General features: G+C 36.6%; 7 protein-coding genes and 1 long non-coding RNA gene across 11 annotated transcripts in view; 6 read left to right on the forward strand and 2 right to left on the reverse strand.

Annotated features, from left to right (window-relative positions):
* The first annotated feature begins 6833 nt into the window (after positions 1 to 6833).
* Positions 6834 to 8160, forward strand: LOC148268709 (uncharacterized). Its single transcript, XR_015816712.1, has 2 exons — positions 6834 to 7276; positions 7864 to 8160. It is a non-coding gene; the product is annotated as an uncharacterized LOC148268709 (long non-coding RNA).
* Positions 8161 to 17614: 9454 nt separating this feature from the next.
* TT5 (Chalcone-flavanone isomerase family protein) lies at positions 17615 to 20904 on the forward strand. The gene is made up of 4 exons (XM_022034720.2): positions 17615 to 17895; positions 17984 to 18142; positions 20056 to 20279; positions 20534 to 20904. Exons 1-4 carry the CDS (start codon positions 17784 to 17786, stop codon positions 20750 to 20752), a joined length of 714 nt encoding a protein of 237 aa, XP_021890412.2. The 5' UTR covers positions 17615 to 17783; the 3' UTR covers positions 20753 to 20904.
* A 4615-nt stretch (positions 20905 to 25519) lies between these two features.
* Positions 25520 to 28858, forward strand: LOC110824025 (Protein kinase superfamily protein). The gene is made up of 2 exons (XM_088212971.1): positions 25520 to 25941; positions 26095 to 28858. Exon 2 carries the CDS (start codon positions 26187 to 26189, stop codon positions 28635 to 28637), a length of 2451 nt encoding a protein of 816 aa, XP_088069097.1. The 5' UTR covers positions 25520 to 25941; positions 26095 to 26186; the 3' UTR covers positions 28638 to 28858.
* An 823-nt stretch (positions 28859 to 29681) lies between these two features.
* Positions 29682 to 36016, forward strand: LOC110824055 (Pre-mRNA-splicing factor 3). Of its 2 annotated transcripts, XR_002541477.2 has the most exons (7): positions 29682 to 30505; positions 31633 to 31920; positions 32091 to 32558; positions 32648 to 32842; positions 32921 to 33075; positions 33714 to 34900; positions 35415 to 36016. XR_002541477.2 is itself a non-coding variant. In XM_022054573.2 (6 exons), exons 1-6 carry the CDS (start codon positions 29798 to 29800, stop codon positions 34585 to 34587), a joined length of 2688 nt encoding a protein of 895 aa, XP_021910265.1. In that variant the 5' UTR covers positions 29682 to 29797; the 3' UTR covers positions 34588 to 34988. The 2 variants fall into 2 exon arrangements, 1 of the variants encoding a protein (XP_021910265.1); XM_022054573.2 differs by lacking the exon at positions 35415 to 36016 and having other exon boundaries at positions 33714 to 34988.
* Positions 36017 to 39855: 3839 nt separating this feature from the next.
* LOC110824277 (ABC transporter G family member 6-like) lies at positions 39856 to 42590 on the forward strand. The gene has a single exon (XM_022054861.2). The coding sequence runs from the start codon at positions 40200 to 40202 to the stop codon at positions 42438 to 42440; it is 2241 nt and encodes a 746-aa protein (XP_021910553.1). The 5' UTR covers positions 39856 to 40199; the 3' UTR covers positions 42441 to 42590.
* Positions 42591 to 44365: 1775 nt separating this feature from the next.
* LOC110824159 (FKBP-type peptidyl-prolyl cis-trans isomerase) lies at positions 44366 to 45228 on the forward strand. Its single transcript, XM_022054718.2, has one exon. The coding sequence runs from the start codon at positions 44454 to 44456 to the stop codon at positions 45015 to 45017; it is 564 nt and encodes a 187-aa protein (XP_021910410.1). The 5' UTR covers positions 44366 to 44453; the 3' UTR covers positions 45018 to 45228.
* Positions 45229 to 45720: 492 nt separating this feature from the next.
* On the reverse strand, positions 45721 to 54454 carry SAC3A (SAC3/GANP/Nin1/mts3/eIF-3 p25 family). Of its 2 annotated transcripts, none has more exons than XM_022054548.2 (14): positions 54069 to 54454; positions 53834 to 53908; positions 52605 to 53468; positions 51264 to 51548; positions 50605 to 50706; positions 50134 to 50231; positions 49773 to 49950; positions 49061 to 49552; positions 48787 to 48927; positions 48638 to 48697; positions 47552 to 47682; positions 46953 to 47086; positions 46606 to 46841; positions 45721 to 46215 (listed from the first exon to the last, which is right to left on the reverse strand). In XM_022054548.2, exons 2-14 carry the CDS (start codon positions 53894 to 53896, stop codon positions 46114 to 46116), a joined length of 2886 nt encoding a protein of 961 aa, XP_021910240.2. In that variant the 5' UTR covers positions 53897 to 53908; positions 54069 to 54454; the 3' UTR covers positions 45721 to 46113. The 2 variants fall into 2 exon arrangements, with proteins under 2 accessions (XP_021910240.2, XP_021910239.2); XM_022054547.2 differs by having other exon boundaries at positions 51264 to 51686.
* Positions 54455 to 65680: 11226 nt separating this feature from the next.
* The window catches only part of LOC110824064 (uncharacterized), a 7408-nt gene continuing 1711 nt past the window's right edge, over positions 65681 to 71377 (reverse strand). For both annotated transcript variants that reach the window (XM_088212973.1, XM_088212972.1), the window contains exons 2-4: positions 71321 to 71377; positions 68690 to 71217; positions 65681 to 68595 (exon numbers count right to left, since the gene is read on the reverse strand). The exon at positions 71321 to 71377 is cut by the window's right edge and continues 191 nt beyond it. In XM_088212973.1, the coding sequence (XP_088069099.1) occupies positions 67227 to 68595; positions 68690 to 71217; positions 71321 to 71344 (3921 nt within the window). In that variant the 5' untranslated portion in view covers positions 71345 to 71377 and the 3' untranslated portion in view covers positions 65681 to 67226. The remainder of the gene's footprint in view (positions 68596 to 68689; positions 71218 to 71320) is intronic.

Genomic DNA, 71377 nt, shown 5'->3' on the forward strand with positions numbered 1-71377 from the left:
ATAGGTTTTCAGTTTGCATTTCTCTTTCTTTTATGTTTTTTTAAGGGGCATTCTTGTAGCTCTATTAGACATTTCAATTAAAATGTGTAAGGAATGTAACCCAAAATTGGTTTATAAGGTTTTAATTAAATTTAATTTATTTAATAGAAATAATAATAATAATAATAATAAAATGGGATAAAATTATTTTTGAGATTTAATTGAAATTGATTTTGGGAAAAAGTGGTGAAAATTTGGATTCTGGGGGTGTTTTTGAAAAGAAAATAAAAAATCAGAGGTCAAAATATAATTTAAAAAAATAGCACCACGTCAGCAGCCCGGTCAGCAACCTGGTCAGCAACCCGGCCAACCAGGACACGCCGCGTGGCAAGGACGCTGATGCGGGAAGCCACGCGAGACGGAAACACGTGAGCGATCCACGTGCGCACGATCGGACGGCTCAGATCCGTTCCCTCACGCGTGCGGATGGTTCAGATTTGATCACGCACGGACGGACCAGATCGCATCGCGATGGACGGCCCAGATTTATTTCTAATTTAATCGCGATCGGACAGCCCAAATTAAATCGTGATGGACGGCTCAAATTAAAACGGGAAGGTTATAAATAATCGCATCCACACCCAACCCCAAACCCTAGCCGCCAGAACCCTCGCCGGAGAAGATGACCCAGCCACCGGAGGAACCAGCCGCCGCCACCTGCCGCCGCACCGGAGGATTTTTAGGCCGCCAAACGAGGTAAAATAACTCCCCTTGGCTTGTTTTTTGATGTTGAACCTCCATGTGGCCAAATCAGAGCCAAATCACCGGTCAGTTGGTCGGAAAACACCGTCGAAGTCCAGCGGCGCCGCCGCGAATTTCCTCAATTTTTGCCTCCGATGAGGCCCTTCCCAGTTTCCGTTCAATGTAATTTTTACACCACTGTGACCACCATTCTTTTCTCTACAGGTTGACCGGAGCAAAACACCAAATCGCAACTCGCGCCAGAGGAGCCGCTGCACCTGAGAGCTTCGTCGTCGATGAGTCTCAGTTTTCTGGAATTTTTTGGCCCACCGAGGGCCCTAGGGGTGTTTTATCATAGGAACCAATGCAAGTTTGGCAGAATTCGACCGAAAATGGCCAGAAACGGCCAACCCGAGGTGGATCGCTGCCGTGGGCAGCGGTGCTGTCGCCGGAGCACGGCGGAGCCGTCGTGCTGGAATTTCAAAATTGGCCAAATAGGCCCTGGGTCTGATTTGGGATTTTTTGGGGACATGTGCAGGTACCAGAAGTGTGTTTCAGTTTCCGGAAAAAAAAATTCAGGGAATCTAAAGACTGCCCGTAGGCGCAGTGAGAACCCAATTTCAGACTCTGAAACAAGTAAGGATCTCTCACCCTATTTTCTATTACGGCATTAAAGCCTAATAAATGATAAAATGGTATATTCTGAATTAATAGATATGTACAATTAATTAAGGTTACTAATGGAGCCTGAATCTGATGTATTTTTCGGTCAGGTGTTGTTTGATTTATTTTACAGTTTTGAATGCAGTATGGTGCCTGATGTGTTTATTATATGGTTTCGTATGCATGAATCACGGTTTCATTTATTATGGTTTGAATTATTATGAACCCGATGTTGTGTTACCTTGTTTGGTGTCCATTACTGATTTACGTGTTTATATTTGATTGGATAATTGAGATTAAAAAATATGGAAAAAGGTATATGAATTGATAAATGGATAATGTCGATAGCCTAACTAGATATTCTGGGAGATAGTGGACAGATCGGGTCCATAGGGAACCCTACCGGGAATATGGTCTCTCATATCGGACGGGGTGTGGAGACTTTATGTGTTTTGGCGCCCATACCGGATGGGGTATGGGAACGGCCCGTTCACCCTCATACCGGACGGAGTATTGAGGTTTATGGTTTTGGCGCCCATACTGGACGGAGTATGGGGACGGCCCTGGAATTAAGTTATTAATGTGAATGGTTCACGTGTAGCAGGGACTCCCTATGGATCCCCATGGATACTAGTAAGTTGATAAAAGAGAAAATTTGTTGTCTGATGATTGAAATACAAAAGTATGATATGTGTTATGTTACAGAGTGTAACGGCCCCGGAATTTTAAAATGAAATATGTGTATTGAAAAGGTCAAATGCGGAAGCGTAATAAAAATTTTGATTAACATCCCTTACACTAAAACCAAAAACGTGCTCAAAGTATAAAAGAACAAACTAACTAAAAGAGAAACTCAAAAATAAAAGCTATAAATATAACTACGGAGTCTTCAGGCGTCCCCTTCGCCGTCTTCCTGCGGAACAGGCTCAGGAACAATGTCTTCCTTATCTGAAATGATTAAATAAGGAATGAGCTACACCAGCCCAGTAAAGACATCACACTATCTCACCGTCACAGAGGTAAAGGTGGGTAGAAAACACAAAAAAACCAATGGAGCATAATTTACAACAAATTCGTTTATCAATAATAAAATCCTTTACTATCCACTTACCTCGGTGAAGTTCATAAAACAACATACGAAAGCAATAACATTATCATCATCATTAAATCATATGAACTTTATAATACAACATTCATCACGCGTTTGCATTTCAATCTTTAAACAGCATAATTCCCCTTTACCAGCCTACTAGTATCCATGGGGGTCCATAGGGGCCCGCTACCCGTGAACCCTTGACGTTTAAAATCCTGATTTCCAGGGTCGTCCCCATACCCCGTCCGGTATGGGCGCCAAAACTATGAACCTCACTACCCCGTCCGGTATGAGGGTGAAACGGGCCGTCCCCATACCCCGTCCGGTATGGGCGCCAAAACACATAGGATCTCCATACCCCGTCCGATATGAGAGACCCGGTTCCCGGTAGGGTTCCCTACGGACCCGGTCCGTCCACCATCTCCCAGAATACCTAGTCAGGTTGTCCATATTTTCCATTTGCCAATTCACGTAATCTTTTATTCCCTTTCCTTAATCACCATCATTAAATTTCACACAAACATGTAAACCAGTAATTAATGCCAAGCAAGACAACACACAGTACCGGTTCACCAAAATACAAATCATAACAGGAAAACATGATTCATGCATACGAGACCATAACAATAACTACATTTAACATCATGCTGCATTTACCACTGAAAATTAAATCAAACTGTAACCGACCAACCCTGTGTCAGACTCGGGCTCCATTGGCAACCTTAATACATTATACATTTATAAAACCACACAACACAGTTTAATTATTTATTTAACTTTAAAACCGTGATAGGAAATAGGGTGAGAAATCCTTACTTGTTTTCGGGACCCGAAATAGGCTTTTCCGAGCGCCTACGGGTTATCCCTAAATTTTCTGAATTTTTTTTGGGAAACTGAAATACGTTACCAATACCTGCAGGTGTCCCAAAAATCTCAGAATCATACCTAGGGCCCCTTTCGGCCAATATCGCAATTTCTGCATGGCAGCTCAGCCGTGCTCCGGCGGCGGCGATTCACCTCGGGTTGGCCGTTTTCGGCCGAATTCGGCCACACTTGCATCGGTCCCTGTGATAAAACAACCCTAGGGCCCTCGGGGGGCCAAAAAATTACGAAAAATCGAAGCTTACCGGCGGCGGTGCTCTCGGGTGCGGCAGCTCTCCGGCGTGGTTTGTGTTTTGGTGATTTGGCTCCGATCAACCTGTAGAGAAAAGAATGGTGATCACAGTGATATAAAAATTGCATCAAACGAAGGCCGGGAAGGGCCTCATCGGAGGCAAAAATCGAGGAGAGGCGCGGCGGCGCCACTGGGTTTCGGCCAGGAGTTTGGCTCCGATTTGGCCACATGGGAACTCACCATGGAAAAACGAGCTGGGAGTATGAAATTTACCTTGATCGGCGATCGAAAAACTCCCCGGTGCGGCGGCGGGTGGCGGTGGCGGGCTCCTCCAGCGTCTGGTTCGTCTTCTCCGGCGAGGGCTGGCGGCTAGGGTTTTTGTGGTCAGGTGTGGGGGGTTTATTTATACCCTTTGCCTTTTAATCACAGCCGTCCATCTTGATTTAATCTGGGTCGTTCGATCGCGATTTAATTTGGATTAAGTCTGGGCCGTCCGTGCGCGTGCATCTGAGCCGTCCGTGCGCACGCTTGATCTGGGCCGTCCGTGCGTGTGGGGACGCATCTGGGCCATCCGATCGCGCGCACGCGGATCGCCCACGTGGCCCGTTCCCGGGTCGACGTGGCCTTACCACGCAGCAGGTCCTGGTTGGCCAGGGTTGCTGACTGGGCCACTGACGTGGCTACTGACGTGGCGCTGACGTGGCACAATTTTTTAAAATTGCGTTTTGACCCCCGGTTTCCGATTTTCTTTTCAAAAATACCCCCAGAATCCAAATTTTCACCCATTTTTCCCAAAATCAATTTCAATTAAATCCAGATAATATTTTTACCCAATTTTATCATATTATTATTTTTATTTTTATTAAATTAAATTAAATAAATCAATTAAAATTCAAAAATTATAAAATAAACTAAATAAAATAAATTAAAAATTAATAAAAATAATAATAAAAATGACAAAATTAGTGGGTGTTACACAGAGTGTGCATGATCTTATGTTATTTATGATGTTATTATTTCTCATAAGTTGTTTTCATGAATCTCACCGAGGTAAGTGGACAGTAAAGGTTTTTATTATTGATAAATGAGTTTGTTATAAATTATGCTCCATTGGTCATTTTTGTTTTCTACCAACTTTTACTTCTGTGACAGTGAGATAGTGTAATATCTTTACTGGGGTAGTGTAACTCATTCCTTACTTAACCATTTCAGATCAGAAAGAATTGGTTCCCGAGCCCGTCCCGCAGGAAGACGGCGAGTAGATGTCTAAAAATTTCATAGTTTTATTTATAACATTCATCTCTAGTATTTACTTTATTTAGTTTATTATTTCATACGTTTAATACGTTTAGATTATTGTATAAGGGATATTAATCAAAATTTTTATTCTGCTTCCGCACTTAGAATTTTTCTTATATATACATTTTCATTTAAAATTCTGGGGCCGTTACACTTAGTCATTATTTTGCTAGAAAATAATTTACTATGTTTTGAGCTATCGCACCTTGTAATTTAACATGGATAAAAAAGAATTAGGTCAAGTATTTAATTTGTTACCCAACTAATTGAACATAATAATCCATATAATATTTTTTCGTTCAAAAACTTAATTTGTTCGTAGAAAGTTAATCTAACTTGATTATTACAAATCAACTCGCATACTAGTGAGTTTAAATATTTCGGTTATACTAATCAAGTATAGGTCGAATATCACCGGTCCATATTATGTCCAAAAATTGATAAATTCTATGTCCTCAACGAGATTCGAATTTATAACTTAGCACAATGATATTGACCATTAAACCATTATATAATTAGTAGTATAGATAAATATTAATTGCATGCGTATTTATATTTATTAGTTAAATGATTAATTATGCTTAAAAACAAATCATATCATATGTTTTCATTTTACCTAGTTTTCATTAAGATCCAGATTCCGATCAACAAGAGGGTTGTGAATAGTTCACCATCCGGACTCCCTTCAAAAGTTAGTGAAGGTCATCCTAAAATGTTTAGTATATTATCTTTTATTTATTTCTTTAATTTTCATTTGTTCTTTTAGAAGAGATATTCTCGTACCTCTATTGGGCATTCTAAATTATTATGTAAGGAATGTAAATCCTAAAATTTATTATTTCACTTCTATATTTAATTTATGACTTTATTTCTTTTTAAGTTCCGGATCTTTACAAATTTAACATAAAAGAATACATATTTTAATATATAAAAAATTAAGTAAAGTTTTTATTTCGGTGCCCAACTAATAGAACATAACTCTCATGTAATATTTCTTTTATTGAGAAATTGCAACTCTATTGCGACTTAACCCAATTTAGTAATTGCAACTCTATTAATATTATAGTGAGTTAAATATTTTTGTTGTACTGAATCAAATATTGTAGAGTCAATATTACGAATCTGTAATAAATGCAAAAACTGATAAATTTTATGTTATTAATAGAATTTAAATTTTTAATTTTTAAATAAAGCACAAAAATATTTACTACTGAATCATTATGTTGTTGATAGGTATAGATAAATATTAAATTATATACATATTATATTCATTAATTAAATGATTAATTGTTGCTTAAAAACAAATGGTATTATTTGTTTTAATATGTTTTTATTTTACTTAGTTTTCATGAGATGAAGTTTAATGTTTTAAGATATATTTTAAAAAGCCAAATGCAGGTTCATAAAATTTTAGTTATGTGTTTTATATAAGTAGATTATCCCATCCCCATTAAAATACTAAACAAATTTACTTTGAATAAATCTTATAATATTTTGTTACTCATACTTTATTTGGCGAAAAATTAATCTGGCCGTAACTAAATATATTGTATAAATTAAGTTAAACCCAAAGTCCATTTTGTAATGTTGAAGTAGCTTCTGGCACAGCTAGTTAGATAGAGCGACCCCAATTAGACCCAAGACCTAATTACAATGGCGGACGACGTATGTGCTAGGGATTTCTTCCATTTATGAAGAATTATAAATATGGTGTGCTCATTTTGAATTGTTAGTCCCTCAGGAAATTATGAAATCAAAGTTGAATTGAAATATACCAATTAAACTTATGAATTTATCTTTTAACTTAATTGCACTCTAACCCAATAATCTTTGTAATAATTATTTGTAATTATGTTAAATAATAGAGATTAATTAATTAATCTGACAAAAAAAAAAAAAAAGGCATTTGTCACCTATAAAAAGGGCATTTCATGGACTTCCAATGCACACAATTTCCTCTTTGACATAACCTTCAAACAAATTTTACAACTTTTAAAATATGGAGAAGCTTGCTTTAAGCACTATTTTATCAATCCTCATTGCACTTTCACTCCTTACTTCGAAGCTATCGCTGGCTGGACCTCTATTACCACCAGGAACTCCATCACCATCGCCGGTGTTACCGAATAGGAGATGCCCCATTAACACGGTGAGGCTAAACTTATGCGCGAACATATTGAGCGGGAGAGTAAACGTGGTAATACCACTACGACAGGCATGTTGCCCGGCGCTTCAAGGGCTAGTAGATTTAGATGCTGCTGTGTGTCTTTGTACTGTTCTTAGAGGCAGGATCTTCAATAGAAATATAGTAGCACCTCTTACTGTTGGAGTACTCGTTAATGACTGTGGCAGGGGGCCTTTAAGAAATTTTCAGTGTCCTATATAAGGTATGTATGTATGTATTACATATGTTGATCTATTAATGATTAGTATATATAGTTTATAATTAATTAGTATACATATTTACGAATACTTCATAATTAAATAAATAATACATTTTTCTCTCTATAAAAAATTATAAATTTCAGTTAAACTATATTCTCATTTATGTTAATGTTATTTATATTATATTGTAATTTATTTATATATATTATCTACCTAATTGATGTACGAATTTATTGAAAAAAAAATATGTATATCCACTGATACAGTACAACTATGATCACTTTCTCTCAATTTTTACTATATAATATATAGTGCTGCCTTTATCTTTTTTATATATGTGTTACATATTTTCCAAATTTATCATTAGTAAAATTAATAATCATCCATGCATTTTTATGAATTAATAATTTAAGAATACGATATCATATATTAAGTTTTTAATCTTATTGTACAAACTGTGGGTTCATGTGCGTGTGTGTGTGTGTGTGTGTGTGTATATATATATATATTACAGAAGAGGTATGTGATTGATCATTGATGATTCTTCTTTCTAATAATTTTCTTTTGTTTAAATTATTATATTTTGCAGGCACAGGCCATTAGGAATAACAGGAGAGAGGCTTCCATACATTATACAAATATACAATAAACAATATATCTTTCAAAATGCACAATGGAATATGCTTAATTAACTTAAGAAATTATAAGTATATATAAATATATACTTAAATTAATATTATCATCAAGAAAATAATACTACTAGTTCTATCCTTTATACAGGGAAAATAATGTTCTACATACATGTATATCTTCCTTGTAATAAAAGATAGGTCTCTATATATTGTTTTTAATAAAATAAAAGTCTCTCTTGAGAAATTTCACTTCATCTCCGTATATTATGTTGTTCAAATTACTAATGACTGCATTGACTTTGAGAGTTGACCGTAAAAAATAAAATTACAAATTACAATGTCAACATGTAGTCAGTCAATGCTATTGACTTATACACGTGGCACCGACTAATAATTAGTTAATAAAAATTAATTTTGAGGAGCTTCAATTTAAGGAAAGAAAAAAATTAAATGGTTAAATAGAAAAGGTACAAGTTTTTTTGCCTTCTTTTTTTTTTCTTTCAAGTAGAACAACAAATACAATAATCAGAAGGAAAGAAATGTTTAAATATTACACATTCTTAGCCAGAAAACCCTAATGAGATTCTCTCTAATGATATTTAGGATTTTTGTAGGAGGTTACTGTTGGTAATGTAGTTCAGAAGATCAGTCAAAAGACTGATTTGCTAGATAGTCTGCATACTGATTTCCTTTACGATAAACAAGTTGTATGTTGACAATCCTGTAATACCCAGAATTTAACTTGTAATATTCAAATTAATATATATAATCTAAATTTTATTTTTTAATTATTATTTAATGTAAAAAATGAAGAAAATTAAATGGAGAATAAAATTGAAAACAATTTTGGAAAAAATATGTGAAAATTTGGGTTCTATGAGTATTTTTGAAAAAAATTTGATTTTAAACACCCCTATGGTCAAATCGAAGTAAAAGAACCAGCGGATTAGCTAAAAACTGCAGGCAAAGCCCAGCAGTGCCGCTGCAAAAAAATAAAAAAAATGCCTCCGATGAGGCCCTTCTCGATTCTCGTTCTGCGTAATTCTTCTACCATTGTAATCATCGTTTCCTTCTCTACAGGTTGACCGAAGCAAAACACTCAACCGCAAAGGTGAGCTGGCTGAGCCATCGCTCCGAAGAACCCCGCTGCCAGTGAGTTTCGATTTTCTTATTTTTTTTCGGTCAACCGATGTCCCTTAACATATTTTCTCATAGGGATTGATACAAAACCGGTCAAAAACAATCGAGCCGAAGCAAACCGCCGCCACAGGCGGCGGTGCCGTCGCTGGAGTACAACAGAGCCGCTGTGTCGGAATTCCAAAATTGGCCAAAAAGGATTCCTAACACGGATTTTGGATTTTTTTGGGATATTTCTAAGTACTTAAAGCGCGTTTATTCCCCGAAGAAAAATTCAGGGAACCCAAGGACTGCTAGTAGGTGCAGTCAATAAGTTTAGTACTTCGGGCATAAATTTGAGTAAGAATTCTTCACCTTATTCCCTATTATAGAGTTGAAGGCTAATTATAAGTAATATGGTATTTTACTAAACTAGTGTAGCTTATTCTTTCATTAACCATTTCATATCAAGAGAACCAGGATCCAGAGCCTCATCCACAAGAATATTGAGAGTAGGACGTTCAGTGTGTTTACTTTTAATTTATTTCCTTGGTTATTAGTTGTTCTTTTAGAATGGTTATTACTGTGAGCCCTATTTGGTACTTTCAGTCATTATGTAAGGAATGTAAACCCTAACTATTTATTTCGCTTCTGCACTAGATTTATAATTTATTTTCTTTAGAATTTCCGGGGTCGTTACAGTTGGTATCAGAGCCGCGTTCCTTGGAATCATTCCTTACACAAAATCCTTAGGAAACCAAAAATAATGAATTATCACTCAACTATTCTTTGTGAAATGCAGGTACATAGATGAGGAGATGAAGACCCCCACTAAACCGAGCAGCCCGAGAGAGTTCACTTCGAGAGAATGTTGACCAGTTATTTAAGATGTTGGAGAGACTAATCGCTGCCCAGCAGGCCCGGGAGGAAACGAAGGAACTACTTGACCCTCCCCCGCTGCCACAGGTTAAGCCATCTCTACAGTGAGAGGATCTCGAGCCACCTCAATACGATCCTGCTCCTCCACAGTACCACTCGGCACCACTCTAATATGATTCGGTGCCCCAACCATAGTACCACCCAGCACCACCACAGTATAGCCCGATACCCCAACCGCATCACCTAGTACCACTACAGTACAATCTGGTGTCTCCACCATATCATTCAGTACCACCACATCGTCATCCAGTCCATCCTCAGCATAGTCCAGTCCCTCTTCTACGGGACCTAGTTCCTCCCATGATGGACTCAGACTACATTGAGATGTATAAAAGACTAAACTCATCTACTTTTATAAGAGGATCTTTCTTTGAAGAGGTCGAGTACTGGTTAGCCGAGACAGAAAAAGCTTTCTTGAACAAAGGGTCATACTTACCACCTACATACTAGTGGGTGAAACAGGCTGCTGGTGGCAACTCAAGCAAGCCACCCTGCCCGTTCAAGTCACTTAGGAATAATTTTTTACGACCTTCAATGCAGAGTACCTTCTAGAGCATCTCCAACATCCGAAGAAAATGAAGTTTGCACTTCTAGTCTAGAGTAACATGACTGTATCAGAATATGCTCGAAATTTCTTAAAGTTTGACAGGTATTTCCCTAAGAGCATGATAAATGAAGGTAGGAAGGCAAGAAGGTTCAAATGGAGTCTCTGTCCTGAGATCAAACAATAGTTGTACGTATTCGAGCTCAGTACTTACTCGGCTGTTCTGGCCAAGGCAAAGTTAGTGGAGATGAACCTTCACAATTTTCCTCCAGCAATAGGGAACCTCAGGCCCTCGGCTCTACACTGCAGACCAGCACCTACTGCACCTGTTCAACAGAACAAGAGATTCAGGTCGATGACTTAGGCTTTCCCTAAGGTTTGAGCAACAGGACACGGTAGGATTTATCAGCACTGTGGCAAGGATCATGGGGACCAACCTTGCTACCACCTCAACAACACTTACTGCATATGTGGTAGCGTCCAACGTTATGCAAGGGAGTGTCCGAAGAACCAGAACAGGCCAGACCTCCTACCCAAGATAGGGCTTACAACCTCACTCAGCAGGATGCAGAAGCCAACCCGTACGTGGTACATGGTACGTACTTTATCTGTAACCATCTTACATATATTTTGATTGATACTAGTGCCTCGCATTCATTTATTTCACATGTTTTTGTATCAAAATTAAATGTATTACCTGAAAAACTTGATTCTGTGTTGTTTATGTCTACTCCTAGGAGTAGGACACTACTGGGAGAGGTTATATACAGAGCTTATGTCATAAATATAGCAGATAGAAAATTGAGTGTGAACCTAATAAAAATTTACACAAGAAACTTTGATGTAATTTTAGGAATAAACTGGCTAGCGGTGTATCACGTCATCGTAGATTATTTTCACAAGAGGGTTGTATTTAACCCTCCTAATGAGGAGTCATTTATAAATTAATAAAATTCTTTAACAGTTGCTCCCTCATGGTAAATTTTCTTATTATCAAGTATTTTAACCCGACTATTTTCTCTAACTAAGCAAATCCAAGAAAGAAATTTGTATTCAAGAGATTCTGGTAGTCTGAGACTTTCTAGATATGTTCTTGTATCAACTACCTGGACTGCTAGTGGATAAAGAAGTCGAATTCACTATAGACCTTCAGCCAGACACCCAACTTATTTCGGCTGCTTCTTACCGCATGAGTCGTGTTGAGATGGAAGAACTGATGAAACAGATCAATGAATTGCAAGACAATGAATTCATCCAACATAATATGTCCCCCTGGGGTGTCGGAGTCATATTTGCAAGAAAGGGAGATGGGACGTTGAAGTTATGTATTGACTACAAAGGTCTGAACAGGGTCATGATCAAGAATAAGTACCCCCTCCCTAGGATCGATGACCTTTTTTGTCAGTTGCAAGGTGTCCAGGTCTTCTCCAAGATAGACCTATGTTTAGGTTACTATCAGGTAAAGATCGGGGTAGAAGACATTCCCAAAATAGCCTTTTAAACAAGGTATGGACACTATGAGTTTCTGGTCATGCCATTTAGACTAACCAATGCTCTAGTCATCTTCATAGACTTGATAAACAGGATTTTTAGACAATTCCTGTATCAGTTTGTTATTGTGTTCACCGATGATATCTTAATTTATTCAAAAAATAGATAGGAATACGCTCACCATCTGACCCAAGTTTTGTAAGTTCTTAGAGAAATGAAGTTGTATACAAAGCTGAGTAAGTGTGAGTTCTGTCTCGAACAGACTACCTTCCTATGGCACATTATATTAAATGATGGAGTGTCAGTGAACCCCAAAAAGGTTGAGGCAGTGCTCAGCTGAGAAAAACTGACCTCAGTCAAGGAGATCTGTAACTTTTTGAGAATGATAAGTTATTACCGCAGGTTTGTGAAAGGATTTTCTAGCCTAGCCACTATGACTCGGCTTACAAAGAATAATACTAAGTTTGAGTGGAACGAGAACTGTGAAAGAAATTTTTTAGAACTAAAAAAATGATTGATTATTGTACCTGTGTTGGCCTTGCTGAATCGGGTAGATATACGGTCTATAGTGATACCTCTTACCTAGGGTTGGGTTGTGTTCTAATGCAGCATGGGAAGGTCATAACCTATGGGTCCAAACAGTTGAATAGTCATGAGAAAAACTACCCAACAAATGAACTTGCCTCAATTATTTACGCTTTGAAAACTTGATGTCATTACTTGTATGAGGAGACATTCCAAATCTATATCAACCATAAGAGTTTAAAATACATATTCATTCAAAAGGATCTCAATATGTGTCAAAGAAGATTGATAGAACTTCTCAAGAACTATGATTGTAACATCTTATATCACCCAGGTAAGGGCAACGTGGTAGCCGACGCACTCAGTAAAAAAAGTGCAGATATATTAGCTCACTTGATGGTATCAGAATATAGGGTAATAGGGGCCGCACAACAGGTACGACTTTAGGACCTGAAGATAGTCATATGTTTGGCTCACCTGACTGTTCAACCTGAGTTGATCTAGAGAATAAAGGAAGCTCATTCCGTCGATTCTATTCTAGCAACCCTTAAGAAAGATGCAAAATAGAGAGTTAATTCAGAGTTTCGAGTCTCTACCGATGGGTTGCTCAGATTTTAGAACAGAGTGTGTATTCCAGGTAACAATGAGTTAAAAAAGGACATCATGATAGAGGCTCATATTTCAAAGTTTGTCACGTATCCCATAAGCACTAAAATGTATCAAAGCATGCGACTCCAATTTTGGTAGAATTGGATGAAAAGATATGTGGCCGACTTTGCTTCTAAGTGTTTAGTATATCAGTAGGTCAAGGCAGAACATCAACGTTCAGGCGGGCTACTTCAGTCATTACCAATTTCAGAGTGAAAGTGGGAACATATCACATTGAATTTCGTGATAGGATTGCCTAGGGCACGTTCAGAACATGATGACATCTAGGTATTATTGACCGGTTTACCAAGTCTTCCCACTTCTTAGCCATCAGGATGATCGATCCCTTGAACAAGTTAGTAAGAATGTATATTCAGGAGATAGTCACATTGCATGGAGTGCCAGTGATAGTAGTATCCGACAAGGACCCCAGGTTCTCTTCTCAGTTCTGATCTAATTTTCAGCAAGCCATGGGGACGAAACTGTCCCTTAATACTGCATTCTACCCTTAGACCGATGGACAATCAGAGAGGATAATCCGTACACTTGAGAATATACTCCGATCATGTGTTTTTGACTTTGGAGGCCATTGGGATGATTATTTACCGCTAAAAGATTTCGCCTACAATAACAGCTACCAAGCAAGTATTGGCATGGCTCCGTACGAGACGTTGTATGACTGTCCATGCAGATCGTTGATCTGTTCGAAAGAAGTGGGTGATAAAAAAATTATTTAGCCCAGATCTTATAGAGGAAACTACAGCTAAAATAATTAAGATCAGGAAGAACATTCAGACAACTTAGAGCATACAGAAGAGCTATGCGGATACCCGGAGGAGGGATTTAGAATTTAAGAAAGGTGATCGGGTGTTCCTTAAAGTCACTGCTTTCAAAGGAATCAGTAGGTTTGGCAAGAGGGGGAAACTAAACCCCGGTTCATTAGGCAATTTGAAATCTTAGACAAAATAAACATCGCTGTCTACAGACTGACACTGCCTCTAAAATTATCCATGGTCCATAATGTATTTCATGTGTCCATGCTACGCACGTATAACCCAGACCCCTCTCACGTCCTGGTCCACGAGCCCCTTTTTCTCCAAGAGGATCTGTCCTACAAGGAAGTATCGGTCGGTATTGTAGACCGAAAGAGTAGAATACTCCGCAACAAAAAAATTTCTTTTGTTAAGGTCCTATGGCAAAATCATACACCAGAAGAGGCCACATGGAAGGTAGAATCAGACTTCAGAGCCCAATATCCCCGACTGTTTGATTGAGTGAGAGAAAAATAAATTTGAGGGACCAAATTTCATTTAAGGGGAGGGAGAGTTGTAATACCCAGAATTTAATTTTTAATATTCAAATTAATATATATAATCTAAATTTTGTTTTTTTAACTATTATTTAATGTAAAAATAGAGAAAATTAAATGGATGATGAAATTAAAAATAATTTTGGAAAAAATAGTAAAATTTTGGGTTCTAAGGGTATTTTTGAAAGAAAATTCAAAAACTGAGGATCACAATACAATTTAGAAAAATTATACCACGTAGGACTCCTAGTCAGCAAACTCGACAAATCGAAGCACACCGTGTGGCAAGGGACGCTAACACGGAGCCACGCGGACAATCCACATGCCCGCGATCAGACAGTCCAAATTCGTTCCCGCGCGCATGAACGATCCAAATTCATTCCCTCACGTATGGACAGTCCGGATCCATTCCCTCCCAGACACAATCAGATGATCAGATTTAAACGCGATGAACGGTTTAGATCTATTTTTTATTTAAACGCAATCGGACGGTTCAGATTAAATTGTGATGAACGGTCCAAATTTACTCTCTATTTAATCACGATCGGACGGTCCAGATCAAACATGATGGACGATTCAGATTAAAAAGAGACGGATATAAATGACCCTCTTTACATCAAACCCTAACCCTAGCTGTTAGACCCCCCGGTCGAAGAAAGCCGACCGTCAGCGCCACTGCCGCACCGGAGCCACTTCCAATCGCCAAAAAAGGTAAAAAATTTCAACTTTATTCGAAATTTGATTTTAAACACCCTCATGGTCAAATCAGAGAAAAATGATCGACGAATTGGCAAAAAACCGCGACCAAAGGCCGAAGCCGTCGCTACAGGAAAATACAAAAAATGCATCCGATGAGGCCCTTCCTGATTCTCGTTTTGCATAATTCTTCCACTATTGTAATCATAGTTTCCTTCTCTACAAGTTGACCGAAGCAAAATACCCAACTGCAAAGGTGAGCCAGCGGACTCACCGCACCGGAGAACTTCGCCGCTGGTGAGTTTTGATTTTTTAATTTTTTTCGGCCAATTGAGACCCCTTAACGTATTTTCTCTCAATGATTGATACAAAAATGGTCGAAAACAGCCGACCTGAGGTAAACCACTGCCGCGGGCGGCGGTGCCGTCGCCGGAGCACGACGAAGTTGCCGTGCCAAAATTCTGAAATTGGCCAAAAATGGTTTCTAACACTGATTTTGGATTTTTTGAAATATTTCTAGGTACTTAAAGTGTATTTTAATCCCCAAAGAAAAATTTAGGGAACTCGAGGACCGGCAGTAGGTGCAGTCAATAAGTTTAGCATTTTGAACATCAATTTTAGTAAGAATCTCTCACTTTATTCCCTGTTATAGAATTGAAGTCTAATTGTAAGTAATATGATATTTTACGTGATTTAAAAATATTGATAATTAAAGATTACTAATGGAGTCGAAATCGGTTATTTATTACTGTTTGCAATGTTTAACTAATTGATGATTTTACAGTTTCAAATGCATATAATACACTAGAATTGGTATGATAATTCGATTGTGTTTCCTTGATACATGTATTATTTATTTTATGTGATTTACAATTAATTGGAAAACTGAAAATTAAAGGTCAACAAAAAATTATTTGATTATGTGAATGGATGAAACAGCAGCCTTACTAGATATTCTAGGAGATGGTGGACGAACCGGGTATATAAAGAACCTTACCGTGAACGTTGCTTCATACCGGACGGGGCATCAAGATTTGGTAATTTAGCGCTCATACCGGACGGGTACAGGGACGGTCCGTTTCACCCTTATACCAGACGGGGTATCGAGATTTAGTAATTTGGTGCTCATACCGGATGGGGTATGGGGATGACCCGTTAATTGAAAATATTAAAGAAAATGGTTCACGCGTTGTGAGGATATACATATGGACCCCCATGGATACCAATAGGCTGATGAAAGAGAAAATTGTTGTTCCAACCGATTGCAAATAAAATTATGATATGTGTTATGTTATTACCTTTATAGGTTGTTTTTGTAAATCTCACTACGGTAAGTAAACGGTAAATGATTTTATTTATGATAAATGATTTTACTTAATTAAGAGGTTCATTAGTTATTTTTATGATTTCTATCAACCTTCATTTCTGTATCAGTGAGTAACATGATATTTTTACTAGACTAATGTAGCTCATTCTTTCATCAACTATTTTAGATCAAGAAAATCAGGATCCAGAGCCCGATCAACAAGAGAATTGCAAGTAGGACGTTTAATTTGTTTATTTTTAATTTATTTCATTGGTTATTAGTTGTTCTTTTAGAATAGCTATTTCCGCGAGTCCTATTTGATACTTTCAGTTATTGTGTAAGGAATGTAAATTTTAATTATTTATTTTGCTTCCGCACTAAATTTATAATGTGTTTCCTTTGGAATTTCCAGAGTTATTACAAATTTCATCTTTTATGAATCAAATCTTAATAGTCAGAATAATTTTCGTACACAAAGTAAAAATTGAACAAAACACTTTTAAATGAAGAGACGGTGACTTTATCTCTTTTTTTCTTCTTAAACAAAATAAAAATTAATGTTTCCCAAAAAGGAAATATTTATTTTATAAATTTTAAAAGTTATTTGGTAGCATTATAAACATTTTTGTGGTCAAAAATAATTTTCCTTAGAGAATTTATAAATTTTCTTAAATTAAAATTTTAATACTAAACTTTAATATCTTCATATATATATATATTAAAGTTATTTTATGCTTGTAAGTCACACATTAAGGAATTTAAACTATTATCATTGAGTTTATATGGGTTTTTTTGACACACAATTTTTCAATATGCTCATTAATTTATAAATTTTCTAAAAATCAATGTGATATATACCTGATGTGGATTAAAAAATAATAATAATTTATCTAATATTTCATCAGTAATTTTTGTATATATAATATTACTCTTACAATTTACTATCTATTATTAAATTAGACTTAATTATCCAAAATTTGAATTATTATGCTTAAAATATTATAATAATTCATCATTTTTACAATAATAAATAAATAAAATTGAAATCCCACGCATTTCCATTAATCCAATTGCCAGTTAAGTCTGTTTCGAATTCCCCACCGCTTATATATTTACAGTGCTAGCCATGAAGAGACTGGTTATTCTTCTCTTCGCGTTTCCATCCTCCACCCACCTTTCTCATCTCTCCGTCAATAACATTAAAACTCCAACAACCCGACTCACAGGTCAAGCCCTACCTAACATCTCCAGCTTCTTTGCTATAAAAAGCGCACCGTTTCACCCACCATCTCCATAACAAACAATGTCGTCGTCTTCGTTGCCATCCGTCGCCGAATTGCAGGTAGAGGCCTTTACATTCCCGCGATTCGTTAAGCCTCCAGGATCTGCCAAAACTCTATTCCTCGGCGGCGCAGGTTAGTGGCTCACTCACTCAGTGCGCATCATCTGCTAATTCCTTTGCCCGTTCTGTTTGATCGATTTGTGTTGATTGCGGTACTGCAGGGGTGAGAGGTTTGGATATTCAAGGGAAATTCGTGAAGTTCACGGCAATCGGAGTGTATTTGGAGGATATCGCTGTGCCGTCGCTCGCTGTTAAGTGGAAGGGAAAAAGCGCCGATGAATTGACGGAGTCCATCGAGTTCTTCCGGGATGTCGTTACAGGTACAGATTTAATTAGCAGATTTAGATTATAACGTACTCGAAATAGGCCGTTTATTCTTCGTTTTGGATTTCGATATTGCCGTTATTATTCTTTAAATAGCGGGTATAAGTTGCTGATATGTGAATCGGAGAGAATGCCGCCGACGAAACACCGACGTCCAGCTCGGAGTTGCTTAATGCTTTGAATTGGAGTTAAATAAAGTGGCTGAACATGAACTACTCTGTTTTGTTTTTCCTTTCACTTTCCCTTTTCCTTTTCCTTTTCCTTTTCCTTTTCCTTTATATATCAAATTAAACTGAAAACGAGCAATTCATGGAGAATTAGTGGTAGTCTACTAGCGTTTGATTGCATTGGTGTAAGTTATCAAAGAAGTATTTGTTGGGTGTGAACTGAGAAAACTCGGTTAACTTTTTTATTAAATAAAAAGATTGTTGAAAACCTAGAAACTTTGGAACTTAAAAAACTACTAGTAAGATTATGAAGTTGTTGCGTGCTACGAATATAAATCTCATGACCCAAAAGCATGCCCCCAGACCTGATAATAAATTTAGGGAGAAGGAAAGTTTTGGAATTCTAGAGTTGGTTGGAGAAGTCTCCAACCATGATGTTGCGTTTACACCCACAAAAGTTTCTACATATTTTCGAGATTGAAAAACTACCTAAAACCCAAGAAATATTTTGAAATCTTGATGAAACTTGAATATTATTATATGTGAATCTTGAAATTCATGACAATTCTAATACCCTATAGTAATATTAAATCCAGAAGTTGTTGTTAAACTTAAAAATAATCTAGAACTTTAGAGAAGCATTAAAAATTTAGAATAAGTTTAGAATACTAATACTAGTTCAAGATTTAAGTATTGTCTCAAAGCATTAGAGCAATCACCAAACTTAAAGATAGATTCAATTAATATAAGATAGTTTTGAAATCTTGTTAAATTTTCAAAACTCCCAAGCAATTTCAAGACTTTATGCTCTGCTTTTAGTCATAATTTTTCAGAAAAATAACTCCCTAAAACGTTTTTGAAAGACACTTAATAAAATATTTTTTTAATAAGATTTTATATTGTTTTTATGTTGTACTATAACACCAGTCAATGCTATTCTTATTTTATCTTGTTACAGTTCAAAATAACATAATTCCTATCCTTTATTATTAATAGGCAAATATTTGTAATTTAACTTTAAATGTAAGTAGAATTCAACCAAAACATTGTGCTCATCTACATAAACTTACTGAGAAATCTAATTGACTAAATTCCATGACCTCGAGTTGCCTTAAAGAATTATAACATTTATATTTTCGCACTCCTTTTCGGGACTCATATAGTTATAAAATTCCCAATATTAATTGTCTTTAGTGTCTAGAGTTTTAGCAAAATAATAAAAGGTAGCACACATTTATTCTGTTCTTTGTGTATTAAGCAAAGAATAATGCTAAAATTTTCTTAATGAAGTATTATGTTGTAATATTTATATGAAACGATGATGTACTGTTCTCAAATGTTATTTACTATTGTTTTTTTTTTTTCTTTAATTAGTAAAAGAATCTATAAAATTTTTGTTTTTTTTTTATGAAAAAAAAAAGTGATTTCTGAGATATGTTAAGAAATGATAAATATAATAAAAGACTAATTACTTGTTTAAAATTGTGTTCTAAATATATAAATAATATTTTCAATATATATATAATATTACTATAAAAGTTAATCTCTATCATGTAATTAATCAATCAATAATCTCGAATAAATTAAATTTAGCGTACTCATAAACAAAGCTAGTGTACATATAAGACAAATGCTATGCCATAAGTGTGTGATAAGAATGGCTCATTGTATTGTATTCATATATGATTGTAGTTATAATGATTTAGATTGTGATAAACAATATTGTTGCTCCTGACTTATAGGTCCATTCAAAAAATTCATAAGGGTAACTATGATCTTGCCATTAACGGGTCAACAATACTCGGAGAAAGTCACAGAGAATTGTGTTGCATTCTGGAAATCAGTCGGAATTTACACCGATGCAGAAGCAAAAGCAATTGAGAAATTCCTCCGAGTCTTCAAGGACGAGAATTTCCCACCAGGCTCTTCCATCTTTTTCACACAATCACCCAATGGATCTCTGACGGTAAGTAAAAAAAGTTAATCAATTTTACTAAAGGACATAAATTAAAATCTAACTGTTAGCAACTTTTGATAAATATAATTAGATGTATTTATATTGTATCACATAAGCAAGAAGGTCATAGCAAAACAGAAGATTAAAATACATTAAGTATTTATATAAATCAGAATGAATCATATAGCAAACTCGATATCTATATGTAAAAAAAAAAAAAAGTCAAATTAATAAATATCCTTTCATGTCTCTTTCTTTCGCAGATCACCTTCTCTAAAGATGAATGTATACCAGAAGTTGGCAAGGAAGTAATAGAGAACAAGTTGCTCGCAGAGGCAATATTGGAGTCCATCATCGGCAAACATGGCGTCTCTCCGGCAGCAAAGAGAAGCTTAGCTACAAGATTAATAGAATTAATCAAAGGAAGGGATGAAACAATAAATGGGAAGCCAGAATCTGAAAAGCTTGATGAAATAATATAAATTTTGCTGTCTGTATAATGCTTTTATCTTATGTGGCCAATTTATGAATCATGCATGATGAGATTACCATAGCTTTTCCCCCCTCCCCCTCTCTTTCTTTCATCTTTGTTTCATTACCTCCTTTATGAAATAAACCAAAACTTATATGGGTATTTGCAGAATAAAGTAATACATATACGTATGCATATATGAAAGTTATTAATGAATTCATCTTAATATATGTTTTTCTTTTAAGCTTTATTTTCTTCATTTAGATGCATCAAAAGCATGTCGGTGCTCCCGACCTTCCCCTTTAACCCTTTTTTACTTTATCATTTTTCCACATAAATTTGACTGAAATTAAAGTGGATTAGAAACTTTTTAGTTGGAAGGAAAGTGCAAGTTTTGAAGTCAAATTTGTTACACTTGGTTTCTCCTACTCGTACCCTTTAAACTCACAATGATGAAGCTCATAAATGAATTATTGAAATTGTGTCTTAATTTAATTTTAAAAGCAAATTGTAAAAGAACAACTCTAATAATATGAGTCAAAGTAAATTATTAGTGTAACACCCCGTTTTTTTTTTTTAACGGTGTACGATAAAGCACTCATACAACACAATACCGAATCCATATTATTCCAACCATGCACAAGAGAAATTTGTCCACCTTCCATGTTCCAAATCAATTGTACATACATCTCCACCTCTACAACACATACTAATACAATATCAAACATTCCTAGATATTCAATATCCAAACTAAACCATCCTTTCAAACTGCTTTAAATCACAACAAAACTTGTGCCCTATGGCACTACCGACGGGGCTCCGTTACCAGCCGTTCGGATCCCAATTCCGTCCTTACTCCACCTGTGAATGATGAGAAGTGAGTTCACATAACTCAATACGATAAAAATCAAGTTGTAAGTGTAATATGCAGTGACAAGAATTTCCAGAAATGTCTATATGCATTTATCCTACCCAACCCCAACAACTCATAACCCTCTCCCTACACTAATTATCAAGGTCCTATTCCAAGGAAATAGCACGACCAAACAACCCCACCCACCCAACAATCATCCATTAACTCCCGTCACCAACATCGGCAACTCATACACTCTTCCCCCATCTCCCGACCTCACGAGACCACACACACACCCACCCAACCACCTTCATTCCACGTCACCAATATCGGCGACTCATACCCATATCTCCACCTCTCGACCTAATAGGCCACGCACACACCCACACACCATTATTCCGCGTCACCAACATCGGCGACTCACACTCACTCCTCCACCTCTCGACCTAAAGAGGCCACACACACACACAAATACCATTGTCTCGCGTCACCAACATCGGCGACTCATACTCACTCCTCCACCTCTCGACCTAAAGAGGCCACACACACACACAAATACCATCGTCTCGCGTCACCGACATCGGCGACTCATACTCACTCCTCCACCTCTCGACCTAAAGAGGCCACACACACACACAAATACCATCGTCTCGCGTCACCAACATCGGCGACTCATACTCAATCCTCCACCTCTCGACCTAAAGAGGCCACACACACACACAAATACCATCGTCTCGCGTCACCAACATCGGCGACTCATACTCACTCCTCCATCTCTCGACCTCGTTGGGCCACGCACACACACAAACATTTCCACCTCCCGTCACCACCATCCGTGACTCATGCACCCTTCTACCCCTCTCGGCCTTGCTAGGCCACACTCACATACATATCCCCTCCCCGCTCCACCAACATCGGCAACTCAACCCGCCCCTACCAACGGCCTCCAAATCTCCCCTCCCAAACCGCATGCTCCCATCTCCCCTTATACCATGCTAGTCCCAAGCGTTCTAACTTGCTAACTCCTACTGACCACATTACTCCCCTTCTCCCATCCAATCCCCCTCAAATCCTGTTTCCTAGTCCCCACTGCCGTACCTTCCAGCTCCCTTCCCTCTCCCACTGCCCCCTACCCGCTACCTCCCCCATCCTCCTGCCTCCTCCCGGTTCTTATACACTTTTGCCTACCTAGGGCGATTAACCTCTCCGCTTGCACCGTTTCACGCCACATACACGCCCTCACCACCGTGCATTTCGGGGAAACACATCACCGCCTATTAGCGGCTCCCTCCACATCCCCACCCACGCACACACCACGCACACACCTCTTCTGTCCTCTCGAGTTTTTATCCCACCCGCGCCCCCTAGATTGTTCTCTCACATCCTCCTCACTCTGTTCTACCCGCACCACCCCCATCCTTCCCCACGGCTCCCCACACGCCTCCAACACCGCCATACTTTCCATTCCTTCCCCGATCACCTCCGTGAGCGCGCGGGACAACCCCACGCTTGCGGCCTACCTTCGCTGCTCCACTCCGTCGCGCCATTGCCGATGCCGCAACCTGCAAAAAAATTCTCTACACACACACACCACACCAAACAGCTCAAATTTTCACCGTACCTCCCGTTTCCATCTTCCTTCTTCCTGCCGGTCGCGTCGTCCGTCCACGGCCTCCTTCCCTCTCCCTTCTCGCTCCCCTCCGCCCCGACTCTCTCCTCTCTCCTTCTGGAACTTTCCTCTTCTTCTTCGTCTCCGCTGTCCTCCTTCCCTCCTTTTCTCTTTTTCTCTTTTTCCTTTTCTTTCTCTTTTTTTCCTTTCTCCTCTTTTTCCTTCTCCCTTTCCCGACCTCCTTTTATACTCTGCCAGCCTACCCCAAAACGACGTCGTTTTCCTACATCCCAAAACGACGTCGTTTTCCTTTCTTTCAAAACGACGTCGTTTTGACCCTTTCTAAAACGACGTCGTTTTTATTATTATTATTATTATTTTATTTTTTTTTTCTATTCTTCTACTTTCTAGTCCTTACAATTAGTGTTTGGATTTGTTGAATATAATAAAATATTACCAAACTTTCGATATATATTTTAATAATTATATAATACTTAGACAATAAAAATAACTTAATTAATAATATTATGTCTTCTTACTTATAGAAAGTTTTATAATAAACCCTTTGATATTTTCATTTTAAAAAAAGAAGAAGAAGATAAGATCCTCGTAGATAGTAGGCAGCTTAATAATTCAAATTTATATATTAAAAAAAATAAAAATCAATAAGTATTAGTTTTTCTTCTTTGATAAAAAAATACGTATTAGTTTAATTAAAAAAATATATATTTTATTATCTTAATTAGTCTGGTTTAATATTTTTGTTTCAAAATATAAGAATTGAATTTTTATTATTATATTTAATATTTTTTTCACAATTATTAATATATTAGTTTGATATATGAGAATATATCTTTAAATAAATTTATTTAAAAGATATTTTATTTTTATATTTTTTACTAATTAAATGATTCTTATTCGATAAAAAATTAGATTATATATTTATTTATTCCATAATTAATATTATGTATTATTTAATTAAATAAATATATATTTATTTTTAAAATATTAAAAAAAATTATTTAGACATCTAAAGGATTCTCTTTGTAAAAGAGAATTTTAGGGTATGAGTTAATTGATTGATTATTGTTTTTTTTTTTAATTTATTAGCCGAATTTTATTTTTTAATATCATATCATGTATTGTATAACATTTAACATAATACTTAATTTATACACGAATTAATTAAAAAATATTATATATCGTCAAAATTTGATATAATATTTAACTTTGCTGTACTAGCCGTTGATAAAAGAAAAAGAATAAATTTAAAATATTTTTTTATAAACAGAGAAATTAATTTATCTGAAAATTAAAATAAAAATAAATAGTAAAAAAGAAAAAGTAAATCTTTTAGCCTAAACCAAAGTATAAACAGCAGCCGCAGGCAGGAAATAGTTCTCACCCGATATTTGCGCATAGTGCGTACGGTAGTGGAAAACGCGTATTGCATGGTATACCTGATTGATAACCCCACTTTAGAGTACAGACATTAATGGATTATGTCATGTCTTTATCATTTTCTTATTCTTTTTTTCTTTTAATTATTTTATCAAAATTCAAGCACAAAATTATTATTTTCTTTTTTGAACAAATATAGGAACCTTCCTTGTCCCCACATTTTATATTATTAGATTAACACCGCGTTTGGATGCTTTTCCTAATATTATTTTTAATAATTTTGAATTGGGTTATGATTGCTTTTTAGATCCATAATTTTTACGGAGTTTATTTAAATTTATCTGTTTAAATTGTATAAATATAAAAAGATAATTTGGCATGAAATTTAATTAGAATAATTGTTAAATATTAAAATATATTCTTTTAATTTTAAATCAAAATTTAATATGGGTTTAATTTTTTTTATGTTGGAAATTTTTTTTTATTTTTAATTAAATTAGGTATATATTTACAAGTAAATTTTATAAAACATCAAAATTTATTTCAAACATAATCTTAATAACTATATCATATTATAATGAATTGCTGATTTTGAACATCATCAAATTAGCAAGTGATTATTTGTAATTTATATATTTTTAATAGAATATAATGTTTAATCAAATTGTACTAATCAACAGCTCAAATTAATTTTCTAACATTAAAAATAGTAGGAATTTAATTTATTAACTTAAAATTTAATACTTGTATGTAATTTATTTTTATTTAAACAAATATAACCAAACACAACCTTACTCCAACCTACCATTTTCTATCATCATCTCATAACTAACGGCCAAAAAAACTTCAAAAAAAAAAACACCTAATGATGCGAATTACCAAACGTACAAGTACACCAACCCTTTGGCTACAAACAGAGAGTGATGCAGATGGATGGGGGGAGAGAGAGAGAAAGAGAGAGAGAGAGAGAGAGGGAGATCACCATCATCAACGTCTAGCTGTCACACTTCTCTTTTCTTCAATCATGAATGGCTGTCTGTTTCAAACTTCTTTTGACCTATCTTAATTTTCTCCTTCCGACCCCTCTATACACAATTTACGCAACTTTTAACTTTTTTAACTTCCCTCCTCTTTTCTTCTGTTCAATTCATAGGAATCCGTCAAAACAAATCGTTGGCACTAAATTGGGTTGCTTTCAGATTAGTTAATTAAGACTGTTGTTGCCGCATGCTTTTACTCTGTTGCTTTTCTTATTTACTCTCAACGAAAGGGAAGTTCGTCCTTTCATCTGGTGGTTTTTGGTGGATGTCTTTGAATTTTCGGGTGAATTTTAAAGGTACCCTTTTGTTAATTTCGTTTTATTTGCTCATTTCGCTTGTTGGGTTGTTCATACTTTGTTCTTTGGCTAATTGGTTTCGTCTTGTTGGTTGAATTTTTTGTTGACGTATACTGTGTTTTTTATGGTGATATATGCCAATTTTTTCTCCAGGCTTTTGATGGTTATCTGAGAATTTGATGCTTCTTGGCTTCAGTCAAGCAGCTATTTCTACTGTTATCTGAGCTCTGCAATTCATCACGGTCATGGTGAATAATCAAGATTTTCCATTTCTTATCTGGATATTGTCTATTACCTGTTTGTTATCCGGTTCCTTAGAGTTTAAGCCTATAGACAATTACCTTATAGACTGTGGTTCCTCCACAAATAAATCAGTAGGTGTTCGTACATTTGTCTCTGATGATTTCTATTCCAATCTTCTCACAACCCAGAAAAGCATCCCTGTGAATTCCATATCCTCCCTTAAAGATTCAGTTCTGTTTGAGACAGCAATAGTCTTTGATGGACCTTCACATTACACCTTCCCTATCCAAAAACACGGGCGCCATTTGATTCGTCTCTATTTCTTCCCTTTCCTTGCTGAGAATTTTAATTTGAGTAAGGCCAAGTTTTCTGTCTCTGCTCAGAATTTCACTCTAATAAAAGAATACAGACCAGAATCTAGCCCTGTTGTGAAGGAATTCTTTTTGAATATTACTTCTGATAAGCTTGTTCTCACCTTTTCTCCTCACTCCAATTCATTTGCTTATGTCAATGCCTTGGAATTTTTTTCACTTCCTGATGAGCTCATTCCTGTGGAGGCCTCCTTCGTTGCTTCACAGGGACATAAACAGGCTTTGTGGAAACAGGCTTTAGAGACAGTTGCAAGGGTTAACATGGGGAACTTGACTGTGAATCGTAACCTTGATGCCTTATGGAGGCTTTGGATTGGTGATGGTGGTTATCTAGTTCATCACAATCTAGGAACATTTTTAGAAAATGTCACAGCTGTGAATTCCACTAGTGGGACAACAGAGATTTTTGCCCCTTCTTGGGTGTATGGCACTGCCACTAAGTTATACTCTGAAGATGATCCTGGAACTATTGCCAATATAACATGGAATTTTCCTGTTGACCCGGGTTTTGAGTACCTTGTCCGGCTTCACTTTTGTGATATACTGCCTGCCTCTGTACCACTGCTGTTCTTCAATGTTTATGTCAATTCATTGTTAGTTTCTCATCTTAATCTTCTTAATCTCACATCAAATGTATTAGGTGCCCCATATTTTCTGGATGTGATTGCAAGGGTAAAGGAGAGTACTTTGCTTAACGTAAGTGTTGGCACTTCTTCTGCTCTTGATCCCTATTCAAATGCCATTCTTAATGGGTTGGAGATCATGAAGATAAATAATTCTAAGGGCAGCCTTGATGTGTTGGATTCTGTTATCTCCAGAAGGGATGCTTTAAAAGTCTCCAAGCTGAAAATTGCTGTCATAGTTGGCTTGGCTGTTGGGTTATTTAGTGCTGTTGTTTTGGCTTCAGTTGTCTTCTGGTTGTGGAGCAGAAGATGCAAAAGAGCTCAAATTGAGGATGACTTCACTGGTAATGCTCACAATAAGGAAAGCAAATTCCCCAATGGAGCTGCTACATTTTCCAATTTGAAGGTTGGATATCGCTTCCCTCTTTCGGTGATTCAAGAATCTACTGATAATTTCAGTGAGAAGTTGGTGATTGGGGTTGGTGGTTTTGGCAAGGTCTATAGGGGATCCTTAAGAGATGAAACCAAAGTGGCAGTAAAGAGAGGAGCTCCTCAATCCCAACAAGGAATTGCAGAATTTCGAACAGAAATCGAAATGCTGTCCCAGTTTCGTCATCGCCATTTGGTGTCTCTGATAGGATACTGTGATGAAAAAGATGAGCTAATTATAATCTATGAATACATGGAAAATGGAACGCTCAAGAACCATCTCTATGGCTCAGATCTTCCCAGCTTGAGTTGGAGACAAAGACTTGAGATTTGCATCGGATCAGCAAGGGGACTCCACTATCTCCACACTGGCTCAGCAAAGGCAATCATTCACCGTGATGTCAAGTCCGCAAACATACTTCTTGATGAGAATTTCATGGCCAAGGTTGCAGATTTCGGCCTCTCAAAGATGGGTCCTGAGATTGATCAAACTCATGTCAGCACAGCCGTTAAAGGAAGCTTCGGATATCTTGATCCAGAGTACTTGACAAGGCAACAACTGACTGATAAATCAGATGTATACTCCTTTGGAGTGGTGATGTTTGAAATCCTCTGCGGTAGGCCTGTCATTGACCCTTCCCTGCCGAGGGAGAAGGTGAATTTGGTGGAATGGGCAATGAAATGCCAGAAGACAGGCCGGGTAACAGAAATTATAGATCCCTGCCTTGTCGGAGAAGTAAAACCGGAGTCTTTAAACAAGTATGTGGAGATAGCTGAGAAATGCTTAGCAGAATGTGGGATTGATAGGCCTACAATGGGGGATGTCTTGTGGAATATGGAGTATGCTCTGCAACTTCAAGGGACTCCTGCAGAAAGATCAAATCATAAAGAAGAAGAAGCTGTGCTACTTAGCCATGTCAGTCAATTCTCGAGCAGTATATCTACCACAAGTTCAAGCGTCCGCGACCTCGCAGGTGCCTCGTTGAGCAAGGTGTTTGCTCAAATGGTGGTGAGGGAGGAAATGAGGTAGATTCTGTAATGTACAGAGAGAATTACGGGTGAAGTTCAAAGGGTGTGAAGCATGTCATTTTGTTTGTGGGTATTCCAGCCTGCAACTCATTTTGTAGTGATTAGCTTGATCATATACTTCATCCTAATTACATAATATATACATATATATGCCCACATATATGTATGTATAAGTCCTTTTCACATTATGGTTTTTGCCTTCTTATTTTCTGGTTTTTGATACTTTTCATCCTCTCGTTTTATGCTTTGGTGAAACCAAATTTTGATTAAAAAGAAAAAAAAAAAAGATCGGGTTTGGTTTTTCATTCAACTTCGGATTTAACTAAAATTTTTGGTTTACTTTGATTTAGTGTTCTGTTTTTTACTGAAAAGATTGATTCTAGATTTTAAATTTTAAAAATAAGAAATAAATCTTAGAAATTATGATATTATGAACATTATGGATTATAATGATTATTAATACAATAAATTAAAATCTAAGATAACTTCAAATTTAAATGAAATATAAAATTAATGATATAGGGTTGTATTATTTGATTAAGTTCATTTTAATTTTAACATTTATTTAATACTTCAACAGATTTGGTTCAATATGATTAAGTTCATTTCTTTTATATAATTTTTAGTTATTACGTATATTTTATTTTTAAATTAAAAAATAATATTAAATTAAATTTAGACAAATTTTTACTATGTAAATTCCAACCTGCTGTACAATTTCAAAAACTTTTGTCATAACTGAATTTAATTTAGATTCGGTTAAAAATCATAATAATTTTTAATAAGACAGATGATTTTAACTGAAGTTATAAATTTTTTACTATCCTAAATATGATCCAAAATGGATAATGTAAATCCGAACCTAAGACCATGAGTGATATGTTTGTATATTTAGATAATTTAAAATTACTAATTTATACATATTTTTAGAAAATCAAAACTATTAATTTGTAAATTTGGTTTAAAAAACTTCTGTGCCCATGAATAATGGGCCAGGGATACCGGCCCAAGACGCCCCTTTTAAATTTCTATTTACACTACAAACAGGTCTTATTTTATACCCGATCAGTCCTTCCCATTTCTCCTAAAGGAGGGCATCCAGAGAGTGATAGTGAAGGAGAAATAGAGGAGGAGCACTGAACCTTCCCCGAACCCTAGATTATGGATAAAGAGAAATCCAACAAACGCACCCGAGAGGACAGAGACCGAGAACACAAGCATCACCGAAGCCGAGACCGAGACGAGAAGTACCATGACTCGGATCACCATCACCATCACCATCACCATCGATCGGAGCACAAATCATCCAAGCGCGAAGATCGGGAAAGCTCTCACGATTATGAAACCAAGACCGAGAAATCGTACGATCACAGAGACGATAGAGAAGAGAGCAGGGATAGGGGTTACGTCAGGGAATCGAAGAGAGAGAGATCTCACGAGCCGCGGAATGAGCGAGAGGGGAGCAGAGATAGGGTTCGGGATAAGGAATCAAGGCGAGAGAGATCTCACGAGCCGAGGAACGAGAGAGAAGGGAGCAGAGACAGGGAGCTGAAGCGAGAGGAGAGAGAGGGGAGCAGATATAGAGCGAAGAGTCGGGAGGTGAAGCGCGAGGACTCTTACGAGGAGAGGGAGAGAGAAAACGAAAATGTATCGAGGAACAAGAGAAAAGATAGGGAAGAGAATGAGGGGCGAGATGGGGAAAAGAAGGCTAAGGTTTCGGAGGAGAGGAGAGAGAGGAGGAGGTTTGAGGATAAGGTGAAGGAAGAGGTGGACGCTGGGGTTGTTGAAGATGTGAAGAAGGAAGTCAAGGTAAAGGAAGAGGTGAATTACCATGACGGGGACGTTAATAGCGGTGGTTCAGTTAGGAATGTGAGTTTTCTAGTTTCTACTTATATTCTCCGGTTTTAATATTTGTTATTTTTGTTCCATTTAGTTTAGTAGAAGTATAAAATCTTTGTTATGTTTGTTTTATTTATATCCTATTTTTGTTTGTACATTTTTTTTTTTTTAACGAAATGCAAGCATTCTGTTTTGTTAAAGTTTTTGAAACCTGAATCTAGTTTGCTTATCCTTTATTTATATTCTTTTGTGTTTGTTTTCTTTTTGGCTGTTCAGCCTAACTTAGTGTTTACTAGTAATCTGGAGTTATATACTAGTGGAAACGGACGAAAGTAAGTTTCCTTATTTTACATAACCTGGTTTATTGTACTTAAAATGGTTAATCGATATTGCATCTTTTTCACATGTTGAATGCGGATATTTTGTTATTTTAGTTACTCTTTGGCCATATTATTTGACTGTTTGGTTTGGGTGATTATATTATGTTTTGTGGTTCAAGTTTTGATGAAACAATTGTCCTTATAAATTTTTCTTTCATGGTTAGTGTTTTAAGCCCAAAGGATGTTAAAACATTTTGGTGTTTCTGTTATCATGTACCCCGAAAATTTATGCTTTCCCTTGTTTCTTGTGGAATATGTTTCACTTTCTTTCTTGATATAGGTATGGATGTGGACATTTTCTTTCAATTCCAAGCTTTAGTTATACGTTTCATTATTAATAGGGTATACTTCAATCCAGTGCTTTATCAGAAATTCTTTTGTGTGATTAACGTTCTTCTACTTACAATATGAAACCACGATTTATTATTCAAATTTATAACCTGGATGATGGCTTTTTGTTGCTGCACTGATCACTTTGTAGTAAGAGGCATCTAGAAGATGTTCACTTCAAACATAACTTTCAGCTTTTAGAAGCTGTGTTATTTCTGATTATGCTTGATTGAAAGGTATAGTTTCATGAATAATTTCTGGAACTGCAAGTTCTTCAAGTACAGTTGCTTTAGTTACAAAATTCTTTCATGTACAAGTTTGACCTTTTTGGCAATAGTTTCTTTCGATAAGAATATTTATACTGAATCAGTAACTCTGATAATTTCTCAATTTCAGACTCTTCTAAATTTGCTGTCTGACATAAATATAATTCCTGTTTATTTACAGGGTGCTGCTCAAAACTCGGCCACTATGGCATCAAGGACTGTGCCTGAAAACTCTTTGGTCCCCGGTCACCCTCTTCCTACCAAGGTATCTTCAATTTCTACCACAAATGAAAATAGGGGAGTTAGTATTACCAGATCTCATGAGGTTCCTGGAAAATCTAGTACAGATGGGTCATCTTCAACTGCTGGAAAAAGTAGTGGGAATCTGTCGCTTGATGCTTTAGCAAAAGCTAAGAAAGCTTTGCAGATGCAGAAGGAATTGTCAGAGAAGCTGAAGAAGATACCATTGGTAAGTTCTGCATAATGGAGTACTTATAAAATACATTTTTGGTACTGTGAAGTATACTGGCTTTTTATCTCTCGCCCTGGCCTATCCTCTCTTTTGTTTGTCAGGGATTGTTTATTTTGTGAGATTATTGCCCCTCAAGTTCAGATTTTCTATTGCTTTCATTTGTGTAGCTGAACAAGGGTGCTGGTTCAACATCAGATGTTAGCCCACATGCAGGATTGAAGGAGGGAGCAAAATTAGTATCTTCTAGTTCTGGAACAGTGCAGGGATCAGTCCCATCAATGACTCCCACTTCTGCCATTTCTGCTGGCTCTACATCAAGTTCAGTCTTACCTTCTATTGCTGCAGCCTCTTTAAAGCCTCCTGTAAATGCCCCTGGTCTTGCTGGTCTTAGTACTATCCCCAACGTTGAAGCTGTTAAACGTGCGCAGGAGCTGGCTGCTAAGATGGGATTTCGCCAGGATCCTGAGTTTGCCCCTCTCATCAACTTGTTCCCAGGACAGGTACCGACGGAAGTTGTCGTTCCACAGAAGCCTACCAAGGCCCCTGTTCTTCGTGTTGATGCCCTTGGTAGGGAAATAGATGAACATGGAAATGTAGTGAATTTGACTAAACCAAGCAATCTTAGCACCTTGAAGGTTAGTTAACTCCTCTATTTTGATGGTCAGTCTGTTCTTGTTTGGTCTGCTCATGGTTGACTATAATATGATCTGCAAGAAATTTTCAGGTCAACATCAACAAGCAGAAGAAAGAGGCATTTCAAATTCTAAAACCTGAGCTTGATATTGATCCAGAGTCAAATCCTCACTTTGATGCAAGGATGGGTATCAACAAAAATAAGATTTTGAGACCGAAACGGATGACTTTCCAGTTTGTAGAGGAAGGGAAATGGTCAAAAGAGGCTGAGATAATTAAACTGAAGGTATTTCTAATCTTTTATTCCCTTCTAAGTCCTTTTACTATATGTCTATCTGTTCTCATAGTTATCTTGTTATCACAGAGTCAATTTGGCGAAGCAGGAGCAAAGGAGCTAAAAGCCAAGCAAGCACAGCTGGCAAAGGCAAAGGCTGATATAAATCCAAATTTGATTGAGGTGTCAGAGCGGATCATAACCAAGGAAAAGCCAAAGGATCTTATTCCTGAAATAGAGTGGTGGTAAGTTAATTGGGCTTTTATTTTCAGGGGTTCGCTACATGATAGAGGGAAAGAGGAAATTAACATAATTTAGTGGAAGGGGATTTCAGCTCACACCCATTAAATTAAACTGTGGACAATTGATCTGGTGTTATCTTATATTTGGAGCGATTCATTATTAATGAAATCATTTGTCCCTGCAATGAACCCATTACACTATTTATTAACTCAGCTGGTATGAAATGTTTGATCCACGTGATCATCAATTGGGCTTGAACAAATAAGGGTGTTATGGAGTTGTACCCCAAGTCCCCTTCACAGTTCCAGTGTAGATGAATAATGAATTGGAATTGCACCCTAGCCCTCTATCATAATTCTGATTATGCTCTGCGGCTGCTTTCTTAGTCTATTTCCTGGTACATGATTCTGGATTTGCAAATCAACAAAATAACTACTTTTCTTAACTATTGAATGTGAAAAAAAGTGCTCCTAATTGTATTTTGAGACTGTGAGTAAATTTGCAACCAAAAGCGAGAGATAGGAGGAGTAATATTGTCTGAGTACTCTATTTTACTTAATTATTCTTTTAAGATTTTTTCCCATTTTATTTGATACGGTTTGCTTTCATAATATTTAATATTAATTATTCATGATTCTAGGGACATGCCTCTTTTGGTTACTGGGTCTTATGGTGGCGTAGCTGATGGTGGCATAACTGATGATAAACTGAAGATGGAGAAGATTACCATCTATGTTGAACATCCTCGTCCAATCGAACCCCCTGCTGAGCCGGCTCCACCACCACCTCAACCTCTTAAGCTAACCAAGAAAGAGCAGAAAAAACTGCGAACCCAGCGGCGACTAGCTAGGGAAAAAGACAAACAGGAAATGATCAGACAAGGCCTGATTGAACCCCCGAAACCAAAGGTTAAAATGAGTAACTTAATGAAAGTTCTTGGCTCTGAAGCAACACAAGATCCTACTAGACTTGAAAAGGAAATTCGTACAGCTGCTGCTGAACGTGAGCAAGCACACATTGACAGGAATACTGCACGCAAGCTCACTCCTGCCGAGCGCCGTGAAAAGAAAGAGAGAAAGCTTTTTGATGATTCAAATACACTTGAGACAATTGTGTCAGTTTACAAGATAAATGATCTTTCACATCCAAAGGCACGTTATAAAGTCGATGTTAATGCAAGAGAAAACCGATTGACAGGATGTGCAGTGATCTCTGAGGAAGTTAGTGTTGTTGTTGTTGAAGGCGGAAGCAAATCTATTAAGAGGTACGGGAAGCTTATGCTTAGGCGTATCAACTGGGTAGAATCTGTGAAAGAGGAAGAGGAAGGTGGTGATGGAGATGAGGATAAACCTGTCAATAAATGTTTGTTAGTGTGGCAAGGTAGTGTTGCGAAGCAGTGTTTTAACAGGTTTTACATCCACGAATGTATGACCGAAGCTGCTGCTAGGAAAGTTTTTGCGGATGCTGGTGTTGGTCACTACTGGGATCTCGCTGTTAACTTCTCAGAGGATTAGAAGCAACTGGAGCTGAATGCTTTCTTGAAAGAGTTCTGCTGCTACTATTGGTTTAGCTTTTTTTCAAATTGAGCTTCTGTGGTTTCAATATTTTGGTAAGCTATGAAGAGTCATAAAACCTGTAAAAGAAAAAAGAAACTACGTGGTGGTGCATTTCGTTATTGGGATGTATTATGCATTGGCACCTGTGAATTTTTTCTAATCCTTTGTTTCTGGAGCCTTCTGCTGATGGGCTTTGGCATAAACTTGCATCAGCGGGATGAGACTTGTTACTGAATGCAACTTCCTAAGGCATTTTTGGACCAGTAACAAGGTTTGCCTTTCTTTTGTAATTGTCTTCCTTTCTAATTTGTCTGTTACATGTTTATAGTATATTCTTATTGAATTCTGTTAGCTTGAAACCTCTGGGCCTTAGTTTTGTTATTTTTATTATTCTATTTTTCTTTTTTCAAGTTAGTTTTAGTTTTGTTAGTTTCTGTTGACAACTTCCTTGCTTTCTACTGTGCAAATTATTTGATGTGGTACCTTTAGATTAATCAATCCTCTGATGAGATAGAGATTGACTAATGCTGTTTGTAGTGATCATTTAGGTGTTAAATCTTAAGTTTGTCGTCTTGTCTGGTAATGCAACTGTTGTTGCATGGGGGAAGATATGGTTGACCACCAGTGCATAATAGATTACCATACGTTACCTTAGCCGTTAGCATTGGAAAATCACTCACATGAACAGTTGGCAGACATGGAACTCAGCCATCATTATTTACCTATGAAGGGCATGCTTATCTCATATAAACTGATGGAATTGTCTCATTCTGTTATTACTGCAGGGTGAGGTAGGAGAGTCGTAAATCAATTAGCTTGAAGACCGTTGAATTACTTGAAAGTTAAGATTGTTCTTAGCCGGCACCTCAAGTTTTGAGGTTTGATTGAAATTTGCTGTTGTCTTCCAATTTTGTTTATATTGGGCGGGGTGCTTATGTGGTATATACTCATCTGGGTTTTGTTCATATAGTTATGGTTCAGTTAAATACCGTATTGACTAACGTAGGTGGGTTTAAATGGATAGACAAGAGGAGAAAAACCTATCTTGAAATACATAGTTGTCAAAATGACTTTTAGTGCTCCAGAAAAAGAATGTTGCTTATAGTTACTGAGTTTGGAGAGGCCTTCACGAGGGAGGGAGAAACAAGAAGGAAGCTTCCACCAAAATTACGTGCTTCAACTTTGTGATTAAACTTGTCAAGAGTTTTGGAGATACAGTGATTCAAAGTTGGCATTATGGACCCAACAGTCTAATCTTGGGGTATGTTCTGTAAAAGTTCGTTATTTCGTGGAACTTGAATATATTCTTAGTTTAATTAGGAAGGATGACAATTTTATTAAAATAAATAAACAAATAAAACTGAGCTTGTAGGTAATTTGATATTAATTCAGGCTTGAGTTAGATTCATATAATGTTTCTTCCAGTTATATACAGCTTAATTGTTGGTCTCTACGGTCCACCTTGATCTTTTTTATAAAAAAAAAAAAACAAGTATATACGTGTAATTTTAAAATTAAAAAAATTAAAATTAAGAAAAATAATAAGCTAATAACTTAATAAATAATATTATTATATGTTATAATAATAAAATACCAAATCATAGAAATTCAGAATATCAGAAGAAGTCATTTTGTGTCAACATTATCGATAGTAAATTACATCACCCTCTTAGGCGCCATGGTCAAGCTTTTGTTTTTAGCCAGCTAAAATGTTGGAAGAAGAGAAAAAAAAAAGATAAGATCTTCGAAGGAAGAATTATTTAGGTATGTTAATCACGTGGCTCATGAATTCGAAATGTACACGTGTATAATAGGTGGCCATATCAAAATCAACTGAGAAAATAATTATTCACATGGAGCCATAAATTCTAGAAATTACCCAAACAAAGAATCAAGATAAAAGGATTAGGGTTTACAGGTGTAGTGAAAAAGAATTTAAATGGGTGAAAATATCCATGCTAAAAGTTAATAATTTTTTAACATAGAATTAAGTGAAGTGTAGGAGAGTGATCCTCACATAGCTTCATTTGGACAAAGTCAAAAGGGTATGGTGATCCATGTCAGATAGGGTACCTAGTTAAGTGATGTAGAATGAGATGGAAGGAAGATAAAAAGTGAAGCTAATTCCGTTGGAAACCCAAATGGGGAATTTTTGTGGGATTGAATTTGTTGTCACCATAGAGGCAAATAGTTTAAAATAGAAGAAACGCTAAAAGAATGACATCTAACAACTAACAACACAATCCATGCGTGCCCCCGCCCCCTTCAATCCTTCTCTTCTTTTTGATTAAAAAAAGAAAATTACTTTTGCACCCTCTATATAGTTTTATTCTATCTAGCTTCTTATGTTATAATTCAAGTTTGTAGTTTTTTTTTTTTTACTCAACCATTTACTTATGGTTTTTATTGTATCATATCAATTTCCCCAATCATCGCTCATTTTTTTTTTTTTTTTAAAAAAAAAAAACTCTACAATAAAGTATAACTTTAAGAGAATAAAATTATTTTTTTTATAACATGCATATAATGTACTTTTCGTATTCTGAATTTCTAAACTATATTGTAATTTAGTAGTAGATCATGTTTTAATAAACAGAGCTCTTTATAATTCAAATGGTTATTTTTTGTTTAAAAATTTTATAATTTTTAATTTTTTTTTTTTTCACACAGAATTTTATTATTTTTATGTAATTGAATGGTATTTTAGTTTTTTCTTTAAAAAAAATTTACTTAATTTTTTTTAATATTATAGAAAGAATAATTTTAGCTCATCCATAAACTAAAATATTTTTTTGGTTCTATATTTGAACTATATATATTAAATATTTTTTATATTCTTCATATTTTTTCGGTTTTCTCTTTTTTTTTTCTTTTTTTTTTTTTTACTTTACAAATTAAAACTTGTATTTCTTTTCTTTAAAAAAAAAAATTAGAGAGAACCCTTTGTTAGGAAATAACTTGACCATCAACAAGCATCTTTTAGAAAATAGATATAAATCACATTCCAACTTTACCATGTAACCTAATCCTTTAGTTTATACTGATAAAGTAAATTTTGACTCTCAAACTTTAAGGGACAACAAAACCTTTATACATATATATACATATATATATATATATAAGGAATGCATTTGAAGTCATGGCCGAATGCCCATATGTGTGCATGGCCTTTTTTTGGGGATAGTTTTGACTTTGCGAGGGTGTGATATAGGCATATAATTTTTGTGGGTGTTGTAAGTTAGCTAGGAGTTTGTTGGGATGGCGGTGGCCTGTCTTCATTAACAATCTTTATTATCTTTTGGTCTAAATCTATTGATGTGTGCTTTTCTTAATTTTGTTGATTTACCCTCTTGTTTCCCTTTTCAGAAGGTAATTAAGGAAGTCCATATGTGTGGTTTCATCCTCTCTCAATGATATATATATATATATATATATATATAACAGCCAACAAATTAATATTCAATGAGATTGCATCTTTCTTTTTCTAAAAAAAAAAATACTTTTAACATATAAAACTTAGTTAAATTTTGTTCTTTGTTACAAATATAAAAATTATTTCAATTTATAATGCTAACATTTGGGTCCCTTAACAAGTTTGCTAAGAGTAAAAAGATTAAGATTTCACAAGCAATGCTTTCATGGGTCAATGAATTTAACCAGAAAATTAGCAAAGTTAGGTCTTGATTAGAGCTTTAGAGAAGCTGCATTTATTGTTGAGTTTTAGGTATTTTTTGGGGCATTCACATACCAAAACCAGAAATGCCAGCTCTCTTCTTTTCCACAATACAGCAAGTCAAGCTATTCACATGCTACATATACATATATGGGTGTATATACATGCATCTATATTAACCATTCTTTTACTCCTAAAGGAACAATGTTTATATTTATGTATTGAAATTCTTCACTTTTCAAGAAAGCATTTCAAAGTCTTTCTTTCTGTTTACACCCCCCCACCCTATTAGCAGTGTCTATCATTAAGAAACAGAAAGTGGGTGTTTGTATACTTTTCCTTGCCAACATCAAAGAAGTGGAAAAAGTTAAATTGGAGAAGAAATTAATAAACTTAATCCACGGATGCTATCACCTATAAATTTAACTCTTAAATCAATAACAATACCAATCTACCTTAGGGGATAAGTTATAAAAAAACAAAAATGATTAACCCATCTAATTTGTTGGGGTTAACTATATACGTATGTATCTATGTATGTGTGTGTGATTGTATATATATATATATATATGCACCTTACCCTTACGAATTAACTTGATTGTAGCTTTAAATTTAGATAAGGAGACTTCATGATATACGTGGTAGGAACCCATATGATTCCTATTCAAGAAAAACAATTACTCCTAACAAGAACAAATAGCATTTAATATTGAATCCAAAACTGTGAAAACAAATTAATTCAATGAGTTGCTTACATGAAAGCATTCCAACAATGGGTTTGCATTAATATCAATTCTATACATTTATAAATTATTTAATTTTATAAATTAATATGTCCTGTTTTTTTTTTTTTAATATAAACTTAATTATGATTGATGTATGTACATGTACATACATTTTATACTTTTTAAAAAAAAATATATATATATATATATATAACAATACAGAGATTATATATATTTATAATCATTGATGATGATTTTTAAAGGAGTAATTAAGTTTTTACAATTAAATAATATATGTATATGTATATCTATTAAGGAATTTTCTAGCATTATAGTGTGGTTTGGACAAGTCTAAAAACCCACAGTAGATCAACACCCAACCTAATTCTAGCATAAACCCCAAATTTAGTAACGTCTAACATTTTATCAAACAAAAACCCATTTCGCCACGTGTCCCCCTCCCTTTCTCTCTTCTAAGAAAAATGAAACGTATAGACAACAACATTAGCATTAGATGGTTTTAGGTCACCTTTCCTGTTCAAATTCCAAGTAAAAACCTAACACTAAATTTTAATATAAGAAAAGTAATAGTTGACAATATTTGACTTACCATTTTTAATCAAAATTAATTTGTATATATATATATATATATAATTTATTAAAAATACCAAATCCAACTATTCATAAACCTTTAGAAAAATGGAAATTCGTACCACACGAGAATTTATGTTATGATTCAGTTCATCCGTAATTTAAATTACGCACTAAAATAAAATTAAAAAATAAATAAATTGACTTGACTGTTAACCCACACACACACACGTACTTTTCTTCATTCACTATTTACTTCGTTAATCCTCAAAATTCCTTTATATATACAATTCACAACTTCCCCTTACTCTCCATATTCCTTAACCCCCACCACCTTCTTCTTCTTCTTCTTCTTCTTCTTCTTCTTCTTCTTCTTCTTCTTCTTCTTCTTCTTCTTCTTCCTCCTCCTCCTCCTCCTGAAACCCCGCTGTTTCTCCTCCTTCAACTCCTCCCTCCATTTCCCGCTAAATTACCAGCATAACGCATGCAACCCATACCCATTTACATACTCTGTTTTTCCTTCCGTAAATCTCTGTCAGATTGTTGTTCTCTGGTTTTTTAAGTTTAAAAACACCATTGAAATGTCTCGTGTCGGAGCAGACAACAGCACCGTATCTCCGGCGAGTAGAGACAGCAATGCCTCTTTGTTTCTTACGGGTAGAGAGCTCGACGAGCTGTCTTTCTCGTCGCCCACATTAGGCCAGCTGCTCAAACGAGTTGGAGATGCTCGGAAGGAAGCCGCCGGCGACGAGACACCTGTGCATGAGCACCAAATCGTTGACGTCGGCGACGTGGGTAGCCCAGACACAGTGTCGTTGCCGTTCGTGCTCTCGTTCAATAACCTGACGTACAAGGTCAAGGTCCGGCGGAAGCCGACGTTCGGAAAGCTGCGAACGGCTGCGGCGGCGACCGCGGTGGCGGACACGGTGGATCCTCGGGAGAGTCTTTTCACGGCGACAAAAACTCTTCTCAATGACATCTCGGGGGAAGCCCGGGACGGCGAGATACTTGCTGTGTTGGGCGCTAGTGGGTCGGGGAAGTCGACGTTGATCGACGCTTTGGCTAATCGGATTGCTAAAGGGAGCTTGAAAGGAATGGTGACGTTAAACGGCGAGGTTTTGGAGTCTCGGATGCTGAAAGTGATCTCTGCTTACGTCATGCAAGACGATCTCCTCTTCCCGATGTTGACGGTGGAGGAGACTCTCATGTTCGCCGCCGAGTTCCGCCTCCCTCGATCTCTCTCCAAATCCAAGAAGAGACTCCGAGTTCAGGCATTGATTGATCAGTTGGGTCTCCGAAACGCCGCCAAGACTGTAATCGGCGATGAAGGTCACAGGGGAGTCTCCGGCGGAGAACGCCGGCGAGTTTCAATCGGAATTGACATCATCCACGACCCGATTATTCTCTTCCTGGACGAACCCACTTCCGGTCTCGACTCAACCAGCGCTTACATGGTCGTCAAAGTGTTGCAGAGGATCGCACAGAGTGGAAGTATCGTCATCATGTCCGTTCACCAGCCGAGTTACCGCATTCTCGGTCTTCTCGATAGGCTTTTGTTTCTTTCCCGGGGACAGACCGTTTTCAGCGGTCCTCCGGCGAACTTAGTGCCGTTTTTCACCGAGTTCGGTCACCCAATTCCGGAAAACGACAACCGGACTGAGTTCGCATTAGACTTGATTCGAGATCTGGAGGGCTCCCCAGGAGGGACCAAGAGCTTGGTGGAGTTCAACAGAGCGTGGCAGCAGACTAAACACAATTCAAACTCGTATACTCACCAGCAAGGTCGATCGCTTAAAGAAGCCATAACCGCAAGCATTTCCAGAGGCAAGCTCGTCTCCGGCGCCACCAACGATACCAGTCCGTCCTCCATGGTTCCCACCTTCGCTAACCCATTTTGGACTGAAATCGCCGTTCTCTCCAAACGATCCATAACAAACTTCCGTCGAATGCCGGAGCTCTTCGGAATCCGATTAGGCGCCGTGATGGTCACCGGATTTATTCTCGCCACCGTGTTTTGGCAACTCGATAATTCCCCCAAAGGAGTTCAAGAGAGACTCGGATTCTTCGCTTTCGCCATGTCCACCACCTTCTACACCTGCGCAGACGCCCTCCCTGTCTTCCTCCAAGAACGCTATATTTTCATGAGAGAAACGGCTCATAATGCTTATCGGAGATCCTCCTACGTTTTATCTCACTCATTAGTTGTATTGCCAACTCTGTTTCTTCTCGCTTTAGCCTTCGCCGCCACCACTTTCTTCGCCGTCGGCCTCGACGGCGGCATTACCGGGTTCTTCTTCTACTTCCTCATCATCGTCGCTTCCTTCTGGGCAGGAAGCTCCTTCGTCACCTTCCTCTCGGGTGTCGTCCCTCACGTCATGCTCGGCTACACCATTGTCGTCGCCATCTTAGCTTACTTCCTCCTCTTCAGCGGCTTCTTCATCAACCGCGATAGAATTCCCGACTACTGGATCTGGTTCCACTACCTCTCACTGGTAAAATACCCATATGAAGCAGTGTTGCAGAACGAGTTTCAGAACCCAACAAAGTGCTTCATCAGAGGGATTCAGATCTTCGACAACACGCCGCTCGGAGCCGTGCCGACGGCAATGAAAAAGACGTTGTTGCAGTCGCTGAGCAGGACGTTAGGGATGAAGATAACGAGCTCGACGTGCTTGACCACAGGAGCTGATATACTGCAGCAGCAGGGGATCACAGACTTGAACAAATGGTATTGCTTGCTGGTTACTGTAGCCTGGGGTTTTCTGTTTAGGATTCTGTTTTACTTCGCTTTATTACTGGGCAGTAAAAATAAAAGAAGGTGAAAAAGAGTAAAAATGGTGAAAAAGATATTGGTGATGGGTTTGGTTTGGTGCAGGGAAAGTGGAGGGTGATTATAAATTTTTTTTTTTTTTTTCTTTTATGGAAATTATTATTTTTTCATTTTATTTTGAAAATTTGAATGTTGGGTAAAATAGTAAATTTAAGGTTGATAATTATGTAAAACTGTTTCATATATATATATATATATATATTAATAAAATTATTACAATCTTCCATTTCGATTCCTACGAATCGTAACATAGTTCCCCATTCACCAGCAAATTCATATGAATTAATTAATAAAATATAGTGTCATTGTGTAAGTAATGATAACTAAAGTGACATTTATAAATTATTTATGTATGCATGCATCATCTTCTTCTTCCTCCTCCGACCATGACCATCCCAGTACATATATACACACATACATATATATATATATGGGTGTGTGCAGGCTTCTGTGTGTTTCAATTAAGGCTAGAAGCCAAACTTGTGAAGGAAGATACAAGCTATTTCCAAATTAATATTATTCAATGATTTGAAAAAGGATATGGAAATAACGAAGTAAATATGTATGACTTTATGGTATATATACATATATATATATATATAATATTTACATGCATGAAATGTAATGGACTTCTAATAACAGACTTCCAAAACTAGTAAAACTAAAAATTAAACAAAAAAAAATTAGAGTTAGGAGTAAGCTGGTAACCTACAAGTAAGCTTGACTTGGGTGTAACAACCTAGAACTTATACATACGTACATATACATATACATATATATATATATATATAACTTTTAAATATCTTTTAAATTTTAGAAAATCATTTATTATATACATTCTGAAATTTGGTAGCCTAATTTATTTGTATGCAGTGAAATTCTGACAGTACCTAAAACTATTTAATTACCATCACTACGTACTGAGTAAAAAGAATGTCGGTGTAGTTGCTAAAAATATTTATTGATGCAATTTGACGGTGGTTTAATAGATAATATTATTTAAATTTACAGCACTAATTATAAATATTTAATTTTATTAACAATTTAAAGAAAAAATTAATATTGTGAGTTTGGATTTTATAATAAGACGATTGTAATTAATTTATTATCAATTAATCATAAGGTTTCAATATTATCTTAAGTATTATTTTTTAAACTATATGATTAATATGGTTTTATAAATTTAAAAATGAATAATTGAAAAAGGGAGATACTAATTTCTTAATTATTAATAATTAAACTTGGTCGTCACGATGAATACATGCAAACAATATATAATAAATCAACTACATACGAATGTCAAATTAATGAGTGCAGAGATTTCATGCACGCGTAACTCATGAAATGATTTTCAAGTCGTACTTTTGGAATTCTTATACACACACATGTACGTATACATATGTGTGTATGAGATTAATGAAGCTGTAATTTACACACACAAAAAATATCATCTTAATCCAAATTGCAAACAAACAAACAAACATGATTACCAACTTGTATAAAAAGTCAGGCAAAACGTGGAAATCTAATTGATTGACTTAAAAACTAGTTCGTTCAATTTTCTTCTCCCAAAATTTGGTAACGACTTTTAGTATTTATTTAGTCTTTAATTTGATCGGACTTAACAGTTTAATTTCGTTTTAATTATTAATTATTAATTGTTTTATATAATTTTAATTACTATCAACATCGAAAAGTAGCTGTTGTCAGTAACGAAATAAAGCCCAATACAATTGCGTATGGGCCCAGCCCAACAGACAATACAACCTCCGCGTCCCCTTGTCATTAGGTTTGCTCATTTCAGCCCCAAACCAACAATTTTAATTGAAATAAATAAATAGCGACACCAAAAATATGAGCCAGAATTTAAAAGAAAAAATCTGATTGGTCTAAATTAATTTATATATATAATTTTTAAAAAATTATTTCTTATCCAAAACAAACGAACACGCAGAGACGGAGAAAGGGAGAGGACTAGAAGAAGAAGAAGAAGAAGCTAACAACCATGGCGATAATATCCTTACAACTCGCAAACCCATTTCCCTCACCACGAGCGTTTCCCTCAAACAAGCTCCACGTGCCAAAACCCTCAACTGTTCGGGCAACCGACTCGGAGACCACCGAAGAACCGAAACAGGACAAAGAAGGCTCTCAGCCCGAGTCGGACGCCTTCTTCGAGGACCGACTTTCCCAGGTCCGACTCCGTTACCGCAGCGGAACAGGGAAGAAAGCGGAGATCCGAAAATCCAAAAAGGGTGGATCGACCGGATCGTCCCGATCAGGGTCGGTGTATTTGCCTCCGGTGTCACTGAAGGAGGCCGTGTCGGGCGGGTTGAAGGTGGATTTCGGGTTCAGCCCGTACAGCGAGAGGATAAACGGGCGGATAGCGATTCTTGGGTTAACGGCATTGCTGCTGGTGGAGCTGGCGACGGGAAAGAGTGTGATAAATTATCACACGCCTGCAATAGTGTTGATTCAGGTGTATTTTGTAGCGGCGGTTTCGGCTTTGTACGTGAAATATGAGAAAGAGAAAGTGAGTGTATGGCCTCAGTCTGCTGCAAAGGAATAAGAGATGAAAATAGAGAAATTCATACAATTTGTTCAAGGTGTATTTAAATCTATATTTTGTTCAAGTTGTTAGTCATTTTTTGTGTTTGGTAATATAGGGCTGCTCACTAACTGTTAATTCTATGGGTTTTCTCTACTTCTTTGAAATTTGATCCTTTTTGTGAATTACATTTTGATATTATTGTAATTTAAAATTACTTATTTTTTCAGTATTTTAATACTTTGTTAATTTTCTAAAATAATTTTGAACTGAAATGATCTTACAATGTTAATAAAAACAAATAATCCACATAACGCTATTAAACTACAGTTTACCATTAAGCAACTCATCCTCGGTTGGTTGCTTATTGTCTCCCATCTCTACATAAAAGGATGGAAGTTCAAAAATTATGATCCCCTTTTCGGGGGCTACCAAATATATATATATATACACACACACACACATTTAATTCTACCTACCAATACCACCAATTTCATAACTAGAAAAGCATAATCCAAAATTCAAACCCATAACTTCAAAAAGAACGAGAACATCAACCATTCAATCAGACTCGATTTGTACAAGTTATTCATAGCAATTTATATCTTTAGCATTCCTCATACCCACTACAGAGCACTGGGTTCCCTAAAGAGTTTTTTTGAGTTTTCAGATACCAAAGTAATTGAATAAATTAGAACATGCACATTTTTTCCCATCAAGCATCTAAAGTTAATTTTGCTTATTTCCTTTTCCTGATCAAGTACATTTATGTTCCGTCTTCACCAAAAAGAATCAATGGTGTTCAAGATTCTCTAAAAAAAGTAAACTATAAATCTAAACATAGCAATGCTTTTAGCTTGGGGCTCCTCTACACCATCCCACGAACAGCGTTTGTTTCCTGGTTTAATTTTTGTACACCTGCAAGCTACCCTCCCTAAGGCGATACACAACCCACGCCAGCAGATTCAATCTTCCTCCAAATTCTCGGTCAGTCCAGAAAATATGTTTCTCTTCATTGTTGTACATCAGATCTATGGAAATGGAACAAGTTTCCATTTTCTTCTTTCTAATGCTTTCAGTTTCAGATACAGTAGCTAAAGTACAACAGACAAAATGGCTATGATGATGTTCTTGTAAAAAAATCATTAACCGCAAGATTGGCATCTCCATGGGCTACAGCATCTTCGGGCTCTGGCATGCAGAGACTAGAAGAAGAAGTCTGCAAATAAAAAAACTTTACTAAGATTTACAATTAAACCAATTATAAGCATGAAGTCGAGAGCTAGAAACTCCTAATTAGGTGCCTGCTATAGACGACTTTTCCCCCCTTATCAAGAGACAGAGTCCCTTACCAGGCCATAATACCATCCATGGAGGGCAATTCTCCTTCAGACTTTCTCAAAGAGATTAGCCTATAATGTTAATTTTTTTTATTATTTGACATGTATTGAATTATTATTTAAGACCTATTCACATGAACAATGAAATCAATTGTAATTACATCCAACCCTTGAATACTTCAATTTACCCTAAAAACAATTATATCCAAAGATGGAGACTATCGGGCAGCATCATTTCTAGAACATAGCTAGAAGAAGGTTAAGCATACCTTTGCATCAAGCTGCATATCTCCATTGTTATCTGCAATAAGGCATGCACCATGTGCCTTTAACCATTCCACACACTCCTCAAATCCATCCAAGTCCTTCTCATCCTTTCCTTCCTTTGAAGGTGTGCCCTCTGTGAAGCCCAGAACTTGTGCAATATATGAAACCGATAGCGTAGGACGATAAGACCTAGACATGCAATTTAAAGCCTTATAACGCATCTTTTCAACATAAAGATCTGCATAAGAAGAAAGGAATTCATCAGCCTAACCCATTTAATTTCTGGTATCTAAACTTTATAATGAAGATGAAAGATATGTATGAGATGACTTTCACTAGATATTCTCACCCATAAGGCAACTACTCAAGTTTGGAGCTGTCTTGTATAGTCTGAAGAACATCACATAATTTCCTGAAGTGACAGCACTACGAACTGCAAGTGCATGTTTAATGACTTCATTCTTTTTTGCTTCTTTAGATAACCTAGTAAGAAAAGAGCATATTCAAGGCAGTAAGAGAAGGCTAGAGGAGAAATATCACTCAACTAATCAGACTTCAAATATGCAGTTAGAGATATTTTTTTTCAGATAAAAATATGTAGTTAGAGATCAATTACAATTCTTCACAGCCATCCAAACTCTGTTAAGAATATTAACATTCACAAGTTACACAATGTCAGTAATTTCACCAAGTTGTTCCAGGAACTTATTTTTCTTCTTTCTTTTTTCCTCCTTTTCAGGAAAGGAGGTGGTGAAGAAGCCTTAGGCTGGGAAGAAGGAATTCCATAACGAGCGTCAGACTAGTATTTGTAGAATCAAAACAGAAGAATTTTTGTGCATACATTATTCCAATTCCTGAATCATTATAATAAACCATGGTTTATTTCAAAAAAAAAAAAATTTAATCAACCATGATATGCATCAAGCTCTACCATAGTTAATTACTTACCCTGCCATTGATGAAGAGAGATCTCTATTATTATTAGAGTGCAAAATGACACAAAGTAAGTTGTAAGCAGAGAACTCCCTGCGGCATCCCTCAATACCTTCAGCATAAAGGCTTTTCAACTGTGACTGGCACTGAATTCAAACACAAAATCATTAGATAACTTTTTTCGAAAATCAGTGGCTTTAAGAACAACATTGACTGCATTCCAAAATAATTATCAAACACTGTTGCAGCATGGTTTAGTTATAGCTTTCAAGATGCTGAAAGCAGACCAAATTTATATAAAACATAATTTCAAGCTGAAATCCTGAAAAAAGTTTTAGCTCATGGACACAAAACAGAGAGGCTGAGGTCAATGAACAAAAATTCCAGTAAGAACAAACCATAGATTTGAGTGAAAAGAGAAAATATATAAGCATGAACCAGAGCACAGACATTTCTAAATGAAATTTAATTCCTGAGAATCAAGAGAATTAAAAAAACATAACTCTTTTCCCATCAAAGAAAATGATTTTGCTGTATGACACACGTCATATTGAATTTCAACACCAATCTTCAAATATGAAAGTTGCATATCATCATATCCCAATCTCCTAATGAAGAAAAGATCTCAAATATCCAAGGCATTTTAATTCCAGAAATATTAATTTTGGAGATAATTTAGCTCCAGAAATATTTCCAAATAGTTAGTATGAAACTGGCTATGATGGTTGACAAGTAAATTGATCAGGAATGCTATACATTGATAAGCCTGAATCAACTCAATCAACATTATTTTTTCAAGTTTCTCTTCGTATTTTCCACTTCTCTCTTGTTTTTTTTTTGTCTCCTCTGTGTGTCTGGCAACAAGCCTATTGACCAATACAGATATGCACTCTTGGCACAGGCAATATATCACTTTCAAAATGATAATGAGGCAACTAATTACCTAAAAGATAAGGTTCCTTCAACTAAAGAATTAAATCTAGTCCCAGACAAAGCATGAAAAAAATGTTATAATGTCATCGACTTCCTAGATACACTCCACTACAAGTGATAATTCAGGAAAGAAAAACGGTTTTCAAGCACAGCAATAATGCCACTAACCTGATTATACTCCGGCAAGTCCCCAGCTTCAAGGGCCAATCGAGCATGAGTTTCATAAACCTGAAATGAACAAGAACATAAACACAATAGAGATTTTAGCCCAGAAAATTATAGATTTCATAAAACCAATACAATGTTCTCATATATACCTTAACTGTTAGCTGGTTATGTATTCGTTGTACTGTTAGATCTTGGCGAATAGACTTCAGCTGATCACATTTGTAAAGATAATTCTTCTGAGAATTTTGGACCATAAGCAGAGCTTTTTCCAGAACTTCCTCAGGCCTTACCTGCAAAGAAATAAAAATAGGACTCAAATTAATTGCATTTTGTAAACAATATTGGCCGTCCCTAATCTACTTCTGATGTTCCTGACTAAGACTGCTTCAGAAAATAAAATGAAAAATTGAGACTGATAATTACGGAGGAAGGATCAGGAGCAGAAGTAAGACGCAGATAACGTTTCTCAAGTTCCTGACAGGTTCCCTTAACAGTTAATGCATCCCAATCAATGTCCTCAACAGCCTGACTGCCACAATTGTCAAAGTTTTTGCTAAGCACCAAGGCACTTGCCCTTCTCACATACACGTTTCCAGCCCTAGCATTCTTTGTTTTGAAGACATTACTTTCTGCTCGATGCCCCTGACCTTTTTCAAAACGTTTTGAGCGATTTTCTCGTCTCTTTTTTTCCTCTGGTGAATTAGCAAGTGCCATTGCACCAGAATAATATGCTGTTAAACTTTGCTCCTTATCACTATCACTTGATGCATCAGCATTATCAGTAGCATTTAGACCATTAGTCACACGCTGTCTCTTAACTGGCCGCTGAACATTCTTATTTGCAGGTTTCTGCTCTGATAAAGGAGATTGCAAAGTACTCAAACTGTTCATCTTTCCCTCTGAATTTGCTAGAGGCTGCACAAATTTTAATTTAGGCATATGTATAAATATGAGGAGTGAAAAAGTTTAAGAAGAAAAAAATTAAATGAAAAAGAGAGAACAAATTAAATGCATTCCTTCTTTAACATATAGTTCTGACAAAGAGAAAAGAGATAGGGAGTCCTCAATTCCATTTATACAGTAGCGAGGAAATATAATAAATGCGCAAAAGACAACAGAAATAAATGAGGAAGACCTTTCTGTCCTTTTCATTGAGATGAAGCCAGCCGCTAAACTTTGCTGTATTGCTACCAACTGGAGGCAATTTATCAATAGATTTTTCCTCTGGTAGAGGTTCCCACCTACTCTTGGATCGTCTACTAGGACTTTTCTTGAACTTCGATAATGCAGAAACAGGGGTTGAACTCTGCATACTGCAGGAAAGGAAAAAAAAAAGATAAAACTTGTAATGAATAACATATCTAACATCCATGTATTTCAAAAAAAACATATCTACGATCCATAGAGTTGAAATAAATAATTTATCTTACAACAATTAGAAAAGGTCAAGGAGGGTGAAAAGAAAACTGGAAAAAGAAATAGAGGAAGTTGCATACTCATCATGGACTGACTCAACATTAAGTAATGGAAAGAGAGGCTCAATATCCCAGTCTCGGGTGTGTAATGTATTGTCTGCAGTTGCCTTGGTAATTATCTGTCACAAAACAGGAAGAAAGCTTATTATCATCAAGTATGGATAGAATCTTGATATGATGCCATTTGGAAACAAAGCAGATAACTTCCAAGAGAAGCAGAAATCATTCAGTTGTCATTATATGCATCAAAATTGCTGTCAGAAAATTTCAATAAAAAAACAAGCATCAAACAGATGTTATAATTTGTTGGAAGAAAAATATTTGACTGAATAAAGTTTCAAAAGCTCCTTTGGCGATAGCCTTCTCACTGGTATTCCATCTCAGTTTCATAAAGCATATAAGTATTGACCATCCTAAGAAAACTACTTGACACTGAAGCAGACAAATCGCATGACTTTAGACATGAATTAACATCAAAACAATGTAACTTACCTCCTTCAAGGCAGCCTGACATCCTGCTTTTTGTCTGTCATCTTTACATCGAGCCAAGGCTCTCTCAACATACCCTCTCAGTGATTTAGGGAACATACCGGGCTGCAGGAAAAACATCGAAAACTATATGAATAAATCACCAAACAAGCTTTACGGCAAAAATATGAATGGAACTGTGTAAGTTACATATGAGAAAACAATATTAAAATCAAAAACAAATTATATGAATGCAAAGCTCCTATAGTAAGAGATTTTACTAACTTCTAACAAGCAACGCGAGCAGGACACAACTTCGATATGTGGACACAATGCATGGACTAAATTGCCTAATTCACCATTATACAAGATGTAACAATTCTCAGCCCCAAAAGTACCAGTTCTAAGTTAAAATTTCCTAGACATACTACATGTCATCCTTTACTCATGACATGCACATTTTGTAAAACACACATGACAAATGACATATCAGTATATGGTGGTCAAGCTGCACATTCTTATGCAAACAAAACAATTTAATCAACTCAACAATTTGACGAAGGTTGGATGTTAATATGGTGGGTGTTTCACAACTTAGTTGCCAATACTCAAGAACCAGCCCTATAAATAATCAGAAAGCATAATTTTGTAGAAGCAAGTGAACAACACACACTGGAGCTTACCTTAAGGATGGAATCTGCTGTATGGTCAGTAGGTTTTGGCAACGAAACACTGATATATGCAGGTTTCGCTGTTGCAACAGGTGGAGTGCTATCCTTTTCGGATTTTGGCAAACCCACAGGCAAATGCGAAGCAATTCTAGGATTTGTTGGAATCTGCAGTTTGCTTGCTCTTCGTGTATCTAATGATGAAACTGTTTGAACAGGCTGTTGATAATTCTGGGATACCTGATGTACTACAGAACTATGAGAATTTGGTCCTTGAGGCAATGCAGCTTGCTGCTGTTCCTGAAAGTTATCATAAGAAGTTTTCTGATCCAAAGGCTTTTGGTAATGTGGTTGTATAGGACTAGGATGGTGATTTTGATAACTTGGAGCACTATGTTTCCAGTAGTTATCATGAGCACTGCTAACAGTTGCACCCGGCTGGCAAGAAGGGAAGAAAATTTGGTAATTTTTAAATAAATAAAAACATAGTTAACAACAGGTTCAAACATTAAAAAAAAAAATAGATAAAGTAATTTAGAAAAACTACTACAGACCAAGTAATTTAGAATTATATCTATAACTCACAGTTAAATAACAGGATCAAGCACCAAATGCAAGAACTAGACAACTACTAGAGACCAAGTAATGTGGAAGTATACTTATAAACAAACATTTATTCGTTCCCAGAAAATACATATTACAGCAATTGCCATTGACATATTAATTTCCTTGCATCTGTGAGCATATGCACATCGTCACCCTTTCCAACAAATCAGGTTCACCCAGCACAAAAAGAAATGGACCTTTGATATATCTTACTTTTTGATTAAATGAGAACAGCTTTTTAGTCTATTGTGATGCCAATTTTGTTAACATATGATATGGGATATGACCTTCAAGCATGACCACTGAAAAGCTGTCTGCATACTAGAATATGTTAGCAGATTCAGATGTGTACAGATAATCAAAGTTAAGGACATGTGCAGGTCCTTAAATTTCCTAGAACCCAGTCAGTAAACCTTTCACAGAGTCTGAAATCTTTTCAAGTTTCATCTACTTGAATACCAAGGATTTTTACTTGGAAAAAAGTACAGATATTAGAAAGTATTGGCCTACTGGTTTGATCCCAGTAGCCTCTTCTCTTGATTTAGCCACTCAGAAAAGCTAGTTTTCTGATTATAGTTGAAACAAGGAATAAAAAGAATTGAATTGGAGTAAATAATAAAAGGATAAGCAGGTAAAACAAAGAATCAGACTTCCGCAAATAAATAGGGGACAGTCAAGTCAAACATTGCATAGACCCAAGCAAACACTTCGCTTCCTCCCGTGCAAAATGCATGAAAAGAAAATCCAAACCTGCGACGAAGGCATTTGGGATGAAGTTGAATCCGGCCTCCATGAATGAATGAAAGATGGGACATTTTGACTGTTTGAAGATGAAATGCCACCAGTAGCACCAGCTACAGGACAAACCTGATTAGAAGTACTGGCAACAGAAAAGTTTTCTGTCCCGGGGGCACAACTAACTTCTGTTTGACTATAATAATCCGCCCATTGCTTGTAGCTTTGTTGATAATGCAGTGATGGAGCTGTCACAGTACTAGAACTGTAAGCAGCAGTTGTGTCTGTTGGGTAATTTGAATATGGATGTCCGGTATAATTTGCATAATTTCCTTCATTCCACGAACTAGTTTGATTACTGTAACCGCTACTCGGGTAACCTCCAGCAGTCTGATAATCACCAGGATTGTAGTAAGTGCTTGAATAACTTGCAGGCCCAGCATAAGACCCTGCATTCTGAAATGAGGAAAGAGGCTGATAAGGAGCACCTGTATTTTGATATGCTCCTACGGGCTGAGGATATGAATGGTTAGGTTGCTGCTGCTGATAGCCATTATAGTAACCTGGGTATCCTGTGCTTCCGTAGCCATACGGATCAGTAGAACTTGGATATGATGCATAGCCACTGTAATCTTGTGCCACATTTGCTGTTCCTAAAGATGGCGTGCTAGCAAAGGATGTTGCATTAACTCCATCTTGAGGAGCTCTCGTGGTCGGTTCAGTATAGTGTTCATGGTGATAACTTGAGTTTGAAACATTTCCATTTTCTATCGGGCGACTATCTACCCTATTCATGGTCCATGAAGCAACATCAGACCCAGTTGCCAAGGGAAGATATGAAGATGTCTGGACTTGGTTTGCGTCGACAACATATCGATTCTGGGGAAAAGAAAAGGGAAATAAAGATCAATTACATCGCTAAACTTGTCATCCAAAAACTGCCAAAAAAATGAGAAATGCAATTAGATCTGAGAAAGAAAAGTGTTTTTTATGCAAGAAAAAATATGAATAGAGTTCAATCCTCTGCGAGCCATAAACTAAACAGAGGAATTTTCGTGGAAGTTAATGCTATTCACCTAAGTCGAAAATTATAGCAGAATATGCTCCAACTACAATCATCTCCACAAACAAAGTAACAAATCCTCCACCAAAGGAAAATTTATTGTAACAAAAAAGCATTGGCGTAACTTCGGCTAGACAATCAAAAACAGTAATGAAAAAGCTGATAAAGTAAACTAGATTACCTCGATGGATTTCGGGTCCACCGTAGCTACCGTCTGTGTATTTCCTCCTTGATTCATCATCATCTCAACAGCATCCTAATGCACCCAACCAACAAAAAATTAGCAACTAAACGTATCCATTTAATCAAATCAGTTATTTAAAAAAGTAAATAATAAAAAAGTAAACATGTCCATTAAAATAACAAAAACCCGCAAAACCCTAACCAAAACAAGCGAGACTAAGCAGTATTTTTACCTTCACAAAAATCGACCTCCGAAACCCGGTAACTGTTTGGACTCGAGTCGGAATTATCGAATGGTGATACAAAAATAAATTGGAGATCAGGAACCAGAAAAGAAAAATAGATACAAAATAGACCAAAAAAAAAAACAACAAAATCAAACCAAAAACAAGTTATCAATTATTGTATAATAGAATCACAAGGGAAGACACGAAGAGAAACAAAAAATCGCAAGAAATATATGAGAACTGAAAAAGGAGGAGGAGACAGAGTTAATCAAGGATTGAATTTTTGGGGGGTTTCTGTTGGGTCGTGTTTAGACATTGAAGGGAATGAAAAGATTGGCGGCATGGCAATTGGAAAGAGGGATATTTAGATGGGAGGATTTAGAGACATGTTTGGATTTGTCAATTGCTTCTTTTATAGGTTTTTTTTTTTTTTTTTTTTTCTTTAGCACAGATGAAATATTTCAATAATTTATATTTTATTTTTTAAACATTTTTCATAATAAGATTATAGTTTATATACTTATACAAATTTTATTTTGGTTCAAAATATCAACCTTTTAAAATATAAAAAAAATATTTAAATCCAATCTCACTTATTTTTTCAATTAAAGTTTCGAAGATAATAAACTTTAAACGAATTTAACGAATTTAGAACAAAAGTTAACTGAATATGGCGCATAATACCAACAAATTTTTAAAATTTTTAACGATAAAATTTTCATTCGCGCAAAATAAATATTTAATATTTCGTACTCTTTCTATAAAAAAATTAGTTTAAAATAATAAATAACGATCTTATAAAGAATAAAATTTTAATATTATCACGTAAGAAATTTAAACTTGTCATATAAATATTTTAAAAAAAAATATCATATTAGGGATTAAAATAAAGGGTAAGTTCCATAATTGAGTCAAAAATCATTTATTACGTCAATAGTAAATTAAAATCAACATGTATTTTGATATATTCGGGAATAAAGAACTTTTTATTGGGCCTTTGTTATGAGTCACGTTTTAATGGGTCAGTCAAAGTTCAAACGGAGCCCAAGAGAAACAAAATCGGCGGATCATGGAAAAATTTCACTTTTTACTATTTACTCATTACTACTAGTAAATTTTAATTTTTTTTTTTTTTTTTACTGTTACAGGTTAATTAGCACATAGTAATGATTCAAGTGTTTATCTTGTTAGAGTGGTTTAGTCATTATTTTATTATTGAATCATTCTCTTTTGCTGAAAAATAAATTATTACTGAGTTGAATTATGGGTAATTTATTTAGTATTTACAAGAAATGTGATAATTACAAATTAATTTCAACTTAATTCATAACTTCGAAAGAAATGTCTAAATTAACACTCTAATTCAAATAAATAAACTAATAATATACATAATAAAGTTTTTTATAAAACATGATCTAATATTTTTTACAAAATAATACATGAAAATTTTTACTAAAAATAAAATACTGAAATATTTATAAAAAAATATAGAAAATATTGGCCTGAATTTAGAGTAAACTTTTTTAATTGTAGTTCTTCAAATTTGGTCAAAATTTATTAATTTTTTAAAAGATTGCATTGTGTTTTTCAGATGAATCTTCTTTATTTTTTTGTATATTTTCTTAGAAAAAAGGTTGACTTGTATTGAATAGTAATTTTAATAATTTATTTGACTGAGTTATTGTATAAGTTAAAAACACATGAACTAGTTCTAAATTTAAAAAAAAAATAATAATAATTTAATTATAATTATCTCAAAAACACAATTCCAACAATTTATTTGTAAATTTTTAAACTATAACGACTTCGGATTTCAAATAAAATAAATCGTAAATTAAGTGCAGAAACGAAATAATTAGTTAAAATTTACATTTTTTACACAATAATTTAAAGTATCAAATAGTGTTATGGGAATTATTCTTTTTAAAGGAAATTCAAAAATTAAGAAAATTAACGAAAAATAAATAAAACTGATATCTTACTCGCAATTCTCTTGTGGATCAGTCTCTAGATCCTGGTTCTCTTAACCTGATATGATTAAATAAGGAATAAGTTACACTACCCCAGTAAGAATATCACACTACTCACCGACATAGAAATAAAAGTTGGTAGAAAAATAAAAAACAACTAACGGAGCTCTTAATTAAATAAATTCATTTATCATAAACAAAATATTTTACATCTACTTACCGTAGTAAAATTTACAAAACAACTTATATAGACAATAATATTACACAGATCATGATTTTCATATGTAATTGATTTGAACAACCATTTTATCAGCCTACTGGTATACATGGGGGTTCATAGGGATATCCTCACAACGCGTGAACCTTTTTCTTTAACATTTCAAATTAACGGATTGTCCTCATATCTCGTCCGATATGAGGGTCAAACTACTAAACCTCAATACCTTGTCCAGTATGAGGGTGAAACGGGTCGCTCCCATATCCCATCCGGTATGAACATCAAATTACCAAACCTCGATATCCCGTCTGGTATAAGGCAACGTTCACGGTAGGGTTTCTTATGTACCCGGTCCGTCCACCATCTTCCAGGATATCTAGTAAGGCTACCGTTTCATCCATTCACTTAATCATGCATTTTTTTTTATTTTTCTTTAATCTCCATTATTTCCTAATTCAACCGTAAATACATAAAACGACCAATATATACATTTCAAACTATAGAATCGATCAATAAAGTACTATCATGCATTTAAACTGTAGAAACAATTAACAGAAATAATAATAGATAATTTTCAGTTCTTGCTCAATTAATAACTAGTAATTAATTATATATATTTTCTAATTTGTACAAAACACTGTATTATTGTTAATTTGACTTCAATTCGATAACAGAGAGTAGGGTGACAGATTCTTACTCAATTCGATGCCCGAAAGCGAACTTGTTGGCTGTGCCTACCAGCGGTCCTCGGATTCCCTTATTTTTTTTTCGGGGATTAAAACGCACTATAAGTACCTATAGATATCCCCAAAAAACTCAAAAACAGTGTTAGGATCCCTTTTTGGCCAATTTTGAAATTCTAGCACGGTGACTCCGTCATGCTCCGACGGCACCTAATGCGGCAGTCTGCCTCGGGTTGGCTATTTTCGGCCATTTTTGGCTGAATTCGGCCGATTTTGCATCAATCCTTGTAAAAAAATACGTTAAGGGATCTCAGTGGGCCCAAAAAATTGAAAAACTGAAACTCACCTGCCACGGGGCTCTCCGGTACGGCGGCTCCGCCAACTCACTTTTGTCGTTGAGTGTTTTGCTTCGGTCAACCTGTAGAGAAAGAAACGGTGATTACAATGGTAGAAAAATTTCGTAGAATAGGAATCGAGAAGGGCCTCATTAGAGGTGATTTTTGAAATTTCCTATGGTGGTACCGCCGGACTTTGCCTGTGATTTTCGACTAATCCGCTAGTCTTTTGGCTCCGATTTGGTCATGGGAGTATTTAAAATAGAATTCCGAGCAAAGGAAAAAATGTTTACCTCTTTTGGCGGTCGAAAGTGACTCCGGCACGGCGACAGGTAGCGGCGGCTCTTCTTCCTGGCGGCTAGGGTTAGGGTTTGGTGTGAGAGGGTTATTTATATTCATTCTCTTTTAATCTGGACAGTCCATCACGTTTGATTTATATTGTCCGATCGCGATTAAATAGGAAGTAGATCTAGACCGTTGATCATGTTTAAATCTGATCGTCCGATCGCGTCTTGGGAGTGCACGCATCTGGCTCGATCGTGTGTGCGGGAGCGGATCTGGGCCGTTTGATCATGGGCACGCGGATTGCCCGCATGGCACCGCGTCAGTATACATTGCCATGTAGTGCGTTCTAGTTTGTCGAAGCTACCGACTAAGTATCTTATGTAGCACAACTTTCTTAAATTATATTTTGACCCCTTATTTTTTATTTCTTTTTCAATAATACTCCCATAACCTAAAATTTCACCCTTTTTTTCTAAAATTATTTTCAATTTCATCATCCTTCAAATTTCTTTCATTTTTACACTAAATTAAAATTAAAAAATTTAAAAATTAGATTACAAATTAATTTAAATTTCACAAAAAATTATTTTAGGTATTACAATTCTCTCCCCCCTAAAAGAAATTTGGTCTCTCAAATTTATCTCTCTCACTCTCAATCAAACAGTTGGGGATATTGGACTTTGAAGTCTAATTCTAGCTCTCATGTGGCCTCTCTCAGTGTGTGATTCTGCCATAGGACATTAACAAATAAAATTTTTCAGTTGCGGAGTAATCTGCTCCTTCGGTCCACAATACCGACTGGTACTTCCTTGTAGGACAGATCCTCCTGGAGTGAAAGAGGCTAGGGGTCCGGATTGTACTTACGTAGCATAGATACATGAAACACATTATGTACCCCTGAAAATTCTGGAGGCAATACCAGTTTGTAGGCGGCGGTACCAATTCTGTTTAAGGTTTCAAATTGTATAATAAATTGGGGATTTAGTTTTTTCATCTTGCCAAACCTACTGATTCTCTTGAAATGAGTGACCTTAAGAAACACCCGATCGCCTTTCTCAAATTCCAAATCCCTCCTCTGGGTGTCCGCATAACTCTTCTGTCTACTTTAAGCCGTTCGAATATTCTTTCTGATCTTAACTATTTTGGTTGTAGTCTCCTCTGCGAGATCTAAGCCGAATAGTTTTCTATCACCTACTTCTTTCTAACATATTGACGATTTGTATGGGTAGCCATACAATACCTCATACAGAGCCATGTCAATACTTGTTTGGTAGCTATTGTTGTAAGCGAACTCTATCAGGGATAGATGATCATCTTAATGTCCCCCGAAGTTAAGAATACAAACTCGAAGCATATCTTCAAGTGTGCGGATTGTCTTTTCTAACTGTCAATCAGTCTGATGGTAGAATACAGTACTAAGGCACAGTTTCGTTCCTACAACTTGCTGAAAGCTAGACCAGAACTGAGAAGTGAACCTGGAGGTCCCTGTCGGACACTACTGTCACTAGCACTCCATGTAATCTGACTATCTCTCGAATATACATTCTTGCTAACTTGTCCAAGGGATCGGTCATCTTGATGGCCAAAAAGTGGAAATACTTGGTAAGCCAGTCAACAATTACCCATATAGTATCATGTCCTGAGCGTGCTTTAGGCAATCCTGTCACAAAATCCATAGTGATATATTCTCACTTTCACTCCGGTATTGGTAATGACTGAAGTAGTCCACCTGGGCGTTGATGTTCTGCCTTGACCTGCTGACATACCAAACACTTAGAAACAAAGTCAGTTACATTTCTTTTCATCTCGTTCCACCAAAATCGGGATCGCATACTTTAATACATCTTAGTGCTTCCGGGATACATGGCAAACTTTGAGCTATGGGCCTCTGTCATGATGTTTTTTTTCAATTCACTATCACCTAGAATACACACGTTGTCCTGGAATCTGAGTACCCATCGGCAGAGACTCAAAATTCTGAATTAACTATATGTTCTGCATCTTTCTTGAGGGTTGTTAGGGTGGAATCGGCGGACTGAGCTTCCTTTATTCTATGGATTAACTCATGTTGAACAGTCAGGTGGTTCAAACATATGACTCTTTTCATGTCCTGAAGTCGTACCTGTTGTGTGGCCCTTGTCTGCCTGCATTTTGAAACCATCAAATGAGCTAACGTACCTGCACTTTTCCTGCTGAGTGCGTGGGCTACCATGTTATCCTTACCTGGGTGATACAAGATATCATAATCATAGTCCTTAAGAAGTTCTATCCACCTTCTATAATGCATGTTGAGATCCTTTTGGGTGAATATGTATTTCAAACTCTTATGATCGGTATAGATCTGAAAGGTCTTTCCATACAAATAATGGTGTCAAGTCTTCAAGGCGTGGATAATTGCGGCCAGTTCTAAGTCATGGGTGGGGTAGTTTTTCTCATGACTCTTTAACTGTCTGGACTCATAAGTTATAATTTTCCCATACTGTATCAAAACACAAACCAACCCTAGGTAGGAGGTATCACTATAAACTATATATTCACATGATCCTCTCAGCAAGGCAAATACAGGTGCGATAGTCAATCGTTTCTTTAGTTTTGAAAAACTTCTTTTACAGTTCTCGTTTCACTCAAACTTGACATTCTTCTTTGTGAGCCGAGTCAGAGGAGTAGCTAGTTTAGAAAACCCTTCCACAAACCTGTGGTAATAACCTACCATCTCAGAAAGTTACTGATCTCCTTAACCGGGTCAATTTTTCTCAGCCGAGCACTGCTTCAACTTTTTTAGGGTTCACTAACACTCTATCCCTTGATATGATGTGTCCTAAGAATGTAGTATACTCAAGCCAGAACCCACACTTGCTCAACTTTGCATACAGCTTCTTCTCTCTAAGAACCTGTAAAACCTGAGTCAGATGGTGAGTATGTTCATATCTAGTTTTTGAATAAACCAAGATATCATCAATGAACACAATGACAGACTAATATAAGAATTTTTCTGAAAACCCTGTTCATCAAGTCCATCAAGATGGTTGAAGCATTGGTTAGTCCAAATGACATGACCTAGATCTGCATTCAGATTATTGAGAGGGGGTACTTGTTCTTGATTGTGACCCTGTTCAGGTCTCTGTAGTCTATACATAACCTTAATGTCTCATCTCTTTTTTTTACAAATGTGACTCTGACACCCCAAAGAGACACAATATGTCGGATGAATCCACTGTCCTACAATTTAATGATCTGTTTCTTCAGTTCCTCAATCTCAACACAACTCATGCGGGAAAGAGCAACCAAAATAAGCTGGGTGTCTGGCTGAAGGTCTATGGTGAATTCGACTTCTCTGTCCACTAGTAGTCCAGGTAGTTCATTCGGGAATACATCTAGAAAGTCTCGAACAACTGGAATCTCTTGAATACAAATTTTTTTCTTTGGTTTGTCTAGTTAGAGAAAACAGTCAGGTTATAGTATTTAATAATAAGAGAATTTGTAATGAGGGAAACAAATGTTAAAGAATTTTATTAATTTGTAAAAGACTTCTCATTAGGAAGGTTAAATATAACCTTATTGCTAAAACAATCTATGGTGGCGTGATATGTCGCTAGCCAGTTCATTCTTAATATTACATCAAAGTCTTCCGTGTCAATCTCTATTAAGTCCGAACTCAATTTCTTATCTACTATGTCTATGACATAAGTTCTGTATATAACTGTCTCCAGTAGTGTCCTACTCTCAAGAGCATATACAAATAACACAGAATCAAAATTTTCAGGTAATACATTTAATTTTGATGCAAAAATATATGAAATAAATGAATGCGATGCACTAGTATCAATCAAAATATGAGCAGGATGGTTACAGATAGTGTATATACTCTGTACCACGTCCGGGTCGGTTTTTGCATCCTGTTGAGTGAGGTTGTAAGCCCTGCACTAAATAGGAGGTCTGGCCTAATTTTGGTTCATCGGGCACTCCCTTGCATAATGTTAGGCACTACTGCATATGCAGTAGGTGTTGTTGAGACGATAACAGGGTTGGTCCCCATGATCCTTGTCACAATGCTGATAGGTCTTACCGTGCCCTACTGTTGGAACCTGAGGAGGAGCCTGAGTCATCGGCCTGGGTCTCTTATTCTGTTGAACAGTGCAGTATGTACTAGTCTACAGTGTGGAGCCGAGGGCCTAAGGTTCCCTACTGCTTGAGGGAAGGTGCGAAGGTTCCTCTCCACCAACTGTGACTTGGCCAGGACGCCGAATAAGTGTTGAGCTCGAGCACAAACAACTGCTGTCTCATCTCAGGACGGAGAGCCCACTCGAACCTTCTAGCCTTCCTGCCTTCATTCGTCATGCTCTTCGGGGAATACCGGCCCAACTCTATGAACTTGCGAACATATTTTGATATAGTCATGTCCCTCTGGACCAAATGTGCAAACTCCATCTATTTCAGATGTTGGAGATGCTCTGGAAGGTATTCTGCATGAAATGCCGTCAGAAAATATTCCCAAGTGACTGAAAAAGGCATGGTGGCCTGCTTGAGTTGTCACCAGCGGCCTGCTTCTCCCACTAGCATATAGGCAGCAAGGATGGCTTTTTGTTCGGGAGTCACCCCAAGCGTCGTGAAGGCCTTATCTGTCTCAACTAACTAGTACTCGGCATTTTCAAAGGAGGATCCCTCTGCAAAAGTAGATGGCTTTAGTCTTTTGTACCTCTCTATGTAGCTTGGGTTCATCATGAGACGAGTTGGGTCCTGTGGAAAAGGGACTGGATTGCGCTGAGGATGGACTGGGTGACCCTGCGGTGGTACTGGATGATACGGTGGAGGCATTGGATGGTACTATGATAGTGTTAAGTGATGTGATTGGGACACCGGGTCATAGTATAGTGGTGCCCGATGGTAATGTGGCTGAGGCACCGGATCATAATATGGTGGTGCCGGATGGTACTGTGGAGGAGCAGAGTCATACCGAGGTGGCTGGGATCCTCTCGCTGTAGGGGTGGCTCAACCTGTGGCAACAGGGGAGGGTCAGGTAGCTACCTCATTTCCTCCCATGTCTGCTAGGCAGCAATGAGTCTCTCCAACATCTCAAATAACTAGTCAACATCCTCTCTAAGCAAACCCTCTCGGGCTGCTCGGTTTAGTGGGGGTATTCCTCTCCTCATCTATCTATACTTACATTTCATAAGGAATTGTTGAGTGATAATTCATTGTTTTTGGTGCTTCCTAAGGATTTTGTATAAAGAATGGGTCCAAGGAACACAGCTTCGATACCAACTGTAACGACCACAAAATTCTAAAAGAAATAAATCATAAATTAAGTGCGGAAGCGAAATAATTAGTTAGGGTTTACATTCATTACACAATAACTTAAAGTACCAAATTGTGATACAGAAATTACCCTTCTTAAAGAAAATATAAAAATTAAGGAAATAAACAGAAAATAAATAAAAAATGTATCCTACTCGCAACCCTCTTGTGGATCGGGCTCTGGATCCTAGTCCTCTTGATCTGAAATGGTTAAATAAGGAATAAGTTATACTAGCCCAGTAAGAATATCACGCTACTCACCGATATAGAAATGAATGTTGGTAGAAAAATAAAAAATAACTAACTGAGCTCTTAATTAAACAAATTCATTTATCATAAATAAAATATTTTACCATCTACTTACCATAGTGAAATTTATAAAACAAATTATAGAGACAATAACATAACACAAATCATGATTTTATATGTAATCGATTTGAACAACTATTTTATCCTTTTTATCAGTCTACTAGTATACATGGGAGTTCATATGGATGTTTTCACAACATATGAACCATTTCCTTTAATATTTCAAATTAACGGATTGTCCTCATATTCCGTCCAGTATGAGCGTCAAACTATTAAACCTCAATACCCCGTCCGGTATGAGGGTGAAACGGACCGTCCCCATACCCCGTCCGGTATGAGCGCCAAATTACCAAATCTCGATACCCCGTCTGTTATGAGGCAATGTTCACGGTTGGGTTCCTCATATACCAGGTCTATCCACCATCTCTCAGGATATCCAGTAAGACTGTCGTTTCGTTCATTCACTTAATCACGCAATTTTTCGTTATCCTTTAATCTATATTATTTTCCAATCCAATCCTAAATACATAAAACGATCAATATATATATTTCAAACTATAGAATTGATCAATAAAATACTATCATGCATTTAAACTGTAAAAACAATCAACATAAATAACATTAGATAATTTTCAGTTCCGCCTCCATTAGTAACCCATAATTAATTATGGATATTTTCTAATTTGTACAAAATACCGTATTATTGTTAATTTGACTTCAATTCCATAACAGATAGTAGAGTGAGGGATTCTTACTCAATTCAATGTCCAACAAGCGAAACTATTTGATTGCGCCTACTGGTAGTCTCTAGATTCCCTGAATTTTTCTTCAAAGATTAAAACGCGCTACAAGTACCTACAAATATCCAAAAAAAAAACCCAGAAATAGTGTCAGGACCCCTTTTTGGCCAATTCTGAAATTTCAGCACGGTAGCTCTGCCGTGCTCCGGCGATGGCCGGTGGCGATTCGCCTTGGTTTGGCTATTTTCAGCCAGTTTTGCATCAATTCTTACGAAAAAATACATTAAGGGGCCTCAGTTGGTCGAAAAAAATGAAAAACTGAAACTTGTCGGCGGCGGAACTCTCCAATGCGGCGGCTCTGCCGGTTCACTTTTGCAACTGGGTGTTTTGCTTCGGTCAACCTGTAGAGAAGGAAACGGTGATTACAATGGTGAAAAAATTTCGCAGAACGGGAATCAAGAAGGGCCTCATCGGAGGAGATTTTTGAAATTTCCCGCGGTGGCACTACCGAGCTTTGTCTGCAGTTTCCAACCAATCCACCGGTCTTTTGGCTCCGATTTAACCACGGGGGTGTTTAAAATGGAATTCTGAGCAAATGAGAAAATTTTTACCTCTTTTGGTGGTCGGAAGTGGCTCCGGCGCGGCGACGGGTGGCGACGGCTCTCCTTTCCGGCAGCTAAGTCTTCTTATCCGGCGAGGGTATCTGGCAGCTAGGGTTAGAGTTTGGTGTGAAAATGGTTATTTATACACGTTCTCTTTTAATTTGGATCATTCATCGCATTTGATCTACACCGTCCGATCGCGTTTAAATATGACCATCCGATCGCGCCTGGGGAGTGCACGCATTTGGGTCGTCCGTGCGCGCGGGAGCGGATCTGAGTCGTCCTACGTGACACAACTTTTTTAAATTATATTTTGACCCTTAATTTTTTATTTTTCTTTTAAAAATACTCTTAGAACCTAAATTTTTATTATTTTTCCTCAAAATTATTTTCAATTTCATCTTCCTTCAATTTTTTTTTCATTTTTACATTAAATTAAAATTAAAAAATTATATTACAAATTAATTTAAATTGCACCAAAAATTAAATTGGGTATTACACAAACAAATAACAAAAATTAATAATTCGAGATCAAATGCATAACAAGATAAACAAATTTAGTTATAGTTTTACAAGTGTTTTTTTTTCTTTTTTTTTTTTTTTGTTTGTTCTCTTCTAATTAGATTTATCAATAAATATAAAAAGTAAAAATTTTGTCCTATTATTGTAGGAAAAGAAGAATATACATACCATGTAGACCTAAGCAATTGCTCGTGATTAGTTACATTATGTTTAGTTATATATTATATTACCAAACATAAAAATTTATAATTTAAATATATAAATATGTCAATAAATTTCACAAAATTTATAATTTGAATAAAGAGAGTAACCAAAAATAAAAAATAAAGGTCGGGTTCTAATCCTATTAAAATCCCCTTCATCCTCAATCCCCTCAAAATTTCTTACATTTCTCTCCTATAACATCCAAAATAGCGACAAGTATAAATAGATTTATAAATTCCCTCGAGAAAATTGTTATAGAAATCATGAAACTAAACAACCCTACTGGTAGAAAATCCTACATATACATATAGTCAATTCCAATACCATTTACCGATTCCACTTAATGAAACATTTGACTCATTTCTTATTCCTTTTCAATAACTTTTGAAAGATAATTTCACACTTAAATTTTACTTCTATTCAATAACATAAAACTGAGGACTACCATACCATTCCTTAAGAATAAAGCCGGCTAAGCACCTCAGCCAATTTATATTACCATCATAGGAAATTAGTTCAGTTAGTAATTAATGAGTTTATGAATCTAATGGTTTCCCAAGTTTAATCCCAAAGGAGATGCCAACCAAAATTGTCTAGTGACATTTTTTTTTTTTTTAACTACGATCTTCTTTATACTGGTAACTTGAACCATAGTCCATGGCCAACCAGATTATCGATCATATCTGACTTCCCAAATTCCTAAATTAACCATTTGGTCCATTATCAACAATATTCAACTCCTGCATTCATGACTGGCATCGCATTTCTCAACCTTGTCTCACTATCCATGTTGTGCCAAGCACAGCCAAGGTCCAAACCACATCAAGGGTCAAAGAAATCAATCATCAAAGCCATCAGATATATAGGCTATCCCAATTCAAACGGCAGTGCCATCCCACATTTCAAGGCACCAAATCAATTCAGAAGAAAGGAATTGTCCCAAAGCAAACGCCTATAATACTGGTCAATAGGATTTCACTTATTAGCCATGACATGAAAGCAGCAACCACTATCAAGTATCTGCAGTAAATGTAAATTTCTAAGTGTCTAGATGGTAGATACTACCAAAAAAACTAGCAACATATCAATTGTCTTCTCTAATATCCCACATTCCCTTGAAGCTCACGCCTTTGACGTCTTATCAGCACACATTACCTCCAGCAGAGGAACCAAAACCTTCAATGTACAAATCCAAAAATTTGCTATAGCAGTTGGAGTGCAAATGGTTTACATGTATGCCTTAGAAAAAAAGTCCAGTCCAAAAAGTATCTCAACCAATAACAGATCAGTAAACCTAATCAGAGGGAAACCAGTCTAGGAGTTTGAGTAAGTTGCCTCCAAACCAGAATATTCCTCCTAAAATAGGCTACACAAAGTGTAGTTTGCATAACCTTCAGGTCCATGTAGAAACTGAATGAACCCGCATCTCATATTTAGCAATATCGATAATCATCCCTCATTGCAGAATTGAAGAAATCATCACTTCAGCAACAGAATAAGAGGAATGAGAAAAGGAAAAGCAAATAATAGTCAATAACTCAGTTTATTGATCACCAACTTGATGACCTTAATATCAGTTGAGAGTCCAATTGGTTCCTCACTGCATATATGCTCTGGTCCATCAGGTGTTATAGACTTGTAGGCAACATATAAGAAAGCTAACAAGTATGACCAAAGAATTTACAGAATGGCTTTGACAAAATGACCCTTGATCATTAATGATTTGCTGAAGCATTTATTAAAGGACAAGGCTTGCTGAAACAGTCCTGAACCACCAACGTTCTGAATTAGCAAATAAGGAAACTGTAAAGAGTCTGAAGAAGAATCAACCTACATGGTACCAAAAGAAACAAGCTATGTACACAGCAGAGAAATGAACCATTAGGCACAGTATCCAACCTTTGAACTGAGCTAGCATTCACTAACATTCTCTGTCCGGTTGGAGAATGTCAAGTAGAATGTAAATTCAACAAAATTCTGCCCATTATAACCCTAAAACTAATCAAAACCGTTTTCTTTTAACCCGTGATATACCATTAAACCCATCACCATGCCATATTTGAGCACCATGCCTGAAATTTCCTTCCTGATCTTCAATGCCTCTCATTCTCCTAGGTGCATCCACAGGTCGATTCTTGACCCGTCTATCAAATTCCCTCAAGCTCCCTCTTTCATGAAACTCAGGCTCACCTTCTTGACAAAATCTCAAAGACCTAGGACCATCCTCTCCATTAAGATGGAAACTGTCATCATCAGGACCATTATAAGGAGGCCTAAAAGGACGAACAGGCTCACGTCTATCTCCAAACCTTCTTCTGTCATCAACACTTCCATCACTACCAAGTTCATGAAAACGGCTAGAACTAATTGGCCCCCTGAAGTAATTATCATTATCAGTTCTTTCTCGAGGATCTACCATATCGAATCTCCTGTTCTTTCTCAGTAAAACACGACCAGATGGGCTCCTATTAGAAACAACAGACCTTGGATGTCCATGATCCCGTCCAGACTCCATGTCTCTCAAATCATTAGATGGTCGAGACATATATGTAGAAGAACCATGTCTTCTAACAACCATATCTCCAGGAAAACAAGGATGATCAGGTGATCTCATCCTCTCCATCCTGTAAATTGGTGGCGATCTTCGATGAGATAACTCTGGATGTCCACCAAACCCATCTGGAGATCTTCTCCTAGGAGATGGCCATGGACCAGGAGAGCGAGCTCTTGCTCTGATAGGAGATTTAGAACGAATTCGATGAATTCCCCTTCTTTGGACAGAAGATAAGTTTCTATTTCCTCTAACAAATTGACCGTTTAATCCTTCAAATGGAGGTTGAGAGCGGGTAAACACAGGATGAGTGCTGTCATCTGGAAAGCCTCTCATGAACTTATCATTTGGCCTAAGTCCAATTAGTGGAGAACCATCATTGCCAATACTACCTGGGCTAGCATTTCTTGGACCTCTACAAACAATTGGAAGGCCACGGTTGGCAGGCCCATCTCTCCCTCCAGGGGAATGCCTTCTTGGGTTTATATGTCGAAGAAATGACGTATCATCATTTAAAAGTTTTCTCCCTCCCCGACCTGTACCAACAAAAGCACCATCCTGTTCTATATCACTATAATTACTGATTTCAATATCTGCATGTGTAGATTCAAATTTGCGACCAGTAGGAAGAAATTCCCTTCGACCATTATAAAATTCTGCACCAAAGTCACGTTCAGTCTCCCATTCACAACGGCTAGTGTTTATCCGGCTTGAAACTCTTCCTCGGCCAGGCACAAAATTCATTCTAGAACTTCTAGATGATTGATCATGATGCCTCTCTCTTGAGAATTTATGGGAACCATCCACATAAAATTCATCTCTGTAAAATGCAGTGAGAAAGCAAAATAATATAATTATGTTCACAGATCTTGTTACACTAGAATGAAAGAAAAAGCAATAGAAAAAATTTTCACCTCCCTCGAGGATGCAACTTCTCTCCATCAAACGCAACATTAGATAATCTTTCTCCTCCACTTTGTGATTGTATTGACCCTCCTAGAATAGATCTCATTGTAATACTTGAAGATGCATTAGATGCTCGGGCCAAGTTAATTATCCTGCTTCGAGTACCTCCACTGTTAGAATCCTTACCAGCAAAATCCCCACTGGATGATGCTTCAGCCTTGGGTAAAGTAGATTGGTTCTTTTCTACCACATCAATGCTAGCCTTTCCATCTGAAGCTACCGAAGCAGTTGCTAAAGTTCCTTGGCCTGCATTACTGGCTGGGTCAGATGACTTTTCTGTCTCTGGTTCTTTCGTAGCATCTTTTCTTCTAGATACATCTAGTGATTTTCTTTCAACCGCTGCAATATGATTCTCGTTGTCAGGCCCCTTATTTGGTATTTCAACTAATTTCTGCAAGCAAGCCCTTTTGTTGGCATCTAGATAAATTTCCTTATCACACCCAATCTCACCAGATCTCTTAATGTAATCATCATTCATTTCACCATGGTCTCCTACTTTATTGACTTTCTCTTTAACAAAGGATGATGTGGTAAGTTCATTGTTAGTTAGGCCTCTAAACTCTGTTATCTTGTTATCATACTCAGCCTCATTAATGCTTTCCACTCTGCTTTTTTCCAATGCAGAATCCACTGCCACAGTATGACTTACTGATTCTCGGACCTCACCATCTTCATAGTCATCTTCTCCACCATCTTGTTCTATATCCATACACTCAGGTATATTATGGTTGCCATCTGAATCATAATCAGAACCATATGATTCTTCTTCTAGCATATCCCCTGATAAATTAATCATTTCTTCATCACTTACAGAACCTTCTACACTTACACACGAACCAAAGGGAAGTTCATCCATACTTTTTAAACTGCACTTATCAGCATCATCCATGCTTGCATCTCTATTTATTTCAGTGTGCGGTTCTGATGCAACCTGAATAGCAGTTTCACAGGCTTCTTGAGGCAACTTACCACTATCCTCACTTCCACTTGTTGAGACTGAACATTCAGAATGGTTCAATAACTTTTCACTTGCATGCACAACTTTTGCGCATGGAGGAATACTTCCACTATCCTTGGGTTGTAGAATATGTTCATCTGACTGATTTGACATTGAAGAAGAACATATTCCTAGGTTATTAGCACGCATCATCTGCTTATCTATTACTTTTGGTGTAGCCTCTATTTGTTTTAAGTTTTCCTGACGAACCTCACTAACTGGTTCAAGCTTTATTGAACTAAGAACAGCATGATTTGATGGTATGAAAGCTTCTTGATTGTGCCTTTCAATTCGTTCAGGCTTCACTCTAGTTTCTTGCCCCACAGTATTGGCCGTAGCTCCTGTAGAATCTTGTCTGACATTCTTATCAACTGGTTCTGTTTTGACAGCCCTACAACTGACCATGTTTACATTGTTAGAAGGCAAGCTCAATCCAAGTGAGGGAATGATTAGACCAATCCTATCTTGCCCCACTTTTGCTGCCAAACTGGGATTTTTTTCACATGATCTTAACTGATGACACGACGAACTGATGCCTAAAAGGAGAGAAGCTTCAGAGGTGGTAGACAGTGTTGCAGTATCAGATCTGCATCCAACCCCCACTATGTTCTGATTTTCGGTATTAACAGCAGAGCCAACCATCCCAGCCATGCAATTCAATGGCTTCAAATCACCTGCACTAGCATCAGGGCTTTCCCAAGTATCCATTGTAGTATTCAAATCCCAATTTGATCTGTTACTGCATGTGTTTTCACCATCATTATTCGATGGCAAGTCATCAATCTTGTCTTGCATACTGCTTTCACCCTTGCTTAAAGACAAACCCAATGAAACTAGTTCTTCTTTTTCCTGACTCTGACAACTCTCCCCACTTTGTGGGCCTGCTGCAGCTGGAATAAGATGTTCCTTAAAATTTAATGACAATTTGATATTTGCAGAAACATTAGAAATTGCAGATTGACACTTTTCTTCCACTTCTTTCCGACTAGATTTCTCTTTTCCAACAGTAGGTGCAAGGGCCTCAGTGGATGCTGATTTTAACTCGATTGTCACAGGATTAATCAAGACACTGGCAGAAGTTTTAACTTCAACAACCTTCTCTTTGGCCTCAATCTCTGTCAGATCAGCAGACTGACTTGTACAGTTCAATTTTTCAATTGGCACTCTTGGGTGGTTCTCAGTAGTTGGTGCCAAGTTACCATTATTAACATCAGAACTTCTTGTTTCTTCCACCACCAAGGTGCTCTTTCTTGTGGTCAGCAAGCCGGAGACACTTGTTGCAACATCAGGAGCCCTTGAAATAGGCAGCCCTTGAGATGGGTTAGAAAGTTTTTCCTGTTGTGAATCATTTTTTTCCAGCAAAGAAGATGGCTCTTCAATAGGTGGCGAAGGAGGCCGGATCAAGGGAAACCTCCTTTTCTTGATAGGAATACCTGCACTGTAATCACTAGACTGCCAGGCAATGGGCTTGAACCCAGTCTGCCAATAGAAGATAAAGCAATTAATATTCAAATTCAGAAACAAAAAACTTTCATACTTCTTTAATCCTAGTTAACTAGCAACTTGGAAACAGAAGTAACACCTCTTCATTTCCTGACACAGGCATGGCTCCAAATGTTTGCTTTGCTTGATGACTTCT

Source organism: Carica papaya, chromosome 2, assembly GCF_054855325.1.
Source record: "Carica papaya isolate Zhongbai chromosome 2, ASM5485532v1, whole genome shotgun sequence".
NCBI lineage: Eukaryota > Viridiplantae > Streptophyta > Magnoliopsida > Brassicales > Caricaceae > Carica > Carica papaya.

Bases quoted from the DNA above. Each gene is read 5' to 3' on its own strand.
- LOC110824055 (XM_022054573.2), top strand. From the start codon at position 29,798: ATGGATAAAGAGAAATCCAACAAACGCACCCGAGAGGACAGAGACCGA. The intron at 30,506-31,632 runs GTGAGTTTTCTA...GTTTATTTACAG, and splicing joins GCGGTGGTTCAGTTAGGAAT to GGTGCTGCTCAAAACTCGGC. The intron at 32,843-32,920 runs GTATTTCTAATC...TTGTTATCACAG, and splicing joins CTGAGATAATTAAACTGAAG to AGTCAATTTGGCGAAGCAGG.
- LOC110824277 (XM_022054861.2), top strand. From the start codon at position 40,200: ATGTCTCGTGTCGGAGCAGACAACAGCACCGTATCTCCGGCGAGTAGA.
- SAC3A (XM_022054547.2), bottom strand. From the start codon at position 53,896: ATGATGATGAATCAAGGAGGAAATACACAGACGGTAGCTACGGTGGAC. The intron at 48,698-48,786 runs GTATATATGAGA...TGTTCATTTCAG, and splicing joins ATAACCAGCTAACAGTTAAG to GTTTATGAAACTCATGCTCG. The intron at 47,087-47,551 runs GTAAGTAATTAA...TTTTCTTACTAG, and splicing joins CTCTCTTCATCAATGGCAGG to GTTATCTAAAGAAGCAAAAA.
- LOC110824159 (XM_022054718.2), top strand. From the start codon at position 44,454: ATGGCGATAATATCCTTACAACTCGCAAACCCATTTCCCTCACCACGA.
- TT5 (XM_022034720.2), top strand. From the start codon at position 17,784: ATGTCGTCGTCTTCGTTGCCATCCGTCGCCGAATTGCAGGTAGAGGCC. The intron at 17,896-17,983 runs GTTAGTGGCTCA...GCGGTACTGCAG, and splicing joins TCTATTCCTCGGCGGCGCAG to GGGTGAGAGGTTTGGATATT. The intron at 18,143-20,055 runs GTACAGATTTAA...CCTGACTTATAG, and splicing joins CTTCCGGGATGTCGTTACAG to GTCCATTCAAAAAATTCATA.
- LOC110824025 (XM_088212971.1), top strand. From the start codon at position 26,187: ATGGTGAATAATCAAGATTTTCCATTTCTTATCTGGATATTGTCTATT.